The sequence below is a fragment of the Thalassophryne amazonica genome, chromosome 20 (genome assembly GCF_902500255.1).
Source record: "Thalassophryne amazonica chromosome 20, fThaAma1.1, whole genome shotgun sequence".
In the NCBI taxonomy this organism is placed as follows: Eukaryota; Metazoa; Chordata; class Actinopteri; order Batrachoidiformes; family Batrachoididae; genus Thalassophryne; species Thalassophryne amazonica.
In genome coordinates, this window is record NC_047122.1 from 28,929,420 (window position 1) to 29,001,508 (window position 72,089).

At 39.0% G+C, this 72,089-nt stretch overlaps 3 protein-coding genes across 6 annotated transcripts in view; all 3 read right to left on the reverse strand.

Moving 5' to 3' along the window:
• Positions 1 to 5,771, reverse strand: part of LOC117501485 (eyes absent homolog 3-like) — an 18,845-nt gene extending 13,074 nt beyond the window's left edge. Inside the window, 1 exon segment of the mRNA XM_034160381.1 lies at positions 5,756 to 5,771. Within this exon segment, the coding sequence (XP_034016272.1) occupies positions 5,756 to 5,771 (16 nt within the window).
• Positions 5,772 to 10,713: 4,942 nt separating this feature from the next.
• Positions 10,714 to 36,202, reverse strand: LOC117502075 (eyes absent homolog 3-like). 3 transcript variants are annotated; one of them, XM_034161085.1, is made up of 19 exons: positions 36,091 to 36,202; positions 30,651 to 30,746; positions 29,243 to 29,292; positions 27,821 to 27,912; positions 26,422 to 26,502; positions 26,250 to 26,319; positions 23,450 to 23,559; positions 23,084 to 23,221; positions 18,095 to 18,180; positions 17,524 to 17,701; positions 16,383 to 16,552; positions 14,310 to 14,393; positions 13,792 to 13,881; positions 13,572 to 13,630; positions 13,272 to 13,432; positions 13,024 to 13,138; positions 12,740 to 12,861; positions 12,471 to 12,571; positions 10,714 to 11,554 (listed from the first exon to the last, which is right to left on the reverse strand). In XM_034161085.1, exons 2-19 carry the CDS (start codon positions 30,696 to 30,698, stop codon positions 11,474 to 11,476), a joined length of 1,836 nt encoding a protein of 611 aa, XP_034016976.1. In that variant the 5' UTR covers positions 30,699 to 30,746; positions 36,091 to 36,202; the 3' UTR covers positions 10,714 to 11,473. The 3 variants fall into 3 exon arrangements, with proteins under 3 accessions (XP_034016976.1, XP_034016977.1, XP_034016978.1); XM_034161086.1 differs by lacking the exon at positions 29,243 to 29,292; XM_034161087.1 differs by lacking the exon at positions 23,084 to 23,221.
• A 4,986-nt stretch (positions 36,203 to 41,188) lies between these two features.
• si:ch211-195b13.1 (STKc_SGK domain-containing protein) lies at positions 41,189 to 68,126 on the reverse strand. 2 transcript variants are annotated; one of them, XM_034161089.1, is made up of 13 exons: positions 67,772 to 68,126; positions 48,370 to 48,445; positions 46,414 to 46,492; positions 46,279 to 46,319; positions 46,139 to 46,196; positions 45,976 to 46,059; positions 43,378 to 43,509; positions 43,172 to 43,284; positions 42,916 to 43,039; positions 42,713 to 42,808; positions 42,453 to 42,608; positions 42,255 to 42,344; positions 41,189 to 42,076 (listed from the first exon to the last, which is right to left on the reverse strand). In XM_034161089.1, exons 1-13 carry the CDS (start codon positions 67,797 to 67,799, stop codon positions 41,909 to 41,911), a joined length of 1,245 nt encoding a protein of 414 aa, XP_034016980.1. In that variant the 5' UTR covers positions 67,800 to 68,126; the 3' UTR covers positions 41,189 to 41,908. The 2 variants fall into 2 exon arrangements, with proteins under 2 accessions (XP_034016980.1, XP_034016979.1); XM_034161088.1 differs by lacking the exon at positions 67,772 to 68,126 and adding an exon at positions 48,843 to 49,017.
• Between the last annotated feature and the right edge of the window lie 3,963 nt (positions 68,127 to 72,089).

Genomic DNA, 72,089 nt, shown 5'->3' on the forward strand with positions numbered 1-72,089 from the left:
TCAAATGACCCGCAATTCATGCAGGAATTTGTACGCCTTTTTTGGTTTGGAGGTTGATTATTGTATAAAGAGCTTGTTGAGGGACAAGTTAAAGAAAAGTCACCGTTCCTGCTGCAAATTGCATAAAGACGCGATAGAAACCTTAAAAGATTCACATGCACGTCAACATCATTGCATGGCCACGGAGTGGGAGAAGAATAAATCAGGCATTAGGATTGTAAGGTACCACTCCGCAGCAGACTTAGAACAGGGAATGACTCGCCCAAATGTAATCTTTTTAATGCACGTAATGTTTGGCCCTTATTTAAGGCAGGTGTTAATTTTTTTTCAGATGAAGTTTTGGCCTAGTCATTAAATGAGGCAGGTCCTGATTCAGGATTCCCCGTAGACTGGCGCCTCCTGACTGTAACTAATCAGTTACATACATATAACAGATTTTGTCCGTTTTACACATAAAGGATTTCGATTATAATGGACAAAATTTGTTCCTCTACCTGAAACCATTATATGCAAGTTTTACTGTGTGGTGTGTATATATATATATATATATATATATATAAAATGGGCAAGGGTGGGTTTGAACCATTAATCTTCCTCACTGAAAACCACACTTAACCGCTTGGCCACCATCCCTTTTGATGAAAAGCTTTCAAGTCTTTTCTTTTTATACATTTCTATTACAATAATTTTTCTCCTACTGCAGATTAGACCATTAAAAAAATATATATTTTACTTTATTTCAAACTACTTCACAGACTAGTGATTTGAAGCATGGAAGATTTCTCTCGTCTGTGGGCCTTTTTTCATTGTTACACAGCAACATTCTGCTGTAACTCGTCAACAACACACACATCAGCAGAAATTCTGCCTCCAACTTGATTTCCATAACAAGCAAGACACCAAAGTGAAACTGGTACAAGTATAATCCTTACTGACTATCTACATCATATTTTCAACTACAATTTCAGGCATGCGCAGAATTGCCTACGACATAAAATATGCACACAGCAGTTGGTAAAAAACAAAAAATGGCAAGAACGTCTGACTTGACATGCAGGAAGGTGATGCTTATCTCCGCCAGACTGTCACTGGTGACGAGTCCTGGGCACATTACTATGTTCCAAAGAACAAGCAACAGCCTTTGAAGTACAGGCCAAGGACTGGGGTTGCCTGAAAAAAAATTCAGTCATCCCTTCACTATAAAAAGTCTCCTCCACTTTTTCATGGAGATGGCATAGTCCTCACAGAATTTTTTGGGAACACTGCAATACTGTCAACTCCAACAGATATGTGGACACTTTGCAAAAGCTGTGTTCACACTTGAAGTGGGTTCAAAGACTAAGATTTGAGGATTATGCAAAAACAAACAAACCCTAAAATCAAAGACACTCAATCAAAACAGGTCTTGTGTTTTTTCTTAAAAAAAAAAAAAGAATGTTTTTGCAGGATAATACAGAATGGACAATTTTCAAGATGCTCCGCCAGCTTGAAACCGCGAGACTTCCGGTTAGTGAGCGTCTCGCTCGCGTGTTTGGCGTCATTACAAACACCTGCTCAGCTGTCAGTTTTCCAGGGAGTGAAATGGCCAATGGAGGCAAATTCCACGCCGTATCGGTAAGTAATTTTGTTGTCGTTGTTGTTAACCCAGAAGGAATGAGGAGTGCTGCAGTGGTGTAAATATCGATGTAAAGCCCCCATCACACGGCACTAACGAAGGACACTGAAGCCAAAACAAAATAAGAAATCTGGACTTACGCTGACTTTCATTTAACCATAGACCAGCTTCGTTCCTGTACGAATCCCGACGACAACTTCAATTTGTCCGTATTCCATTTTGCTTTCTGTCTTGACTATTCCTCATCGTTTGCATAATTCCCGTACCGTCAGTGTTCCGTTTGACTGTCACCCAACTTCGTCCAAACTCCCAAGTCTGACGTCTTGCATGAACACTGCGCGCGCACGCACGCACGAACACACACACACGGCTGTGCACCACAGACGGATGTGTGCACATTCGCATGCCGTCTTTGGCTGGAGAGTCTGTGCGCACACACACAAAAGGCTGTGCGCCACAGTCTTGCAGTTTCAAGATGGAAGCGCATCTTGAAAATTGTTCATTTCACAACCAACATATGTTGTTGTCCCACTATATTAAGCTTGTTTTTAGACTGCAGGGCTCTACGCCAAGCCCGAGAGATCACTTTCCATGTTGGACAAGTTGGGGGGTCAGATTTACTTGCCACATGCAAAGTAAACCAATTTAACCAAATAATCCAAGTAGGGGAAGCTGGGGCACAGAGGATCAGAAATGTTTTGTGGCACCATAAACACATTATGCATAGGTTTAGGTCATTCTATTGTGGATTTAATACAGCAAGTTATTGTTTATAAGGCTGTATTTATGTCTTCCCAAGTAAATTACACTTAGGAAGACAAATCGATTTTAAATATTTGATTCACTATGCCCTGGACACTAATTCACGAGGCACAGTGAATCAGGGGCACAGTGAATCAACTTAGAATATAATGAAAAAACACATGATTATAAAGATTTCTTCAAAATTATTAAATATATGCTGATGTATATACAAACTATAATACAGCAAACCAGCTATGTAATGTGTCAGTGTCTTAAACAGTATAAGTCCATTAGAAACTATAATAAATGCAACTGTCATAATTCTGTTCAAATGTGAAAACAGTTGTTTATATACACAAATTATAGAAATAATTCATGGAAAAATAAATGTGTAATCTTCAACAAGTAATATTTGTCATCTACTTGATACTGGGGCTTAGTAAATCACTTTCTAGACTGATTCACTGTGCCCCGGGTGCACATGACACACAAGTCATGTTATCAAATAGCTGATAGTCTGGAGAAGACATAACACATGCTCATCAGTTGGATGGGGTAGTCTTCTAACTAATAATTTTTTGGGCCACCTTTCCTCTGTTGTGAGAAATAAATACAAAGACATCCACAAAATTTACTTTTGAAAGGAAAAAACTGACTTCACTTGCCACTTAGTTTTAGCCTTAATGTATCCAAAAACAAAACACTATTTTATAAGGGGGATGTCTTTATGCATAAAAATATGGCATAACTGCTGCAAATATATATGTAGTTTTGCAGATATAGCTACTGATTCACTGTGCCCCTTGATTCACCGTGCCCCAGTTTCCCCTATAGATGCATATTTAATGTGTATTTTAATATTTGTATTATTCTTATTGGTTTTTCCCCTTTAATTTCTAACCAAATTACAGTATATGTTTCTTTATGTCATCTTTATCTTTATTAAAAACTTATATCTGGTGACATTTTTTTTCCCCAGTCTGCATAGGTACTAAAAAATTCTTGTGTATAGGTTTAATCTTTGCCTCAGCAGGAGCACAATTAATGCATAAAGAGGTGGAGCATGAGTGGCTCTCTGTGTAACAAAAGAAGCCTTAACACGTCCCTCTCCGAGTCCAAGCCAGCTAAGCCAACTTGCTAACCTTGGTTCGGGTGTTTATTAAAATAACATTTTTGGTGACTGTGTAGTGGTTCACCTTACGATTTGCTTTGGGCGAACATTAAAAGTTATGAGCCGCTTATTTTCTCAGTAATCATGCATTAATAGGGCTTAATGGAACAGGCTACCAATAGCTGCTAAAAGAGCCAATACCATGAGCATGCAATATTAAATGAGTTTCATTCAGCGTGAATATTGCAGCAGAGACGTCTTAGAGAGCTGTGAGGATATTTCACCACAAAACAGGCCATATTATTCCAGGTGTTTGTCACAAAATACTCCAAAACGAAACAGACACAGCCTCCACAACAGCTAGCAACTACACTGAGCAGCTCTGAGATAAAGACGCTGCAAGAGCCAATAATTACCCTCTTTCAGGCAGGCTTCATTTAGGACAGGGGTGCCCAAGTTCGGTCCTCCAGATCTACCTTCCTGACATTCTTGGTTGTCTCCCTGTTCCAACATACCTGAATCTAATGAAAGACTCGTTAGCAGGCTTTTAATGAGCCTTTCATTGGATTCAGGTGTGTTGATGCAGGCAGACAACTAAGAGTGTCAGGAAGGTAGATCTCGAGGACCGAACTTGGGCACCCCTGGTTTAGGATATCGAAGTTCATGGTTTAGTTTGACCGGCGTTATAATCTCACTGCAATGGCAGACAAAATCAAAAATAAACAAGTGAATCTTGTAATTTTTTTTTTAATTTAAAGAAAGTTTTGTTCAACATTCACTAGTCCAATAGCAGTTATTAGCTTGCCACTGTCGAGAGCGTTGTGTGCAAGCCTTACTGTGGAGCCCTGTAGGGGGCTTAAAATTTAAAACAGACTAGCTTTTGTGTAATAAAACTTGTCAAAATATGTTTTGCTCAAATTAAGCAGAAAAGACGCAAACTGTCACATGTAAGATTTTTTTTTCTGAATGAATGATTATCAATATCAGTTACCAAACATTTCAGCAGCACTGTGAGCACAACTGTCCAAAATGTGAAAACTCTCAACTACCATCCATGAACCGAGTCAAAATGCCTTCACATGAAATACTAAACATAGAGAAAAACAAGTACTTATAATCAGGGTCATGTCATTCTTATTTACACCAAACCCAAGGGATAAACCTAAAACAGAAGCATTGTATTTAATACAATTTAAGTACATTGTCCTCATATGAAAGTCTCACACGCACTCATCTTCAACCGCTTACTCCAGTTAAGGCTCACAGGGGGCTGGAGCCTATCCCAGCAGTCATAGGGCGTCAGGCCAGTACACCCTGGACGGGGACACCAGTCTGTCGCAGGGACACATATAGACAAAAACACGTTCTCACACACACCTATGGAGAATTTAAAATTTCCAATCCACCTAACCTGCATGTTTCTGGATGTGGGAGGAAGCCGGAGCACCCGGAGGGAACCCACGCAAACATGGGGAGAACATGCAAACTCCACACAGAAAGGCCACAGGTGGGAATCGATCCCATGACCTTCTTGCTGTGACAGTGCTAACCACTAAGCCACCGTGCCACCCCATCTGAAAGTTTTCAGAGAAATCTTCTTGTGGGATTTCAAGGACACTTAGGAACCAACCAGGCTGAACTGATTTACAGACAGCCTTCCTTGCTTCTGCACAAACACTGCGCACATCTTTGCCAACACTGTAATGATGAGGGCAGGAAATTTTAAATGACCACCAGCTGGAGCCAAGTGGAACAACGGCAGAGTCCTCAGTGGAGTGAAACTCCAGACATGGCAGAAATGTTTTTATGCAACGGCCTGGTAAAATGACAGAATCACCACACGTAGATCTTCACACACAGCTGTATATGAAAACTAGAGAGCGCAGTCCCAATGCTACCTACTTCACGCGCATGTCCCTTCATGGAGAACGACATGACACTTTGTAACTGGGTAAAATATTGATGAAGTGCCCAGATATGGAATGTTTCATGTGCATTTTCAATGCAGATACGCGAGTGAACACACACGGGGAAAAAGCTTGCAAAATACGTATTAAAATACTGTCCTGACCTGGATATCGAGCCAGTAAAATTAATTTACATTAAATTATGTAAGGAAAGTTTTAAACCTGTGGTGTCCAAAGTATTCCAGAAAGGGCCAAGGGGGTGCAGGTTTTCTTGGCAGCCACTGACTCCAGCAGGTGATTTCACTGATGAACTCATCCATCTCCTCAAAGTGTGTATCCCTTTCTGGAATACTTTGGGCACCACTGTATTAAACTTACCCTGGAACCCACACATTATGAAATCTTAGAGTTGAAAGTTTACACGGCTCCGATCTGTTCCAGCTGCAATAAATCAGCAGCTGAGCCACAGAGCCTCTGTGAGCTGAGCGATGTTCAGCTGCTGCGTTCAGCGCGGCTCATCAATCCATTACAATATGTATATTATAAATAATTATCCTTGAAAGGATTCCAAATGCGTTCTCCACCGCACGATGCAGACAACCTGCAGCTGTACGAGTAATAATTTCTGAGTCTATGAGCAAATGGTTTCATCAGCCAAGTTCTGACAGCAATATACGTTATCAGCTACAAAATAATGATTTTATTTATTTTAGTGTTGAAAGTTTAAACAGATCCAATATGTTCCAGCTTCCAAATTCTGTAGACATGAAGTCATAATATCACACAATCCACTGGGCACACAGGCCGCATTAATTAAATGCATTTTATGTAGTCCTGAATAAATTAAGCTTTGAATAAAACTCCAGGTGGTTTCTAAATCCTCAGATTTGGTACACAGGTATGACGCTTTACACCAGTTTATTGCCCAAAAGTAACAAGAATAACCAAAACTGCTGAAATGTCTCCCTTCTTCCTCTGTTTGTGGCATTGGCAACATGCGCAGCATTCCAGCATTTTCCACCTGTTTCTTGACGAGATTCTTTGAGACTCTGTGCGTGCTGCCCTGTTCCAAAATATTGACCGCGCCTCCTTGCCGAGACACGGCTCAGTGCGACTGCGGACTCTAGCTCTCATATACGTATGGCTCTGTGATCTCTATCCAGTTTTTTGCATAGAAAATAAACAATCCCAGATGTGACATAGAAACATGTTTTGTTCGATAGCTGAACATTCTGGCTCTGTGAAATGTCTGTTAAACACATAATTAATGCCATATTTTTTTTCAGATGAAATAGAGAGGGAGAAAAAAAAAAAAAACCTGGCATCACTGTCATACATATTTCTACAAAGAATAAAAGCAACAATGTCAGAAGAGATCTGAGGGGTTGCTGCCAAATTGTTACAGAAAACGAACAATAATTCGAACATTGACATTTGAATCCTCCCTGGTTTGGGACAACTAATGAAAATCTTTAGATTTAGATTAAATATACAAGTGCCTTTAATATCATTCGAGCCCAATGAGGATTGGATTCTGTTGTCGAAATAAGTCACTTTTTGTCTCATCACATGAAGCTTCACCAGGTAAGCCTCAGTCATGGAATATTGTGTGCCATAAGTGGTTTAAAGTCTCCTGCAGAGCAGAGTCTTAACGCACTTCTACAGGACATCCTGTCAACTCTCTGACACGGCCAGCAGACAGTCCAGATCTGGAAAATAAGAAAAATGGTCACACAAAGCGTCCATCCTGCAAAATCAACTGCAATTCAAGAAAATTGGAACCATCATGAATGTTGAAGATTTGTTTTTCCATTAGGAATTCTTTAGCCCTTCATAAAAGTCAAAGGAGAAATGATCGTACTAATCTGACTTTTCACCATAATGTTCAGCTATTGAACAAAAGTTGTTTTGTGTCATACACAATTTGTTCACGACAGCTTCTACAACCCCTGGCAATAATTATGGAATCACCGGCCTCGGAGGATGTTCATTCAGTTGTTTAATTTTGTAGAAAAAAAGCAGATCACAGACATGACACAAAACTAAAGTCATTTCAAATGGCAACTTTCTGGCTTTAAGAAACACTATAAGAAATCAGGAAAAAAAAAATTGTGGCAATCAGTAACGGTTACTTTTTTAGACCAAGCAGAGGGAAAAAATATGGACTCACTCAATTCTGAGGAATAAATTATGGAATCACCCTGTAAATTTCATCCCCAAAACTAACACCTGCATCAAATCAGATCTGCTCATTAGACTGCATCTAAAAAGGAGTGATCACACCTTGGAGAGCTGTTTGCACCAAGTGGACTGACATGAATCATGGCTCCAACACGAGAGATGTCAACTGAAACAAAGGATGAGGATATTAAACTCTTAAAAGAGGGTAATCATCACGCAATGTTGCAAAAGATGTGGTTGTTCACAGTCAGATGTGTTTAAACTCTGGACCAAATACAAACAACATGGGAAGGTGTTAAAGGCAAACATACTGGTAGACCAAGGAAGACATCAAAGTGTCAAGACAGAAAACTTAAAGCAATATGTCTCAAAATCGAAAATGCACAACAAACAAAACTAGGACTGCAAGCAGTCATATACAGGCCCTCGTTCCGCGCAACCGCCTACACCAGGCCAGTGGGTTCCCTTGTGACCACATGTGGGCATGTGCATGCAGGGGCAACCACTCATCACACAGTTAAAATTTTAACAACATCACACAATGCATCAAGGAGTTATGACATGTTGATTGTTCATCCACTAGGGGGCGCTCATTGTACAAACAGAGGGGCTGAGTGTGTTCAGGGGCCAACCGTCATCATACATGTGAAGTTTCAAGTCAGTCAGGCAAAGCATGTAGGAGTTATCATGACTTGATGTTCCATGGCAAAGGGTCAAAATGGCGGCACCATAGCGGCCACACCCTTCAACATAGAGAAAAGGTTTCGATAACTTTTGGCCAATATCATCTTTGGATGTTGTCAAAGAAATTTGAAGTGCATTGGACAAAATCCCTAGGAGGAGTTCGTTCAAATACAACATGTGGAAATCACGCCAAAATGAGAAGAAAATTCAAAATGGCCGACTTCCTGTTTGGAGTAGACCCATGGTGCAAGAGACGTTTTTGTACATCTATGCAAGTCACACATGTGTACCAATTTTCATCTCCCTACTCCCAAAAAACCCCTATGTGGAGGGGTTTTTGAAAGTTTCAAGGGGGCGCTATTGAGGCATTTTGCCCCACCCATGGGCGAGGCCCCTATGAATTGTAAGAGGTTGTCATGCTCGACCTCTGTATCAATTTTCATGATGATGTGACAAAATTAAAGCCGTCAAAAGGAAGAACGTAATTTCATGGCAAATGGTCAATATTCGGCACTCCGCCACACGGACGCCGTTACTCGTAACTTCACGGTGTTCATCGCCTACGTTCAACTTGTTCTGCATGTTTTAGAAGTGGAATGAAGTTGATTGGGTTAAGTATGTGACATCAGGACCTCTTAAAGTAAAAATAGGACATTTCCCGCCACCACCGGGGGCCGCTATGGCGCAGGTGGGAACTTAAGATATGTAGACGTTCAGGGCAGAGCCCTCATCATGTCCAGCAAGCAGAAGCATGTGGTCGTGACAGCCGTTCGAAGTGAAATGGCGTGCTCCGAAAAGCTCGCCCAAGTTTGACGACCCCTAGCAGCCACGCCTTTGACTTAATTAGAATGTTTTGATAACTTTTGATCACCATTGTGTTTTGATGATTTTGACCAAATTTGAAGACGATCGGATGAAATCCCTAGGACAAGTTCGTTCAATGTAAGTAGTGGAAATGGAGAAAATGGCCAAAAATTTGCTCAAAATCAAAACTTAAAATCAAAATGGCCGACTTCCTGTCAATATTTCACCATGACAGTAAGAGACTTTTTCGTGCGTCCTGGCATGATAAATATGTGTACCGAATTCGTTGAGGCTACGACGAAAAAGCCCAATGTGGAGGGGTTTTTGAAACATTTCTAGGGGGCGCTATTTCGCGATTTTTCTTGCGACATGTGCGACGCCCCCAAAATATCGAATTTCGGATCCGGCGGAAGACTTGGAAAGTTTGGTGAGTTTTTGAGCATGGGAAGAGGCCGAAATTTCCGATTTCAAGATGTGAGAATAATAATAAATAATAATAATAATAAACCAGCGCAATTACAATAGGGTCCTCGTAGGACGTTGCCTACTCGGGCCCTAATGAGGAATGAATGGGAGGAAACTGGAGTTCAACGTCTGTGACCGAACTGTAAGAAACCGCCTAAAGGAAATGGGATTTACATACAGAAAAGCTAAACGAAAGCCATCATTAACAGTAAACAGAAAAAAACAAGGTTACAATGGGCTAAGGAAAGCAATCGTGGACTGTGGATGATTGGATGAAAGTCATAGTCAGTGATGAATCTCGAATCTGCATTGGGTAAGGTGATGATGCTGGAACTTTTGTTTGGTGCCGTTCCAATGAGATTTATAAAGACGACTGCCTGAAGAGAACATGTAAATTTCCACAGTCATTGATGATATGGGGCCTGCATGTCAGGTAAAGGCACTGGGGAGATGGCTGTCATTACAACATCAATAAATGCACAAGTTTACGTTGATATTTTGGACACTTCTTATCCCATCAATTGAAAGGATGTTTGGGGATGATGAAATCATTTTTCAAGATGATAATGCATCTTGCCATAGAGCAAAAACTGTGAAAACATTCCTTGCAAAGAGAGACACAGGGTCAATGTCATGGCCTGCAAATAGTCCGGATCTTAATCCAATTGAAAAGCTTTGGTGGAAGTTGAAGAAAATGGTCCATGACAAGGCTCCAACCTGCAAAGCTGATCTGGCGACAGCAATCAGAGAAAGTTGGAGCCAGATTGATGAAGAGTACTGTTTGTCACTCATTAAGTCCATGCCTCAGAGACTGCAAGCTGTATAAAAGCCAGAGGTGGTGCAACAAAATACTAGTGATGTGCTGGAGCGTTCTTTTGTTTTTCATGATTCCATAATTTTTTCCTCAGAATTGAGTGATTCCATATTTTTTCCCTCTGCTTGGTCTAAAAAAGTAACCGTTACTGACTGCCACAATTTTTTTCCTGATTTCTTATAGTGTTTCTTAAAGCCAGAAAGTTGCCATTTGAAATGACTTTAGTTTTGTGTCATGTCTGTGATCTGCTTTTTTTCTACAAAATTAAACAACTGAATGAACATCCTCCGAGGCCGGTGATTCCATAATTTTTGCCAGGGGTTGTACATGTGGTCATTCCATCAGTTTTTCCAGCTTTTGGTTCATTAGTGCACTGCACGCTGCTCTATCTTTTAAGCAAAAAGCCCAAATCAGATGTGTGTCTGACAGAAAACTGAGTCACTTATGCCCTGATCATAGATCAAACAGGATCACTAGACTGTTACTGGATCGAGATCAAGAACTTTAAGATAAACAGATCAGTGGCTACATAATTGGCAAAATGAATGTCATCATTTCATTTGTTAAGCACAGTCCCAATCTGACAGTTTCATGGTTTCTATGCGATGTATATAAACACTCTCAGGTTTTGAAAAGACTACAGAAAAAGGATTTCGTTAAACTACTATGACTGAATTTTTGAAATTATGCAGAATCTGAATGAAAGTGTGAAAATAGAGAAGTCCAATAATATGTTTGTGGAAAAACAATGGCCCTTTGCTCATTGTTATCCAGAAAGAAATTTAACAAAAACAAAAATAGAGGGACAGTGTTCACTGTAGGAGTCTTAAATCCAAAAATCAACGAGACGAAAAGCAGAGTGTCTCCCCACTGTGTACATATCAGTGCCAGTTTCAGCCTCGGAGAGGCTAGCTGCCGTAGAAGAGGAGTGCTGGGCATGAGGAACCGTAATTCTTCCAACTGCGTTTGTCACTTTGTGTTTCACAGTCAGCTCCAAACCCAAAGTACCCCCTCTGTACTTTACCGTCGCGAGTCAGAGCAGGCAGGTGTGTTTAATATGCAAGTGTGTATCATTACGGCTGCACAGTGTCACTCCACTAGCCACCAGGACGATGATTTGCACTTCATTCTACACCCATCTGTTGCTCTTACAAGAAGTCCAGTTCCAAGGCTTGGTGCAGAGACACAAGGTCGCCATGTGTGGAGATCCGCCAGAAAGGCATGTTGTGCTACACACACACACACACACACACACACACAAAAATCCACATTCTTCTATTAATCTTCACTGCAATTTATTTCGGCTGTATTCAGATATAGACTGTATGAGGCATTACTGCAAACGGGATGTTCCAGTGTTTTCGGAAGGAAATATGATGGAAAATTTCACTAATGCTGGCTGTCAATGGTTAAAAAAAGTGCAAACTTTTACAGTTTGCTGTAGCAACAAGGACAAACTGGACGCCAGTTTAGATTTAACAATGAGAAGAGATGGACAGTGAGAGTGAAGACGGACTATTTAAGTGCAGAGAGTCACCTGGTTTTTAAATCAGGCAAACGTGACTAATTTGTGATGGCGATCCCAAACAAACGGGAGCAGCCGAAAGGACAACAAACATGCATAGAAATTAAACTGTAGTATCACAAAAGTAAACTTACAGCAACCATTAGAACCAGAGGGTCTCATTTTAACAGAATGCTGTGCAAAATGTTGAAGCTCAGTTGCACCTTTCAATGAAGTAAACTTCAGTTAACACTGAAAAATTACTGGATCTTGCCTACGGTCTGCTGCTTCAGATGACAATGATTCTACAATAACGGCGGAACAGCTGAGTACATGTTTATATTTTCTTCACTTTAGAAACCCTCAAGTCATAAGAGTAAGTCTACATATAGTGTTTAGTATCATTAACACATTTTTTCCAATTAGCTATCACAGCACATTACAGTTGAATACAAACAATAAATGTGAGTGTGTAGCGTAGACTTAACATTGAAGGTAATTAAACAGAAACTGGAAAGAACACTGTGGTGGTTCAAGGTGCCTGTTGGGGCAATGACACACAAAGTCCACTGTGTTTTTCTTGTTAAATTTAGATTAACACTCAAGATAATGCCCTGCTTTTTGGAAACTGTAAAATGTACCTGTTTTGCTGCAAACTCCTCATCTCGACCGTCACCAATAACCACATAAGTTACTTTTTTGCCAAAGCGCGAGATGATCCTCTCAAAACAACTCTCTTTCCCTGCAACAAAGGAAACAGCAGGAAGAGGCAGAAAACAATAATAAATTGAACCATTTTACAACTTACACTTAAAATAAAATCAAGTTTCCTCCAAGCATAATTTTGTTTTATGTGACAACAAAGGAGGATTAACACACTGTATTCATAACTTGGTGGTATTCGGCATACCTATTTTTGTGGCACTATAGATGTTCTCGATGGGGAATACATGTCCCAGGCCATAAAGCAGGACCTTCGCCAGAGCTGGGACCAGCTGAGTAGTGGTGACCAAGACATTCATACACTTGCCTCTGTTAGTGGGACATTAAATATTTTACTGGAACATACAATCATTTTATATTTCCAGGTTCCACAAACTGACAATTAAAATGTGTTTGTATACTGGCTTCATACATGGCTAAAATCACAGACTTTTTAAAAATTGACTAATAATAAGAGTTTGTCGTTCAGACCTGGACTGGATGAGCAGCAAAGACTTGAGCGCCGTGTTGAGCCAGGCATCTGTAATGTTCTCAATCTCAGACTGAAGCCGTAAAAGCAGCTCTCTCCTCATTGGGCTCAACAGGCCTGAGGGAAAACATGCATTCATATATTTGAGAAGAAGTCAGTTTGTTACCAAACCTCCTGCCTCATTGAGATGCCCAAATGAAAGTCATGTTGCCAATTCTGCACACGACCAGCACCTTAAACATTCCCTCACCTCCAACATTCCCTTTGTAGCTGTTGTAGATTTCTTTTAACCGGCAGTAACGGAAGGATAGTTTACGCATCCATTCTACTCCTCCCTGGACGCCCGTGTTGGCCCCAGATGAAGCTCCACCACTGGGGCCATTAAAGCCGTCCGTCAAAAAGTTGTAGTTGCTAAATTAGAGAGAAACCATTTCAAGATCAGGATTAAACAGTGTGTGTGTGTGTGTGAGAAACTAGACATGATGCAGAAAGGAGCCAGCGTGTGATAAGGCAAAGTGATTTGTAATCGCACAGTGTGCAACATTCAAACCTCAGATCCTGTCCATTGTAATCAGAAGCCACATCCTCAACATGAACCTGATCACACTCCTGGAATAAAACACAAAAATACCAAACTAACCCTTAGCAGACACCTCACTTACATCAAGACCACAACACCATTAATAATAAAGCAGCGCAGGTCGGCTGTGTAAATAAAAAATAAATAAAAAAATAAATAAATAAAAGGAAGGAAATTTGACAATCTTTACTTCTAGGTCATTGAAGAAAAGATGGGTATCTGCAAGCTCAAAGATCAACTCCTCCATCTGTAAACCCAAATTCAGGACAGTCGCTGGGTCCTAAACAAATGGCATAAGAACAACACAATATAAAAACTCACTCATTTCGAACCGCTAACTCCAATTAAGGGTCACAGAGCGTGAGGCGGGGTACACCCTGGACAGAACGCCAGTCTGTCACAGGGCCACAAACACACACATTCACATGCACACCTACAGACAATTTAAAGTTTCTAATCAACCTAACCCGCATGTCTTTGGATGTGGGAGAAAGTCGGGGCACTCGGAGGAAACCCACGCAAACATGGGGAGAACATGCAAACTCCACACAGAAAGGACACAAGTGGGAATCGATCCCATGACCTTGTTACTATGAGGCAACATTACTAACCACTAAGCCATTGTGCTGTCCAATATGTTAAACAATCTGAATAATATTTTACTCTCAAATCTTGACAAAATCAGGTACATGTGAAGAAAAAACAAACCTTGCCAAACTTCTGTGCGTAGGAGCCAGTGAGCAGTGAGTGGAATATAATAATGGTCTCATCCAGATCCCACAGAAAAATGCGCTAAAAAATAAGAAATAATCATTTAACCCACTGCATTTAAAAATAGGTTTCTATGACATCATATTTTATTTTATATGTGAATATCACTGCATTATTTGACAAAAAAGCTTACAATTTAGTTTACAGCAATTACATTTACAGCAATTTAACATGCAGATGTGAGCAAGAACTGACAAAGTTTTGTTAATGAGCCTCAGCTGAGGAACAGGTCAGCCACATACATACAACCCCTGGCAAAAATTATGGAATCACCGGCCTCGGAAGATGTTCATTCAGTTGTTTAATTTTGTAGAAAAAAAGCAGATCACAGACATGACACAAAGCTAAAGTCATTTCAAATGGCAACTTTCTGGCTTTAAGAAACACTATAAGAAATCAAGAAAAAAAGCAGTGGCAGTCAGTAACGGTTACTTTTTTAGACCAAGCAGAGGAAAAAAATATGGAATCACTCAATTCTGAGGAAAAAATTATGGAATCACCCTGTAAATTTTCATCCCCAAAACTAACACCTGCATCATATCAGATCTGCTCGTTAGTCTGCATCTAAAAAGGAGTGAACACACCTTGGAGAGCTGTTGCACCAAGTGGACTGACATGAATCATGGCTCCAACACGAGAGATGTCAATTGAAACAAAGGAGAGGATTATCAAACTCTTAAAAGAGAGTAAATCATCACGCAATGTTGCAAAAGATGTTGGTTGTTCACAGTCAGCAGTGTCTAAACTCTGGACCAAATTCAAACAACATGGGAAGGTTGTTAAAGGCAAACATACTGGTAGACCAAGGAAGACATCAAAGCGTCAAGACAGAAAACTTAAAGCAATATGTCTCAAAAATCGAAAAATGTACAACAAAACAAATGAGGAGCGAATGGGAGGAAACTGGAGTCAACGTCTGTGACCGAACTGTAAGAAACCGCCTAAAGGAAATGGGATTTACATACAGAAAAGCTAAATGAAAGCCATCATTAACACCTAAACAGAAAAAAACAAGGTTACAATGGGCTAAGGAAAAGCAATTGTGGACTGTGGATGACTGGATGAAAGTCATATTCAGTGATGAATCTCAAATCTGCATTGGGCAAGGTGATGATGCTGGAACTTTTGTTTGGTGCCTTTCCAATGAGATTTATAAAGATGACTGCCTGAAGAGAACATGTAAATTTCCACAGTCATTGATGATATGGGGCTGCATGTCAGGTAAAGGCACTGGGGAGATGGCTGTCGTTACATCATCAATAAATGCACAAGTTATGTTGATATTTTGGACAATTGAAAGGATGTTTGGGGATGATGAAATCATTTTTCAAGATGATAATGCATCTTGCCATAGAGCAAAAACTGCAAAAACATTCCTTGCAAAAAGACACATAGGGTCAATGTCATGGCATAGGGTCAATGTCAATGAGCAGATCTGATTTGATGCAGGTGTTAATTTGGGGGATGAAAATTTACAGGGTGATTCCATAATTTTTTCCTCAGAATTGAGTGATTCCATATTTTTTTCCTCTGCTTGGTCTAAAAAAGTAACCGTTACTGACTGCCACAATCTTTTTTTCTTGATTTCTTATAGTGTTTCTTAAAGCCAGAAAGTTGCCATTTGAAATGACTTTAGTTTTGTGTCATGTCTGTGATCTGCTTTTTTTCTACAAAATTAAACAACTGAATGAACATCCTCTGAGGCCTTTGATTCCATAATTTTTGCAAGGGGTTGTATTACTGTGGTTACTTTAAAAAAAAAAATGTTTAAAATTCTGATATTAATAAATGATTTTCCACAATTTACATCTCATTGAACTTCAATCTTCTAAACACACTGTAAGTAACTGCTTTCCAGAGGTGTGAAGTAATTCCAGACAACGTGGCTTTAACCTTGTTCTGAACTGAAGCTGAGGTCATGACACAGTAACTAATGATACAGGAACCTCCCGTCAGTGTTTTGTCAACGTGAGAGATCACACACGCAAAACCAGCAGCTGACATGGTTACCTCCAGGTCACTGTCAGTTGCGGGGCTGCTGTCGGGCTTCTTGCCCTTCCCTTTGGCTTTTCCAACAAAGTTCCTGCATCCAACTTCATCCTGGTCCTTGGCTCCAGCAGAAGTAGCCACACTAGTAGGAAGGGCAGTTCCTGTCGGGAGGCTCTCTTGTGGTGATGCATCTAAATGCAAAATAAAAACCTATGAGGATACGTAGTTCGTGGCAGCAGTAAACACTCATTGGAAAACAGAAAACTTCAATAATTCTGATTTCTACCACATTTTTACACCACTTTTCTTCTTCTTTTTGGATGGGGCTGTGTGGCTATCAGGTGGACAAACATGGGAACACTCAGTTTTCAGTGGGAGTCCAGACTTTAACCATGGTTTGAAGCAAAAACGTAGGCCACTGCCCACAACATGGCTTGGAGTAATGAGACTTAATCCAGCTGCTTTACACCCAGCATGTGGTTTGTGCTGAGAGTTTGCACTTTGTAAACAACAATGTGTAAGGCAGTTGCACCCCAGGCAGACATACGCCATGTGCCATAGACTCCCAAGACAGGGCTCTGTATATTGGTGGAGCACATTCTCCAGAACAAACTACAGTAATCAAAAGTGCAGCTGATCACATGGTGTTCCTGAAACACCTACAACCCCAATTCCAATGAAGTTGGGACATTGTGTAGAATGTAAACAAAAACAGAAAACAATGATTTGCAAATCCTCTTCAACCTATATTCAATTCAATACACCACAAAGACAAGCTATTTAATGTTCAAACTGATAAACTTTATTGTATTTGTGCAAATATTTGCTCATTTTGAAATGAATGCCTGTAACACGTTTCAAAAAAAAAAAAAAACTAGGACAGTGGTATGTTTACCACTGTGTTGCAGGCATCCATTTCAAAATGAGCAAATATTTGCACAAAAACAATAAAGTTTATCAGTTTGAACGCTAAATGTCTCATCTTTGTGGTGTATTCAATTGAATACAGCTTGAAAAGGATTTACAAATCATTGTATTCCGTTTTATTTACATTTTACACAACGTCCCAACTTCATTGGAATCGGGGTTGTAGACATTATTCAAGGACAAAGGGTAGTAAATGCAATGCAAAGTAGATTTAAATATAAAACACAGCACTGACCGCTGTGAGGCAGTCCTTCTGCAGCAGCATCCTCTAACTTCACAACAGAATATCTGGCTACACCCGCACCTGCAGCATGGTCATCACTGCTGGGCAGCCCTGCCGGCACATAACTGGTGGGCAGAGTGTAGTACTGGGAAAACTGACCCTGTCCCAGCGAATTGTAGCTGTTAAATTCCTGATGGGAAGGGGAGAAGGAAAAAAACAAACAAAAAATAAATAAACCCAAACATTCTGATCAACAATGGTAGTGGAATGCAAGATCCCCAAGCTATCTGAAAAACATGCTCCATAACACAGGGTTACTTGTGTTATGGAGGGTCATTATCAAAGTTCAAACATCTGATGACATGTCACTTCACTTAATTAAGAAAAAAATGTCTTCAGCTGTGGTTACCAGCTTTTTAAAATTTAAACCATTAAATTAGGAAAGGATTCTAGATGTTGATCCAGAAATGCGGCATCAGAGTGCAGCTTGAGCATTCTTTTAAATCCCTTTGTAACTTAATCATCAAAAGGAGACAGGACAACTAACATATCCTTGAGGAAACATCCGTGTGTTTACAGTTACCTGGTGAGTTGCTGTGGTTGAGGCTGTGGTGACGGGCATAGCTGAAGGGATATTGGAGTACACGCTGGATGTTGTAAAACTCGAACCTGAGTGACAAGAATCCCATATTTAAAACAAAAGACTGCTAATGCAACACAGACGCTCTGTCCATTTATATTTTATCAAAATTATAGGCATTCCTTTCAATTTCAAGCACGTCAGAATATCTTCAGAAATAAATATAAATTAACAAAATTTTGTATAATCAGGACATATAATAAAAATACCAAAATTATCAATCAAAAACACAATTGCATAACAATGAAAAACAAACATAAAATGCATCCTGGACACATTTATTTTCCATTAACATTTGGTTGCAGATGTGTTGGCAACATTGACAGCCTCTAAATGCTTCTTGCACCCATCTAGAAGCTCCTGAACCCCTCTGCTGGTAGTTTCTGTCACTCTTCCATTGCTACATGCTCAAGCTCTTTTATGTTTGCAGGACTGGTTTTCTGCAGTGGCACATTTCAGCTCTCTCCAAATAGTGTGGTGCGATATGTCATAAAAAAGGCTCCTGTAGGATTTTTGTGCCAAAATTTATTTTTTTGTTGATTTGACTTGGGTAGGGGTCCAGTTAACTGAAAATAGCGGGGTACAATTTTCTGACCCCCATAACCCCCTTTTGGAGGGACTTGTTTGCCGAGGATGCAAAAACCCCTCTATATTACTATCTTCCCTTGTTCTTAGTCAATTCTGATAAACTTAGGAGTCTTTTTATGGGTTTTCAGTGCTGCTAATTTCAAATAAAACATTTTTATAAATTGCAGAATCAACACAGACTGATATTTAAGTCTTTATATTATTAACGGCATAAGGATTTGTTACAATTTACCTGTTTTATCAACTAAATATTACTCATAAGTATTTTCAGTGACTACAGTCGGTTCTGGACAGACAGGAATCTTTGGAGATGCTATGTTTTTGAGGGAATAATAATTTCAGTGTTAACATTTGGTTTCATGACCAGTTAAGCAATATTTATTTTTATATACTGTGACATAACACAAGTTATATAAATGAATAAGGAAAATGTTTTCTGATTAACAATTAGTTTCCACAAGATAATATAGAATAAGATAGAATAAGTTAGAGTAAGACAACACACATTATCAAAATAATATCTATAGGTAACTATATTAAAATATATTTATATTTGTGTGTGTTGTAGATTATGCATGATGGTGAAGTGAGTGCAAGCTGTAAAAAGTATCATCCTTGAAGCTGTGTCTACAAAATGAGTAGTTGTATCATCCAAAAGACTTGTTCGTAATCCACAGATGGTTGAAGAACTCCTGGACTGTTGTAAAGAAAGACTCAGCCTTGGGGATACCAGCATTCAAAACCTCACAGAGAGCTTATCATGTTTGGAGGAGTCAAAAAGAAAAGACTTGTTATATCACAGTGAATGCCATAAACCCCTTGTGAATAAATGTGTAACTAAAAGACTCAGGGAGGGTTTCTTACCTGCTCTAGGGCATCCCTCATGTTCAAATGCCCCAAACCATCCAAAAAGGTCAAAAAGTCCATCTAAAGCAGAGGTGTGTCTGTTCTCTTCATGTTCTTTCTGTGCATCTGATGCCAAAGAGCCTTTGCTTCAGGTTTTTACTGATAAAATGGGTGAAACATTGCTTCATATAAAGTTGAACACGTGATTATCATGTCCGAACTTGTGTTTCTGATCTGATTGATGCTGGTGATGCAGCTGCTCAAGAAAAGTTCTATCACAGAAACTGCTTATGGTCAGCACAGAGAATCTGTCTTTCTGAGGGCCACAGCAATGTGCCTCTGATCTGATTTCTGTGCGATGAAGAGTTACTCATGTTCATTCAAAATACACTTGTAGATGATTATGACACAATAAATATGGCTGAGGTGAATGAGGCCTACATCTCGCTCTTGAAGAGATATCAGATAGAGGTCAAGGGTGATGAAAACTACAGAAAACACCTGAAAAGGTTAATCACTGAGCGTCTGCCAAATTTCCAGTTTGTCAAATCACTGCGTAAGAATGAGCCTGACAAACTTGTTCCCCTGAAAGGTCTTAGCAAAGCTGTTGATGTCCACCTAGATTCACTTGACACAGTTGCAAAACAGAGTGACAGCTGATATCTTGCGAAAGGAGATAACTAACTTCAGCACTTGGTCCTTTGCTGGAAACTTTGAGGATTTTCAAAATCCACCAATGCTGCAGTTCTTTGTAACACATGTAATGTTATGTTTGTTATCTAGGGTGTATCATTATTATGTTGAGTACCCTCATAACCCCATAGGAGGCTCCTAAGATGATAAATGTTATTGAAACTTTGAGAAAGATAGGCCTCTAGATTAATTTTGGGGCCCTTAGTAGACCCAGCCTCCCCCAAAAAATACAGAAAAGCAACAAAGCTTGATTTATTGCATGCAGGGTGTATTACTTATGTATTTAGTACCCTTACAAATTAAAAAAAGGACTAAGATTGTGAAAATTGGTCTAGAATTGAGGAAGATATGCTTTATACTGTCTGAGGGCCCCCTGGACAGAATGACCCCCCTAGAGGTGGGTTACAGGGGTCAGAAAAATTGTACTGTTATTTTCAGTTAACTGGACCCCTAACAAAAAAAGGTTACAAAAAAATCAATTTTGGCACAAAAATCCTACGGAATTATATATCGCACCGCACTAAAAGGTTTTCAGTGGGACTTTGGTCAGGACTCATTGCAGACCCATATGAAACAGTCCATCCTTTCCAACTATCATTTTATAGTTTGTTTGTTTTTTTAACCATCATATTTATAACACACAATCATGACCATTTTGTGAGTAAAACGCATTCTTACAATTTTATCCAATCTTACCACAAAAAGACACACCCCCTTTCTTTCTGATTTCTTCCAGAAGTTGCACTCTGTAGTAGACATTGGCTGGCGATGACAACAGTGCTGCTGGACTTTAAAAGCAGTGTACGGTTTCCTGGGAGTACAATTCCAATTCCAGTAATGATTGGCCATTGGGTAGTTTAGCTTTGACTGTGTTGCTTAAGTGTTTGGTGCAGCATTCATCCCCTTTTCAAATGTGTGAAAATGAAATGCTGTTAGTTACACAAAGTTCACTGAATTGGACAAATATCAGCATACTCTGCAAAAAGAGCGCACGTGAACAACAACAATTATGCATGTGAATCTCAGCTGTTTTGTTGTTTTTCTGAAAAAAAAATCATTTAAATTAATCAAGGATGTGCCAATAATTAAATTCTATATTTGTAGATTGTTTTTATTTCACTATGTAATAACTTTGGCTGCTGAAGGAGTAGTGTTCAGAATAATAGTAGTGCTATGTGACTAAAAAGATTAATCCAGGTTTTGAGTATATTTCTTATTGTTACATGGAAACAAGGTACCAGTAGATTCTCACAAATCCAACAAGACCAAGCATTCTTGATATGCACACTCTTAAGGCTATGAAATTGGGCTATTAGTAAAAAAAAAAAGTAGAAAAGGGGGTGTTCACAATAATAGTAGTGTGGCATTCAGTCAGTGAGTTTGTCAATTTTGTGGAACAAACAGGTGTGAATCAGGTGTCCCCTATTTAAGGATGAAGCCAGCACCTGTTGAACATGCTTTTCTCTTTGAAAGCCTGAGGAAAATGGGACGTTCAACACATTGTTCAGAAGAACAGCATAGTTTGATTAAAAAGTTGATTGGAGAGGGGAAAACTCATCTCCAATGATCTCCAATGCTTTAAAATGGACAAAAAAAACAAAAAAAAAAACAAAAACAGAGACGTGTGGAAGAAAATGGAAAACAACCATCAAAATGGATAGAAGAATAACCAGAATGGCAAAGGCTCACCCACTGATCAGCTCCAGGATGATCAAAAACAGTCTGGAGTTACCTGTAAGTGCTGTGACAGAAGAGGCTGGTGTGAAGCTAATTTATTTGCAAGAATCCCCCGCAAAGTCCCTCTGTTAAATAAAAGACGTGCAGAAGAGGTTACAATTTGCCAAAGAACATATCAACTGGCCTAAAGAGAAATGGAGGAATATTTTGTGGACTGATGAGAGTAAAATTGTTCTTTTTGGGTCCAAGGGCCGCAGACAGTTTGTGAGACGACCCCCAAACTCTGAAATCAAACCACAGTTCACAGTGAAGACAGTGAAGCATGGTGGTGCAAGCATCATATGGGCATGTTAATCCTACTATGGTGTTGGGCCTATATATCACATACCAGGTATCATGGATCAGTTTGGATATGTCAAAATACTTGAAGAGGTCATGTTGCCTTATGCTGAAGAGGACATGCCCTTGAAATGGGTGTTTCAACAAGACAATGACCCCAAGCACACTAGTAAACGAGCAAAATCTTGGTTCCAAACCAACAAAATTAATGCCTCGCAGATGTGAAGAAATCATGAAAAACTGTGGTTATACAACTAAATACTTGTAAAATACATTGATGGATGATGTGGTTCATTTAAAAATCAAATGCCAAAATAGATGTAGAAATAAAATAATAATAGTGTGTATATGATAACAACCTAAACAATTTAGAAATAGATTAAGATAGTAAATTAACATTAAAAATTACATAATTAACAGGAAATAATGAGATTGAGTTCTTCTAGAAATGGTTGAGGTCGAAGATTGTAAAAGCATTCTGGACTCACACCACATTCCAACTCATTATACAAGCTTTGCTTAATTTACTGCCACCCTCACCACAAAAATGTCAGCTACTTATTTTATAAACACAACGTAATCTAGAGCCTGTGGATCCCCACAGGCAACACACTCGTTTGCTTTTATTTCTGAAGATATTCTGAATTATGGACTTGAAAATCAGGGGCACAGACACACACACGCCAGAGGACAACAACGCAAACCCACTCTTCATTGTTCATTTGCGTCCTACATTTGCAAAGAGCGTGACAGTGTTGTGATGTGAGGCAGGGTGAGGATGCAGCTTGCCTTGGCTGGGGTATGAGTAGTGCAACTGGCCTGGCTGAGTTGAGGTATATGTGGTGCTGAAGCTGAGAAACCCAGGCTGACCAGCAGAGTGCGCCTCAGGCAGCTCTGTCTCTGTTTTTATGCCTGGCCACATAGCACCTGAAGAGGAAAGTGGGCAGAGGAAGCAGAAAATGAAAGGTGGACAGAAGAGTGGAGCAAACAGGGAAATGAAAAGACACCATGTGCACGGGTGAGCCTCGTGTGTGAGCAGAGTTTAAATGAAAATTAATCTAAAAGTGCCAAAGCCAAAAAAGCAGTGTAACAAAGGTGCGATGCTGCAGATATAGCAAGCAGACAGCGTTATACACAATAAAAAGATGGACTAACCGAAGGGCGGGAGGCCGTAAGTCTGGCCTGTCTGAGGGAAGGCTGAATACACAGTAGACTGGGCCAGAGCAGGAAAGGCCACCTGGCTGGTGTATGATGTCACTGCTGGACTGAAGGGACAAAAACAAAAAGAAGAATATACAGACGCAGCACTTTTGAAAATAAATAAATAAATTAATAAATCATGGAAATCATGTACTATCATAGAAGCTATGATAGTGTATCTTGCAGTTACAGTTGTATGCAAAAGTTTGGTCACCCCTGATAATTTTCATGATTTTCCTTTATAAATCATTGGCTGTTTGGATCAGCAATTTCAGTTAAATATATTATATAGCAGACGAACACACTGATATTTGAGAAGTGAAATGAAGTTTATAGTATTTACATAAAGTGTGCAATAATTATTTAAACAAAATTGGGCATCCTTGTCATTTTATTGATTTGAAAACATGTATCACTAATTATTGGAACACAAAATTGGTTTGAAGCTCATTGACCCTTGACCTCCTTACACAGGTGAATCCAATCATGAGAAATGGTATTTAAGGTGGCCATTTGCAAATGTTTCTCCTCTTTGCATCTTTTCTAATGAGTGGCCACATGGGAGCCTCTGAACAACTCTCAAATGACCTGAAAACAAAGATTGTTCAACATCATGGTTTAGGGGAGGGATACAAAAAGCTATCTCTGAGATTTCAGCTGTCAGTTTCCACTGTGAAGAACATAGTGAGGAGAAAAATCTCAGATAAACTGAAGCGAAGGATGGTGAGAACAGTCATAGTCAACCCACAGACCTGCTCCAAAGACCTACAACATGATCTTGCTGCAGATAGTGTCTCTGTGCATCGTTCAACTATACAGCGCACTTCGCACAAGGAGATGCGGTAAAGCAGAGGAAGCCTTTTCTGTGTACACGCCACAAACAGAGTTGCTTGAGGTATGCTAAAGCACATTTGGACAAGCCAGCTTCATTTTAGAATAAGGTGCTGTGGACTGATGAAAATAAAATTGAGTTATTTGGACATAACAAGGGGTGGTATGCATGGCTGAAAAAGAACACAGCATTCCAAGAAAAATGCTACCTACAGTAAAATTTGGAGGTGGTTCCATCATGCTGTGTGGCCAGTGCAGGTACTGGGAATCTTGTTAAAGTTGAGGGTCACATGGATTCCAGTCAATATCAGCAGATTCTTGAGAACAATGTTCAAGAATCAGTGACAAAGTTGAAGTTGCGCCGGGGCTGGATCTTTCAACAAGACGACCCTAAACGCTGCTCAAAATGTACTAAGGCATTCATGCAGAGGAACAACGTTTTGGAATGGCCAGCTCAGTCCCCAGATCTGAATATTACTGAAAATCTGTGGTGTGATTTTAAGCGTGCTGTCCATGCTCGGAAACCAACAAACCTGAGATGTTTTGTCAAGAAGAATGGTCCAAAATACCTTCAACCAGAATCCAGACTCTCATTGGAAGCTATAAAAAGCATTTAGAGGCTGTTATTTTTGCAAAAGGAGGATCTACTAAATATTAAGGGTGTAACAATACATGTATTTATAGTGAACCATTTCGGTACGGGATGTTCGGTTTGGTACAGGGCTGTGCACGATTGAGTTTGCGTTGTGTCTGTTTACCGTAATTTCTGGACTATAGAGCATACCTGAATATTAGCTGCACCCACCAATTTGTACATAAATAAGCCGCAGGTCTCCGCATTGTAACCTGAGACATTTACACAGAAAGATGTTAGACAATTTTTTTTAAAAACCTTTAATTAAATACGTACAGTAAATGCTTTTTTTCCCCTGAAGTGTTACACGTACATATTGATGCACATTTCATCCAGCGCGCGCACACGGTGTCCCTGCTCTACATGGAGAACTGAGTAATTTTCTAACTTTTTCTTGAGATTTCACCGTATGTAGATCCAGGATCGCATGGTGTGGTAAATGAAATGTTATTGAGGCGCTGTGACTTTTTCGACTTGTTGCGCCAAGACAGAGAACCAGTGTGGAAGGAGGGGGGAGAAGGCTCCACTCCACTAACTGACCCGATGGCGCAAAGTGCAGCAGAGTGACTTTTCTTTGCTAAAATGCACAGGTCAGACCTTATATTTACACTGTGTGTGTGAGAATTTACAGCTTTCAGGAAATCAATTGACAGCATCATTTGGCATGCTGATGTTTATTTGAGAACATTTTATTTAACTTATTACTAGGCAGCACTTTGCAATTATTTTCCTGTTTGTATAATGTTACAATAAATTGTTGGTTTAAACAACAAGCAAATTTAGGTTTTGCATTTTGTTCACATACAGTACCGAAAATGAACCGGACCGTGACCTCAAAACCGAGGTACGTATCGGACCGTGATTTTTGTGTATCGTTACACCCCTACTAAATATTGATGTATTTTTTTCTGTTGGGGTACCCAAATTTATGCACCTGCCTAGTTTTGTTTAAAGAATTATTGCACACTTTCTGTAAATCCTATAAACCTCATTTCACTTCTCAAATATCACTGTGTTTGTCTGCTATATATATATTTAACTGAAATTGCTGATCCAAACAGCCAATGATTAATAAAGGAAAATCACGGAAATCATCAGGGGTGCCAAAACCTTTACATACAACTGTAACTGCAAGATACACTATCATAGCTTCTAAATGTTCCTCCCAAATACAATGCAACAAAGGACTAAAGGGAATGTCATCAAATCATAATTAATTTTATCAAGTAGCAATGGAATTTAACACATACCCAATTACATATTCCTAATTGATACAGGCAGTGTACTCACGTGCTTCCTTGGTAAACCTGTTGAGTATATTCAGTTGTGGCTACTGTATCTGGTTCTTTGCAGGCCATAACTACACCACAAGAACAATAAAACGTCAGTCTGACATTTAAGATCATGTTTGTTCTTTTCAAGCCCGCAGACTCCCAAAATGAGAAAAAGCTTTGATTCATACCAGAATGTGCATATGAGCTCATGACGTCTCCACATGGTTGAGGAGCTGCTCCTGTGTCTGAGTCAGACTGCTCCTGATTGCCTGCAATCACAAACTGTCAACATTCTGCACCAGTGTTTCTGGGTGCAGTGGTATGAGTGGCCCTTAAAAATGACTTTTTTTCATGATGTTGGGGCTGCTGCAGTTAGTGGGGGTCTGGGAGACCTCCCCAGAAAACTTTGAAATACTACATGTAATTTGGTTAAATCAATAAGCTAAATGAGAGCTATTTCTCAGTCCCATTTTCTTGCTTATTTTTGTCATAAAAAGCATATTTTCCCCATATTGGCAAGATGACAGAACTATAAACCAGTCTGTCACATGGATTAGAATACAGTGTTATTGCTATTCCATAAAAACACATATTTGCGACTGAATTGTTACTGTTCTGTCTCTACATTTATCTTTAGCAATTTATGCATTATCACAACTGACTGTGTCTTAGCATGAACAAAAATAAAATTTGATACCAGTAAAGTTGCACCTACTGTTCATTAAATCATCAATATCATATTTAGATTGCAGAAACACTGATGGTTTAAATTTGATTCGTATTCAAATCTATGAATGGAAAACACAGTAACACAGATTTTTCCGTCCAGTGATGACATCAGCATTTCTGGGATACTGACAATTTGTGTTGTGAAAAACAACGTACAAATGTTTTTCACGTCAATATTTGACTTTTAGAGCATGTTAAAAGTTTATCATATTTTCCTCCACATGAATATTTCACATCCATGTAACAGAAGAACCATAAAATGCAGATTTAGCACGCTAGAGTTTCCATAGACAATTTGAAGTAAATTCTACCCAATGACAGATTTTGAAGCATGATATAATAAGATTAAAGATTTACCGAGAGTGTTAGCTTTTCTGTATAAACGATGATTAAAAAAAGTGGGGTCGCCATTCTGGTCCTTTTGCTCGAACCAGCCCCATGTGAATTTATTACTGATTAACTATTTTAAATTGTCTCTCTGCAGCAAAATGTTTCATCTATTTGTTTTGTAGTTTCAGCACAACGCGCAATTCATGGTAAAATTTGTAATGGCATCTCTCATTGGCTGCTGTGTGGACGTGGGGCGGCACGCTACATTTATCCTTCAGTCTGAGATCATGATGTGAAAACGTGAGACTTAATATCCACTGTGGCATCTCATCAGAGACGTTTCAAAATTATTTTACAAACACAAACATCATGACATCAGCCCACAGACTAAATCAGACATGGGCCAGGAAAACAAAAACAACCTGGAAACATTTGCCACAGAAGTAAACACCCGGATTTCTGGGAATTCCAGGAAAACCACCATCACTGTGGGTGTTTCGGCATTTCCCCCCCTTTTCCTCCACTTACCTGGATCAAGCGGGGCACTGGAGAGAGTGGAGTAAGAGCTGTCCTGCTCAGTGGAAGCCAACACAGCAGCTGGGCTCCCATCACCACCCAAACTAATGGAACAGCACAAAAAAATCCATTAGAATTATTCACTTTGTGCCACCACTTTACAGTCATCTAGAAAATAACAATACAAAAACACTTCTGTTTGTTGTTTGTTAGGACTTCTGTGCTAGTCATGGAGTGTCCATAATGAACAGCATGTTCGAACATAAGGATGCTCATAAGTGTACATGGTACCAGAGCAGCCTAGGCTGAAGATCGATGATTGATTTTGTGATCGTATCATCTGATCTGAGGCCACATGTTCTGGATACTCGGGTGAAGAGAGCGGCAGAGCTGTCAACTGACCACCATCTGATGGTGAGTTGGATCAGAGGGTGGGGAAGGACTTTGGACACACCTGGTAAGCCCAAACGGATAGTGCGAGTGAACTGACCGACAGATCTTCAACTCACACCTCTGACAGAGCTTTTCTGGCATCCCTGTGGAGGTTGGGGGCAATTAACCAGAATGGGCAATGTTCAAAGCTTCCAACTTGAAGCTGCAGCAGGGAGCTGTGGTCTGAAGGTCTTAGGTGCCTCAAGGTATGGCAACCCTCAAACACCGTGGTGGTGGTCAAGGGAAGCCATCCGAATGCAGAAGGAATCATTCCGGGATATGTTATCTCAGAGGACTCCGGAGGCAGTTGCAAGGTACCAACAGGCAGCCTCTACTGCGAGGGAGGCAAAGCAGCGGGTCTGGGAGGAGCTTGAAGTAACCATGGAGAAGCAGTTGAGGTGGTGAGTTTTTGACCTACTCTTACGTAGGGTCACAAAACGCTCACATGCAAATTCTTCCAAGATTTTGGTCCGGAGAGCATGTGTATCAGATACAGAAGCAATGCCTGGAAATGGTGAGTTATCACAGTGACAAGGTTGACCGTGACATACTTTTAGCTAGGTCTTAAGAATCACAGAGTGCTCACTTGTACAAGATTTGGTCAAGAGAGGATGTGTATCAGATATGAAAGTGATACCTGAAAGAACTGATGGGAATGGCAAAAGGATTTTGAGGTGACCTACTTTTAATTAAGTCACAGCAGTCACAGAGTGCTCAGGTGCAAACATGTCTAAGATTTTGGTTCAGAGTGCATGTACATCTGATATGAAAGAGACACCTGCAAGTGCTGATGAATTATCACAGCAGCAAGCAGTGTGACAGATGGATGCATGGAAATAATATATTTGAATTCCTCTCTTCCAGAGGAGAAGGCAGGGGACAAAAAGATTAGTTACTAAAAAAAAAAAAAGCTTATTAACTTGTCAAAACTCAAGCATTACTGTTAAGCTTTTCCATCAGACTGGAAAACCTGCAACAGAACCAAAACATTTAAAGACCAACCGTGGCTCTTGTTCCAGACCGCTGTCTAATTCAAGCTTAGCCTTCTTGGCCTGCAAACACAAAAACATTTTAGAAAGCCACATCTATCATATCATATGGGCTAAAATTCAATTCCAGGACTGGTGCAAAATCATTATTTACAGTTGTGAAATGAGTTAAAACAAATTCATGAGGTGTGACAATCTGTTGCATGACCGGGAAAACTTTAGTGTTTGTCTAAAGGTATAGTCCATATAGATTTGTACAATTTATGTCATAAAAAGGATTTAACTTATCAGTGCTAAAACTTTATTTCTTCTGTATTCAAATAAAAGATTCACCATCTTAGATCCCCAGCCATTTTTTTAGGTTGTAAAATGTGAAACAGGCTCTGTCAAATTACAAAGACCAAACTCAATGTGTCAAGAATCCTTTTTTGGCTTATTGTGATAATCAATCAATGATTTCTACAATTAATTCATTTTCTTTCTCACTTGGTCATTCAGAACTATCCTATTGGCCCTATGTAAATAACATTGGGAAATGCATTGAGACGGTCTGATAACGGTGCAATTTAACCGCTGCACATGGACAACAGCATTAACCTCGCAAGGTAAAACTCTTTGTATATTGTGCCTAAAACTCTCGTGAATATGTTATCTGGGTTTTTAGATGTCGTCATTGTGTTTGTTTTATGTAAATATGCGAGAAACTCAGGTTGCTTCTCCGTTATTTACTATGGGAATTGTTTGAGCCGCAATCATTTCCTGTTCATGTTATTGTGGTGGAAAGTGAAGTTTGCTCTTTAACGCGCTGCTTCTTGTCCTATTTAACACTGTTTGTCCTGTTTGCTCCAGAGTAATGTAATGTAATATATATATATATATATATATATATATATATATATATATATATATATAAAATGTCTGAAATTCAGTTTGCGTTTATGAAGTTCCATGCAGGTTAAACGTAGCAGACATGGAATATTTGTTTTAGCAAGTTTTCAGGGTCTCATGCATGCAGTCTCTTATAAATGTTATGAAAGCCAAAAAAAAAAAGTTTTAGTAGTATAATGTTCATTTGCAATTGTTGTCATGTGGTTTCTCTATGTTGTTTAGACTGCAGAAACTCTGGTGCGCAAGGGATTATGGGATATCTCAAAAGGGCGAATACAGACAAACCCACAGCATTTCCATACAGGTCTGTTTTGTTAAAGAGAAAATTGTACAATTTAAATGGTAAATCTTATTCAAAAGTGCAGTGACAAGACCTGGGCAGCATAAGATTTGTAAATTCAATTTTTTTTTTACTTTAAAGTGATCTCACCCCCCCTCCCGGGAAAACACTTACAAATAGAAACCCCCTTTAAAAGAAACCAGTGTTTATGCTTAAATTGCTAATGTTCTGTGTTTAGTCTGTGTAATCTCACCGGCAGCTCAGACGGGTCATCCATCTCTGTGGCAGAGCAGCCTGACATGTCTGTGCGCTCAGCCTACTCTCTGTGCCTGGAAAGCCGGTATGGACCCTACGACACACAGCCACAGACCATGACACACAGTCACATAATAAACAGCCGCTGCTAACACCTTATATAGCTATCAAAAGTATGACAACCTCCCATTGCCCCGCAAACTCTTATCAATCTTCTATCATAGGGGCTGATCAGCAATACCCTGTGTTGTGATGAAGGAAGCGGGGACAGTGGTCTAATCCTCTGCATAAGACCTGCACATGACCCAAAGTCTCCAGCACTCTTGTATTTAATGTGGGATTAAGGAACTGTGCCACTTTATATGTGACCTAAATTCAAAGAAAGCATTCCCCAGAAGCATGGAGTACAAGATGCCTTTTCAATAGATGTTCCAGGGGGATAAGATCTAACCTCATTTTGTCAAACTGGCCTTTCCTCATGGATGGGAACATTTATCCAACTGAGTGCTTACAGAAAGAAAGAAAAAAAAAATGTAGGTCAGCAGCAAATTCAAACCCACCCTAAGCTGTCGGCCAGCAGTTAATGGCTCAAACTTGAAAAAATGCGACAAATGAATCGGTAAGGCCAAATCAACACTAACTGTGTGGCAGCATGTGCAAGATCTACACACATGAAGTATTATATTTAGATCAAAATAAGGTCACTAGATGCTTTACACCAGTGGTGTCCAAAATATTCCAGAAAGGGCCAAGAGGATGCAGGTTTTCGTTGCAGCCACCGACTCCAGCAGGTGATTTCCCTTTCTGGAATACTTTGGACGCCACTGCTTTACGCACATTCAGCAGATTAGCATATGAGAGTAGCTGGAGCCTATCCCAAAAGTCACCGGGCGAGAGCCGGGGTACACCTGGCCAGAACAAGCTGCCAGTCTATCACAGGACAAACACATATTGACACACAAACTCATTTACACCGTCACTCACTTATACAGTCAATTTAGAGTCACCAATTCACCTAATCTGCATGTCTTTGGAAGTGGGAGGAAGCCGGTGTCGCCAACCAAATGGTCCCCTCTAAAAATTGGTCAGCCCTGCCTTCAGCGCGTCAGACTCAGAGGTGTTGCTGTGGTGCTCTGATCAGTCCCCCATTTTTTATTATGAAATAATGTTGAATTTATGTGGAGATGATTGTTGTACAAAAGCTTCAGATATCTGTCGCTGAGATAGATGATGACTGGAGTGCAGTTTTAAGCAGAAACGAGGTGATAATCGGTGAATCGCTGCTGACGCTCCAAAATGACACATGCACAGTGAGGGCAGGGCGGACTGATTTTTAGGGGGGTACGGTTCGGTTGGCGACACCGGATCATCAAGCAGAAACTTATGGAAAGCCGGGGAGAACACCAGGTCAGAAGTGAAGCTGGGATTGTTCTTGCTGTAAGGCAGCAGCGCACTAAGCCAGTGTGCTGTCTCTTTACAAATTGAAAAAACAAATTATGGACTCTCCTTGTAATTTGTATTTGTGCAACAAACACTGGCACACATCCAAATCATGCTTTTTATTTATTTAGCAGATAAAGGAGAATGATTCAAGATCTTAAGCTTCTGGACTTGACAAACTGAAAGAAAACTTGGTCCTATCAAGACAGCTGTCAAGTGAAATAAGAGAAAGGATAACAAGCAGTGTTCTAGCTAGCGCAAACTTACGTTACGGCCCATTACGCTATAATTTTGGACCATTACGCTTATTTTCAATACAGCGTAAGGGCTCTGTAATAAACCGTTTCTGCAGCGCGACTCCAGTTTGAAGCATGAATTAATGAAGCAATGCTTCGATTCAATGGGTCATGGCTCTTTGAGTCGCTGCTCTTCAGAAGCGGTAAGTCCCCTTTTTAAGCCCTCTCAGAGCCATTAAAATACACACAAAAGTCACTTTGTGTGTATTTTAATGGCTTAAATTTGTTTCAGTCGTTGCCCCAAAACTGTGGAATGATCTTCCTTTGCACATTAGGCAGGCTGATTCTCTCTCTGCTTTTAAATCTTCTCTTAAAACACATTTCTTCTCTTTGGCTTTTAATGCAGTTTGACATGTGTTTTTTTTTTTTTTTTAGTGTTTCTGCTTTTAACTGTGGTTTATTTATTTATTTATTTTAACTTGCCTGTTCTTGTTGTGTACAGCGCTTTGGTTGTTGGTATGCATTTTAAAGTGCTTTATAAATAAATTGAGATTGAGATTGAATTGAGATTGCATTAAAGTCACTAACTGGGACTCTTGTCTTGTTGCAGTCAAGAAACGAGAATCATCCTCTGTTCCATTGGCACAGCTCCAAATGCTGTGCGGCTCTCTGCTACGACAGAGTCCAGTCGGAATTAGTAACTTTAAAACTAATTGCCGCTTTAAATATAATGACACATCTTTACAAACGTTGCAATACAGACAAACTACAATCAACTAAAACGTTTTTTCCTCCCAAAATGATAAGTCCTGCATTCTTCATGAACCTGACGTGGGTTAGGGTTTCCATACCTATGAGCCTCAGCTCATAGGTATGGAAAGACATTCATGCCAATAATAATGTCTGAAAGTAAATGCTTTTGACAAAAACTAACAGATTTTATTTCTGTTTATGTCCAGAAATCAAGGATCCACCATGTAAAGTTTATTATGTCCAGAGTTTAAGGATCCAGTGACCAATTTCATATTTATTTACTAAAATGTTGTTCAATTTCAATGTAATCAGCTTATAAAGTGCCAAATTACAACAAAGGCCGTCTCAAGGTGCCTCACACAGAACAGTTCAACATAAAAAAAAAAAAAAAATTCAAATACCTAATTAAAAACAGAAGTAAAAGAATAAAACAAAACAAAATAAAAACTACTCATAAGAAAGAGAATAAAAATAGGTTTTAAGTCTTGACTTAAAAATGTCCATGGACTCCGACTGCCTCACTGAGGGCCATGTACTGGCTAACCCACAATGAGATTGCCCACTCAACAAACTTCCCCAGCCTTTTGGACATGATGAAGGGACTTGGGCTGGCATACCTGGCTTTTCCCCTTTGGGTACCCCTAGAATGGCCAATTTTTAGTTTAAATTTTCAAAAACTCCCCCGCTTCCGCACCCCCCCTCGGTCGCTTTGCTCCCTCGACATTACCATTACGCTAAAATTTTATCCTAGCTAGAACCCTGACAAGTATGGTGTGTGAGAATACAAAATGCACAACAAAACAAATGGGTGTATCCAGAAATCAATGTCTGTAGAATAGAGTAGAGCCTTTATTGTCATTGTACAATCCAACCACTAGGAGCAGTGGACAGCCACAGTCAAGCACCCAGGGATCAACTCCAGATGTAAAGACGCTGCCTTGGTCAGGGACAGAGAAAGGAGCAGACCCTAAATAAGCATGTTTTAGATTGTGGGAGGAAACCGGAGTACTCGGATGAAACCCATGCAGACACGTGGAGAACATGCAAGCGTCACACAGAAAGGGCGGGAAGTGACCGTGACCTTCTTGCTGTGAGGCACCAGTGCTAACCACTAAGCCACCGTGCCGTCCATTGCATGAAACTGGTATTCTGTGATGAATCATGAAACTACACTGGTCGTGGAGAAGATGTTGGAATTTTTGCCTTATGCTGGTCTAACAAAGCACATAAAAAAAACGATGGCCTGATATAAACAATGAAATTCCCTAATCATTTACAATACAGGTTTGCACATCAAGTTAAGAACCAGGAATGTGGCAGTTACATATTACCTCAACAGTCATTGCGCAGGTGTAGCGAGACACTGACAGCAGTTTTTGGACAACTTTTACATTTATCAATGAAAACTGGCTTGAAGATGATGAAAGTAACTGTGAGGCTCACAATGCATCTTCCCACATGGCAAAGGCTGTTAAAAGCTTTTAACACATCAACTCAAACTGACTGAAATATGAAAACTGGATGAAGTCTGTACAACTAAAAATTCAGGCCATTATTAAAGCCCAAAGAGGAGCAACTGTATTTTTTCCCTTGATTAATATTATTATTTTTATTTAACATTAACAAGTGCTTCTATCAATTTGACTTTATTTGTAACAAAACACTAATAATTAAACTAATTAAATTCAATTGGTTTGAGGTATGTTTCACAAAGCCAGAATATTAAACTCAACTTCATCTTCAACTGCTTTCTCCAATTAAGGGTCACGGGGGTGCTGGACTGGATCCTATCCCAGCAGTCATAGGGCGTGAGGCTGGGTACACCCTGGACAAGACACCAGTCTGCCACAGGCCTACACATATACAAACAAATGCACACATGCTTACGGACAATAAAGTTCCAATCCAATGTCTGATGTGAGGGGAAGCCGGACCACTCGGAGAGAACCCACGTAAACACAGAGAACATGCAAACTCCACTCAGAAAAGTCAGGCAGGAATTGATACTATGACCTTCTTCCTGTGAGGCAACAGTGCTAACCACTAAGCCACCATGCTGCCCAGATTGTTAAACTATTGAACAAAAAGAGGAGTTGGGAAGAAAGTTGAGCTGAAGAAAAGTGGTTGAATATCCTCCACATGTCAGATCAGGTCTGGTGCCATGATTGCCTTCATCAATCAAACTATGGAAAAGCCTTGGGTTCTGGATGGCAACCATCCAGTCAGGCAACTGCCTTATGAAAGTCATCATTTATCTGTGGCAGCCATGTGAAACATTATTTCTGCACTACACATTGACTATTTACTATTGTTACATTATAAACATATCACAGGTGGGACGAAGTCACTGTCAAGTCATTCATCTACAAGTCCCAAGTCAGCTTCCAAACGACTTGAGACTTGACTTGGGACTCGCTAATTCATGACTTGAGAGTGACTTGATGGTGACTTCGTCCCACCTCTGATACCTCTTTAATTTTTTTGGTGTATTTATGCGTTGCTTGCTTTCATTAAGACGACCACATTAAAAATAAATGCGTTTCATACTTTATGCGTTACCCTCTGTGATTATATATTTATTTTCCATGTATATTTTCCGCCCAAATAAAGCCATAAACCACACCAACACGTCACTTCACTACATGACAACAACCGCTTGCAGGGTATATCGTTCCAGGAAATACACGCCACCCGCTCAAGATCAGCAACACTACCCTAATATCACCAACACACTAACATAACTATATTAAATGCCCCCGAAACTAATTCCTACAAAGTGACTGCACAATATAAAATGCAATGAGAGTTATAAATGACTAAATAACCAACTTCATCTTGTTTGGTCAGGGCATTAAAGTTTTCAGATCCAGGGAATAGTCGGGGTCAGCCATAGGGAAAGGCAATCAAATGGCAGCGTGTGAAAGCGTGTCACTCCCGGTGTAACCGGCCACAAAACTCACGGAATAATAAACACTAGAGAACCAGAAAAATGATCAGCGTCTATCTTACCATTGAAAGAGCACACAGGCTGCGCTTTGAATGAAGCGTCTTCAGCTGATGCCACAAGCTTTGTCTGTTGTTAGGGAACACTATTTTGCAGGAAGTAGGTCCACAGCGCACGCGCAGTGCGTCATCTGACTGGAACCGGCGCGAGACGACAGGTGAGAAAAACAAAAATAAATTTAACGAGCGTGTTGCCCGTGGGGATCCACGGGCTCTACATTTGGCAGTGTGGTAATAAATTAAACAAAGCTTGTGTAATGAGTTGGAATGGCGTGAGTCCAAAATGTTTTTAGAACCAAATAGACCTCAACAATTTTTAGAAGAGGAACTCAGCCCTTTTATTTCCTGCTAATTATATAATTTTTTAAATGTTAATTTCCTATCTTAGTGTATTTATAAATTGTTTAGGCTCTTGTTATCATATACACACTATTATTAGATTAAATTCAATTTATTTCATTTATATAGCACCAAATCACAACAAAGTTGCCTCAATGCGCTTCACACAACTAAGCTCTAACCTTAGTAACCCCTAGAGCAAGCACACAGGCAACAGTGGTAAGGAAAATCTCCCTCTGATGATATGAGGAAGAAACCTCAAGCAGACCAGACTCAAAGGGGTGACCCTCTGCTTGGGCCACGCTACAGACACAGTTTACAAAACAATTTACAAAAACGAATATACAGGAAATTTTGCGGGTGCACAGGACAGGAGGGTTGCAAAAACAGATGCCACGCCCATCTCTGGATGGAGCTGCACCTCAAACAGAGAGGAAAAAAACTGAATCAGGCATCGGAAAGACAACAAATACAGTATAATTAGTCAGCATTAACCAATAAGAAAAACAAAAGAAATACTAAGGTGATATTATTATTATTATTACTTCTGTTTTGTCATTTGATTTTTAAATGGACCACAATGGAAATAAGTGTTTTCACTTTCTTGTGTCATCCGCGTATTTTTTACCGTATTTACAATTATATCAAGCACTTACATTGAAGTTAGTAAATAAAACCACGCAACTATATGCACGCACGCTTTTAATATAAAGATGATTTACTGCCCCCTGCTGGAATGGCATGTGACTTCACAATGTAGTTAGCAACGTCATTTGTTCATTGTTTTTAGCAAATATCCGTAGCTTCTAAAATTTTAGTCCTATCAATGTTACGTTTTAGTGGCGTTCATCCTTGACCCAAAATACATAAGCATACCAAAGGTCAAATGTCAGCTCTGTGATACATGTTACATACACACACACACGCATGCACGGAGTGCTTTTTGTTGTTTCTGCATTCTGCCAGAAGCATGTGCATCTATTTTTAGACATGCAGAAACAGAGATGGTGGTGGAAGACATCAAATGCAATACACTTCTCACTCATGGTAATGGTAACATGACACTTAACTAAACTGACTAAATCAATTACAAACTACAAAACACAATAAATCAATAGCACTAACAACAAAACTATTGTGAACCACAATAACAATATTGTAAACCCCAAAACCCCGACCTGCCATGGTGTATTGCAGCACAACGTCCATTGTTTACTGGTTAGCTAAAATGGCTTATTTCTCCCAAAATATTTGTCCTATCAACTTTCTGTTTTTGCAGCTTTCATCCTTGATCCAAAATACAGAAGCATACCAAACAGAAAATGTCAGCTCTCCCCAGTTTCTGCGTGGTTGAAGCCACACACACACACACACACACACACACACACACACACACACACACACACACACACACACACACACACACACACACACACACACACACACACACACACACACACACACACACACACACACAGAGAGGTTACTTGACTATTCTAATATAGGTAATAATTGTATAAAAATAAACACTCTGCAATGTTGTTTGATAATTAGCAGGAAACAGTTGTTTTTAATTTAGAGGTGAATTTATTGGTGGGTTGAATAAAAAACAAAGAAGCAATATGAGAAATATTTTGATAACATTTAAAATATGGCTAAATAATGAATTTTCCTTTCTATTACTGTTACTTTCTATAACTGTTTTACATAAAAAATATGGTATGCTTTAAACAGCTTCAAACATTTTTAAATGGATAAGTTTTAAATGACAGACTGATTTAAAACACTTTAATCTACTTTAAATCGGTTTTAGTCTGGATATTATCTGAATTGATGCATTCCTAAAACAATGAAAACTGTGTAAGTTTAATCAGCACTATTTGAAATTAACTGGTTTCCTAAACAATTTGTTTCATTTTATCTCATTTATATTGCACCAAATCACCACATACCAACTGAAAACCCAGTTGAATATCTGTTGGCTTGTGAGAAATTGTCATGTGCATTTTTACTCTTTACTGACTTTTGTAAATGAAAGAGTTTATTTATTGTTTTAAAATTTTTATTTATTTAATGAATAGTTTTTCAGCTCTATTTCAAGGTAACTATGGCGCTTGGACATATTGAATGTAATGTAATGTACATTTTATTTATATGACTGATATTAATGTTTTATAATGTGATACGTATAATAGAAAAAGGAGCAAATCCTTACAACTGGGAAGATAACAAGCCTGTTGTGTTTCCGTACATTTCCTTATATAATTAATTAATTTTCAAAATACTGCCTGCGATTATTACTATTCTTCTTCTTCTGCTTGTTCTTCTTCTTCTTATTATTATTATTAGTAGTAGTAGTATGTTCTTGTCTAATCATTAATTCATATGTTCTATTTCACAATTTCGTTTAAATTATATTTTAATCCATTTCAGTCATTTATATTAAATTACACATTTTATTAAATCAGATTATTTGGAGATTAATTTACTAGTAATTGAATAATGGTTTCAGCTTTAGTGATGAGCAATTAAAAAATAATAAAACATGCAAAAATATGACATTTGCTTCTCAGGTTAAAGATTTTATTTGACATTTCTGAAACAGATTACATTTCATATTTCATCAGATCATGGACATTACCATATGATAGCAGTTGTATGTAAATAAATACACATAAATATAAAATTGAAGAATATTGCTTCCAAATGTGGAAGAAAATAATTTTGAACTTTTTTGTTGCTTTTACCTTAATTGCTATTTTCAGCAAGCTTGAAAATGCACTTCCAGTATACATCAACAAAGAAAGGTGGAGACTCCACAGGGGCACAAGCAAAAAAAAAAAAAAACCCTAATATTTTACAGAATTATTCTCAGTAATTTAATGAAGATGAGCTCATAAATTTCACCTCCTCCAAAGAGTGACTTTTTTCCCAATCCAACATGATTTTATAGCACGTTTCTTGAGCATATATAGCAGAACTGCGCCATCTGGTGGTTCTGTCATGTTCATGAAGTTCTTTAACAGATCTGGCCCAAGAAATTTATAGAAATGTCATATAAACATTCATTATTGGTGGATCGGATGTTTTTGGACAGGCACAAGACATTCACAGTTCTTCTACATGATGCATAAACACAGAACGTGGGTCATGGGTTCAAGCAGCGTGGAGCCTTGGCAATGAAACAGCATTCACTTGTAAAGTAACAAGACTGATACACAGTATATGCATTATTAACGCAGGCTTGTTATTGCTGATTGAATTATGTATCGCATTCTTTTGCTTGCAAACAGCAGATATAAGTTTACACAGTCACTAGTTGCAAATAGTGGTGCAGCTTAGCTAAAATTTCCATAAAAACGTCATTTTGTGATAAAAGCATGGCATTTGGCACACATATTCTAAAATAACTAACGTTTATTGTCAGATATGGAGCCATCTTGGAGCTGACCTGGAGCTACAGGGGTCAACATTTAAAAAAATGCTCCAATCATGTTGAAAACTATACCACATTATTTGTCTGATCATAAACGATTCCAAAAAGGTATAGTTTGGATTATGTATGACTGATTGTTCTGGAGTTATGGGGTAAAAATGGCAAAAATGGTGACAACGATCAGTTTCAGTTTGTACAGGGGTCAAAATTAAAGTTGTTCCAATTTTGGTATAAAGTGATGCAAATTATTGGTTGAAATAAAAGGATTAATAAGTGGAATAGTTTTGATTGTGTTGAATGTTTGGTCTCCAAAGTAAAGGTCAAACAAGATCAACATCCATTGGATTCTATGACATGTGACATATGTTACCCTGTAACATGATAAGTAAGCATGACAGATGGTGCAAACTATTCCTTTGTAAAATGGTTTTAACTCAACCAATAATTTGCACAATATTTACCAAAACTGGAGCAACTTTAACTTTTGACCCCTGTACAAACTGAAAATGACCTTTGCCACCATTTTGCTATTTTTACGCTATAACTCCATGGAATTCAGTCATAGATAGTCCAAACTATACCTTTTTGGAATCATTATGATCAGACTATTTGTCTGATTATAACAATGTGGTATAGTTTTCAACATGATTGGAGCATTTTAATAGTTTCACCCCTGTATAATTCTTACTGACCCTGTAGCTCATTAGAGATCAGCTCAGGGACGGCTCCATATCTGAAAATAAACATTAGTTAATTCAGAATATGTGTGCTAAATTCCATGCTTTTATCACAAAATGAACAATTGTTTTGCTATGCCGCCCCACTAAAATGAAAAGTAGAAAAAAATAAAATATTACCGCCAAGGATATATATATACATATATATATGTATATATATATATATATATATATACATATATGTGTATATGTATATATATATACATATATACATATATATATATATATATGTATATATATATATGTATATATATACATACACACACACGAGGGTAGGCTGAAAAGTTCTATGGCTCCCCATGAAGGAGTAATGCATTAACTGCATTACAGTGAGCCTTAGAACTTTTCAGCCTACCCTCGTGTGTGTGTGTGTACATATATATATATATATATATATATATATATATATATATATATATATATATATATATATATATATATATATATATATATATATATATATATATTTCCCATTTAGTCTATACACTTCTTAGAAAACATTTGGATAGTGATATAACTGTCTTTCAAGGTCAAAGTAAACAGTGAGTGTTTATTAAAACCACATTTGGTTTTGCAATAAAATATGTAGCGCTTTCTACACAGTACAGTAAAACCTTTGATCATCCGTTAGTGAGGACAAACTGGTCAGAAAGTACCACAGTTAGACTAACTATCACTACTTGATCTGATTATTGAGATGCTGTTGTCATTTAATTGCTCGGATTATGATTAAAGCGGTCTAATCCCAACGAGTCGCTGCTGAAGACAGCATTGTTTGACCTTTCTTGACCGCTCCTTTCCTCAAGTGCAATTCAGCATTTACATGGAAAAACATGCATTGTGAATTCCGACACAAATACAGATTTAACATATGCAGATAAGTAATGAAGGCGTCGTCCTTATCAGGCGGCACACAGCTCAAGACGCTCGTTAGAGATTAAGAGCTTCCAGTTGTGATAAGGACGTCTCACTGCTGTTGCGCCGAAATGTCCAAACTGCCGATTGAACCTCAGGCACTTCTCTTCATGTCTCTTCTTAGGGAGGGATGGTTAATGACCCCATGAGTTCAGAGTGCACCCTCATTATCATACTTGGCACACGTTTTGTCACAGTTGAGGCAGAAGAGGAAGGTTCACATTCTGTACAATATTCCCCCCCAAATCTGCCTCATCTGTAATTGTGTCCATTTTGTCAGGTAGACCCCCGGTGATGTCTGCCTATGCAGGCTGCTTCACTGTGGGTCCTCTGTCTCTCCATCCAGAGCTTTTGTCGCGCTTCCTGTGATTTGATGCAACAAAAACACAGATGTCAGTCACATGAAGGAGTATTCTGCTGGAGGCCCGTAGGAGAAGCCGGGAAAGGCTCCAGCTGCTTCCTTGATGCTGCTGGTCACAGTCAGGGTGTCGGTGTTGCACAGCGATGAGGACACGGGGAGGTGCGTGAACTCTGGATCAAAGTGTTGGAGGTCTGTGGGACCAGCCTGGAGGAGGGAAGGAGGGAATATCATAAAAGGGATTTCTTGGTAAAACACTCAAAAGTTAATTGAAAAATGCACAGGAACAAGGCGCCACGTCATGGCCACCCATCCACGTCCTTCATGACTACTGCGACTCCCTGAGATGTTTCTTTTTGGCAATGATACCAGTTTGTCAACATACCACTGAGGGAATGAAGGGCGGTGTGAGCTTCTTGGACATCAGGTCATCCCAGTTGATTGGAGAGAAGAAGGAATGATACTTGAGTTCAAGCTGCATGGGGGAGGAAAATGTAGATCAGAAGATCAATGGCAACTGACTTTCCCAGATTTAGTAGATTATTGTCACATTAACGTCACGGTCAGGTGTGCACACACTTACAAAATCGTCTTTCATTCCCAGTCTTTTGGTCCGATCTTTCTGCAGGAGCCCCTCCAGCAGTTCTCTCCCCGAGTTTGACACGTTGGGTCTGAGTGCTGGAGCCTTGTGGAGGATGTTGTTGTACATCTCCGCGGTGTTACGACTGTAGAATGGTGGCTATAATGAAAAAAATGACAACAAATTCAGTCTTTTTCTCAATTAACTGTACAAGGGAGTTGAATTAAATGTTTGAAATCACTACAGCCGCTGGTTTCACTTACAAGTCCATACAGCATCTCATAGAGCACAGATCCCAAACACCACCAGTCCACTGTTCGGTCGTACGCCTGTTTCTGGAGAACCTCTGGTGCCAAATACTGTGAAGAAAGCAAATAGATAAAGCCCACCAATTCGTAATGGTCCTCACTTGAGTATGTTTGAGCGATAACGACAGTATATGAAGATGTAGAAATTTGGCTTGTACCTCAGGTGTGCCGCAGAAGGTTGTAGTGGTGCAATTGGGCTCAAGACCTTCTTTGCAGAGGCCAAAATCTGTCAGAACAATGTGGCCCTGTGAATCTAGCAGGATGTTCTCTGGCTTCAAGTCCCTTTAAAATAGAAGAAGTGGCAGTTAGCACAAAGTATCAACTGCTACCTGCTGTTACTTCCACTTCCAGTTTCACATTAGTATAACACGTTTGCAGATGGCCACTAGGAGGTGTTGTAAGGTAGATAAATACCTGTATACAATATGCAGGGAGTGTAAGTACCCAAGTGCACTTGCAATTTCAGCAGCATAGAACCTGGCTCTGGGTTCCAGGAAGATCCTCTCCCTTTGAAGGTGGTAGAACAACTGCAGAAAATAGACAACATCAGTTTGACCAAAAAACAGATTTTTAAGATTGGACTTAGCTTTGATTTCTATCTTATGAGATTATGGACTTACCTCGCCCCCATTGACATAGTCGAGCACAAAGTACAATTTGTCTGTCGTCTGGAAGGAGTAGTGCAGCCCCACCAAGAAGGGATGCTTGAGGTTCTTCATCAGCACGCTGCGTTCAGCCATAATATGCTTTTGCTGGAAAATCCAGAGAGACGAGGAGTTAAAACTACCCAACATATGGACATTTGACACCAAACTAGACAAAAATATATAAATAAATAAATAATATAAAATAAAAAATAGACTGGTGTGTGGTGTTTCACTTAAGCTTCCAGGTTTCAGTTTTTGCTTTCAATGCCGTAAACCAATAAGTAGGGCTGGGCGATATGACCTAAAATTCATATCGCAGTATAAATTGAATCCCTTCAATGTAACGGTATATATCGCGATATAAACTTAAGTGTAAAAATTATAATGTAAGTGTTTCTGAATGGGTCACTTAGCAAAGCTAAATTGATAAAAATAAATAAAAAAATGACAACAGAAAAAAAACAGATATGATGTACGAGGTCTGTCCATAAAGTATCGTACCTTTTTATTTTTTTCAAAAACTATATGGATTTCATTCATATGTTTTTACGTCAGACATGCTTGAACCGTCGTGCGCATGCGCGAGTTTTTCCACGCCTGTCAGTGACGTCATTCACCTGTGAGCACGCCTTGTGGAAGGAGTGGTCCCGCCCCCTCGTCGGATTTTCATTGTCTGGAAATGGCGGAATGAAAAGGACTTTTTTTCCATCAGAATTTTTTCAGAAGCTGTTAGAGACTGGCACCTGGAAACCATTCGAAAAATTTATCTGGCTTTCAGTGAAAATTTTACGGGCTTCACAGAGAATAAGGACTTTAACTACAGGTTTAAGGACCCCTTTAAAGACGGTCGGTGCGCCGCGCTGCGAGCTGCGACGTCGCGGCACAAACCACTGGATCATTTCTAAGCTGATGGCTCTGTGGATACGAGACCGTCGTGTGCTCTTTCTCTGGTTATCACAAGACCTGGACATCAGCCATTTTCTGGCAGATTTCACTTTTAACAAGAGATTTTGTCATGGAAAGCCGCGCGGAGGTTTCGCGCGTCATGACCGATTCGCTGATGAAGCGAGACAACGGAACACCTCCGTTTCGGAGTGTTAGCTCTCCACAAGTTCTTTTATACTCACTCACTGGTAAGCACTGAAAGCTGAGATAGACATGTCCCAACTTGTCCTCTAACACTCCGAAACGGAGGTGTTCCGTTGTCTCGCTTCATCAGCGAATCGGTCATGACGCGCGAAGCCTCCGCGCGGCTTTCCATGACAAAATCTCTTGTTAAAAGTGAAATCTGCCAGAAAATGGCTGATGTCCAGGTCTTGTGATAACCAGAGAAAGAGCACACGACGGTCTCGTATCCACAGAGCCATCAGCTTAGAAATGATCCAGTGGTTTGTGCCGCGACGTCGCAGCTCGCAGCGCGGCGCACCGACCGTCTTTAAAGGGGTCCTTAAACCTGTAGTTAAAGTCCTTATTCTCTGTGAAGCCCGTAAAATTTTCACTGAAAGCCAGATAAATTTTTCGAATGGTTTCCAGGTGCCAGTCTCTAACAGCTTCTGAAAAAATTCTGATGGAAAAAAAGTCCTTTTCATTCCGCCATTTCCAGACAATGAAAATCCGACGAGGGGGCGGGACCACTCCTTCCACAAGGCGTGCTCACAGGCGAATGACGTCACTGACAGGCGTGGAAAAACTCGCGCATGCGCACGAGGGTTCAAGCATGTCTGACGTAAAAACATATGAATGAAATCCATATAGTTTTTGAAAAAAATAAAAAGGTACGATACTTTATGGACAGACCTTGTAATTTTGAGAACATTTATAAACTATAGCAACAATTTGCTCGAAGGTACATCTAAGATGCAAGCCTAGATGTGAAGTTTTAGCACATTTCTTTTTGGGTCAGTGGCTGACGTTTCATCTCTTGAACACTAGATGGCACACCTACTCTGAATACATGAAACATTTTCAGGACGCAGGCATTTCCTCATTTCCAAAATGCAACCACCACCAAAAATAAATAAATAAATAATAAAAGTACTGAATTTTCTCATATTTGAAGTCAGTCTGGGTAAATCATCATTCCCTGGCTGATTTTGTCTTTCTGCTTCATTTAAAAAATCCTTGCGTTGTTTAATGTGCCGCTTTCTGAAATTGATTCAGTTCGCGACGGAGACAATGGCTTTGCCAACATTGTACATTGCTGTCTTGGGTTTGCGGTGTTCAGCTATAGAACTGCTCCCCTCTGCAGCAAAGGAGCAGTGGTTCACAGACGCTTCACAGAGGAGTTTTCCTGGATCGAAAAACTCCGTGGGGGTTACTGCGAATAGACAGTGGAGTCCAAATCTCTACCATAGACCAAATTTATACTGTGTACCCTTTAAACCAGATATACCGTGCAGCCCTACCAATAAGTATTGAGATTTGAACTCTAACTATTATGTTGCACATATAAAATATTGTTTTAACATATGTGATTTGACTCAGGATCAGATGTGCAATACTAAAGGACTAAACCTACGGCAGGTTTAGTTTTGTTCAAGCTGCTGTAAGTAGTGTGACAGGGGTGTTTACCTCTTTCTTTTTCAGGATGATTTTCTTCTGTAGCACCTTGACGGCGTAGTATTTAGTGGACTCCTTGTGTCGAGCCAGCAGAACCTGCAAACAGACACATCATCAGTGACGGTGCACTCAGAGATATCATCCGAAATGTGACTTTACAGTGAGGACCACTCACCTTTCCAAAGCTGCCTTTGCCGATGATTTTGAGGTAGTCAAAATCACAAGGTTTGATCCTAAGCAGGAGGAAGAAGTAGCAGGCAATTAGGTAATTATCAAACAAAGATGTAGCTGTGCAGATGTTGAATTAAGACTTACTGAGTCTCCTCTGCTAATGAGCTTCGTGAATGTAGGTACGTCTGAAAGATATGAAAAAAAATAATCTATGAATACAATGTTCAAAAAACTCATCTGAGGAAGTGCACTTAGCTGTAAGGACTATTTTTCTCTCACCTGGCTTTCAGGAAGTTCATCATTTTCATCATGCTCCTTTTCATTCTCATTAATCTTCAGAAAATTGTTGACTTCAACACTGGAGAAAAATAGGAAAAGTTGGCAAAAATTAAATTTTTACAATAAACTTTTTAAATTTTTTTACAATAAACTTTACTCTTATGATTTGATTACTGGCAGAATTTGACTGTACAGTGATGTTACAAGATGAATTTGTACATGACTAAAAGGCTTGAAGTTCTTCACTGGACATGAATGACCGTCTGATACGTCCAGAGCCAGACAGGTCAAGTTTAAGACTCAGCGGCATGAAGCTGCGTAACCCGTCTGATAGACCGATTAAACTGCTGACCCACGACTAGACGATTCAGGAGGCTCAACAAGGGTCTAGGTGACTTTTGTTTTTTTCACAGTAACAGGAGTCCCGCAGACTGATCCCTATCATCTAATACACTGTAAATCCAAATAAAATGTCAAAACTCAATATACAAAATACAAGTTATTTGAACTTAAATAACTGAAGTTGGTGTTACATATATCTTCAGATTGCAGCTAAATTAAAAATACTTATTAAATTTACTCATATACAGTTGTTTCAACTTACAGTGAATTTTAAGTAGAAAAAAAATCAACAAAATTAAAATAATACTGAAGGCAGAATTGTAGATTGAACACAGAGTACGCTGTTCCTTAAATACATTGCAGAAAATATGCTGTCCATCTGCATCATTGTCCCAAAGCAGCATATATTCTTCCAATAAATATAAAAATTAAGTGTTGTATTTACTTAATTTAGCTATGTCATCTGGTCCTGGATGTTTAAATGGGAAATTATAATATGAAGTTAACTGTAACAGTTTTCTTTCCCGTTTAAACAACCTAGTTTTGTGTAACCGGTTGACGAAACCAGATTAAGTAAATATATAATTTAAATTTTTTTTTTTATTGTTTGATTCTAGCATATACGCTGAGTCTGCCTTAGTCAACCAGAAATGAAAGAAACATCTATACACTCAAAAAACTGACTCATTGGATTGGATTTCCATCTAGTAAATATATGTAGTACAAACTAAATTCAATTAACTTATCTTGCATGGGTGTGCTTTATTTGAGTTGGGGCTACATATATTTATTAGATGGAAATCCTGCTCATTATTGAATTGAATTCATCCAACAAGTCATTTTTTTGTGTGTATTGAACTCTTAGATTAACAGAACATTTAGACTTTAAGGGGAAAACAACATCAGAGCAGTATAGTGCCTGTGGCTCAATTTGCAGAACAGGTTGTTCACAAACCACATTGCCATCAGCTCAATACCCAACTTCTTGCTTGTGGCAACATGCAGAATGTTTTACATTACATAATCATGATCATTTAAGTCCACTGAACTCATGTCAACATAGTACATTTTACTTAAAATAAGTTTTGAAGTTCTAATAATTTGTTTTGAGTAAATAACCTTTGTATTTTGTGAACTTATTCAGGTTTACAGTGAATAAGTTTATTCAGTTTATCCTTGTCTAGAGAACAGAGAGGATTTGCTGGCAAAGTGGGATTAGGCGCTGGAGCTGGATTGTTACAGCTTGTCATCAAAGACCTATTCTTACTCTGGATTCTTGGTTCTGGATTATGCTTTTAACAGAAGGTCCTGCAGGTGGCTGATTGGATTGGTGGCGGCACAAGGACTATGAGCTGGAGATTTAAAAATAAATTCTGGAACTCAGTATGACAGGAAGTGTTCCACTTTAAGAGGAATTTGAATTTATTTTCCCCAAAAGAAACTTCCAAATATTCAGTTTTTAAAATGCAAGGAGCAGTCTAAAAGACAGTTATATCAGATTTACTGTAATTTTTAAAAATTATTTATTTATGTTTAGGTAGAACCGGTCAAAATGAGATTTTCAGACAAATGATGAATAATTTTTGTTAATCAATATCAGTTCCATATACTCACTGTTGGCAGATATGTGGTGTAGACACCAGTCTCTGTATGAAATCATTCAGACCCATTTTTCTTTCCTTGATGAAAGCTGAGAGAGAGAGAGAGAAAGAAAGAGAGAAAGAGAGAGAGAATCGCTAACGTCAGTGAAAATGAGGCCAAACTCATCCCATACAGACAATCAATAATCAATTTGAATCTTCTATTCCAGCAGACAATCTATAATCCATTGTGCGCAGTTGTCGGATTAACAAGATGCGGTTTTATAGATTATGTAACCACATGGGAACACTTCGCCTCAGAGACATCATCAACAACCACGTTTTTCCACCCATGTAAATTAAAAATCAAAGGGTTTTTATTATTGTTATTTTTAAATGCAAATTGGGCGATTTAGAGTTTCTTTCACCAAATTATTAAAACAAGTAATGGAGAATTTTAATTAATCTCAAATGATAACGTTTTCCATTTTGTTCAAATTGGCTCACCGGCAAGAACAGCTACAATCCCTCTCATCTTGCAATAGGTCAGATCGCATCCCGCTTCAGTCATAGCCATGCTAAGAGTAAAACAGGCAACCAGTAACGGAATCAACCCGGTTCCGAGCTCCGGCGGGCGGTGCAGAGCTGTCCGACTCGATGCGCTCCGCGACTGCCGCTCCGCACCGCGCGGGCAAGCGCTTTTATACGGAGCACGTGGTACAACCCCCGCGGCACCACCCATTTACGTCACCACGCGTAGCCCTGGCAACATCCCGCGGGTGTGACGTCACGGGATCCCGCTGCAGCTGTATTCTGCCTAGCACGAGGTCGGTCATTTGGTTATGAGGAGACGAGGAGAGCTCACTGCAGAGGAGGAAGTGAAGGTGTGGGAGCATGTCGCCTCCTCCTCCACCTCCTCGTTTTCTCTCAGTGGAAACAGCCAGCTGACTGCAGTCGCCTGCATGAAATGGAATTGAAGTTCTTTGTTATGCTGAGGAGAACACACTGCAGACATTTATCATCTGACGTCACGACTACAACCCCTGGCAAAATTTATGGAATCACCGGCCTCGGAAGATGTTCATTCAGTTGTTTAATTTTGTAGAAAAAAAGCAGATCACAGACATGACACAAAACTAAAGTCATTTCAAATGGCAACTTTCTGGCTTTAAGAAACACTATAAGAAATCAAGAAAAAAATTGTGACAGTCAGTAACGGTTACTTTTTTAGACCAAGCAGAGGGAAAAAAAATATGGACTCACTCAATTCTGAGGAATAAATTATGGAATCACCCTGTAAATTTTCATCCCCAAAACTAACACCTGCATCAAATCAGATCTGCTCATTAGTCTGCATCTAAAAAGGAGTGATCACACCTTGGAGAGCTGTTGCACCAAGTGGACTGACATGAATCATGGCTCCAACACGAGAGATGTCAATTGAAACAAAGAAGAGGATTATCAAACTCTTAAAAGAGGGTAAATCATCACGCAATGTTGCAAAAGATGTTGGTTGTTCACAGTCAGCTGTGTCTAAACTCTGGACTAAATACAAACAACATGGGAAGGTTGTTAAAGGCAAACATACTGGTAGACCAAGGAAGACATCAAAGCATCAAGACAGAAAACTTAAAGCAATATGTCTCAAAAATCGAAAATGCACAACAAAACAAATGAGGAACGAATGGGAGGAAACTGGAGTCAACGTCTGTGACCGAACTGTAAGAAACCGCCTAAAGGAAATGGGATTTACATACAGAAAAGCTAAATGAAAGCCATCATTAACACCTAAACAGAAAAAACAAGGTTACAATGGGCTAAGGAAAAGCAATCGTGGACTGTGGATGACTGGATGAAAGTCAAATTCAGTGATGAATCTCAAATTTGCATTGGGCAAGGTGATGATGCTGGAACTTTTGTTTGGTGCCTTTCCAATGAGATTTATAAAGATGACTGCCTGAAGAGAACATGTACATTTCCACAGTCATTGATGATATGGGGCTGCATGTCAGGTAAAGGCACTGGGGAGATGGCTGTCATTACATCATCAATAAATGCACAAGTTTACGTTGATATTTTGGACACTTTTCTTATCCCATCAATTGAAAGGATGTTTGGGGATGATGAAATCATTTTTCAATGATTCAATGTGGCAAGATGCATTTTTCATGCATCTTGCCACAGAGCAAAAACTGTGAAAACATTCCTTGCAAAAAGACACATAGGGTCAATGTCATGGCCTGCAAATAGTCCGGATCTTAATCCAATTGAAAATCTTTTGGTGGAAGTTGCAGAAAATGGTCCATGACAAGGCTCCAACCTGCAAAGCTGATCTGGCAATAGCAATCAGAGAAAGTTGGAGCCAGATTGATGAAGAGTACTGTTTGTCACTCATTAAGTCCATGCCTCAGAGACTGCAAGCTGTTATAAAAGCCAGAGGTGGTGCAACAAAATACTAGTGATGTGTTGGAGTGTTCTTTTGTTTTCATGATTCCATCATTTTTTCCTCAGAATTGAGTGATTCCATATTTTTTCCCTCTGCTTGGTCTAAAAAAGTAACCGTTACTGACTGCCACAATTTTTTTTCTTGATTTCTTATAGTGTTTCTTAAAGCCAGAAAGTTGCCATTTGAAATGACTTTAGTTTTGTGTCATGTCTGTGATCTGCTTTTTTTCTACAAAATTAAACAACTGAATGAACATCCTCCGAGGCCGGTGATTCCATAATTTTTGCCAGGGGTTGTATACGCATACATCTAGAAATGTGCCGGACTGTCTTAATTAATTAAGGTTTTACGGTGACAGCATGAGGGAAAATATGCAAGTCAGAATTTCAGTTTCTGCTTCAGTGGGTGTACACAGAATTGCTCTTCAAAAAGAACAGCCCACGCATACAACCTGCAAAATGAAGGGAGCAAATAGAGACACGCATGCAAATAAGTGGTGCTCATGATGTTCGCGTGTGCGAAACATACATGATTTGCAGCGGAAGCATTTCTCAGGAGGAAAGCAACCACAAGAGAATACAGGAAACACCTGAATATCGATAAATAAAGAAGTCCAGCCTCTCTAAATTGTTCACACCATAACTCAAACATAAATACTGCCATCTTTTCCATCTGGATGGTGGGTTGAAATACAAATAATGAATGTTTATGAGTTCAGTGGTACAAATATTTCATGAGGTGAAAGCTGGAACATACCATTCAACTAGGCAAAGCTTTCAATGAATTAAATATTTGTTCCATTGAAAGAATGTAAAAACATTCATTATTCAGCCCAGTCTCACTTGTTTTTTTCGTGCTCCCATCACGAAATGAGTCAAATTTCCGTGACAGGTTTTTTTTTAACTCACTATTACTAACCCTACTCCTACCCCCAACCCTAACCATAACCACCCCGGCTCCCCGCTTCACTTTTAATTTTGTGCAGCTATCACAGAATGTATTAGAATGAATTTGTGCTGCCGTGATGAAAATGAGGCGCTTTTCGTGACAATATCGCAAACCAATAGATTAATGTATTTTGTGCTCCTGAATCACGACATGCCGTGAGACTGGGTTGCATTATTTTTTATATAACAACTAAAATGGAACCTTGTCATTTGATATTTTATTCATTTCTAAACAACAGAAAAGGGACTTACATTTTTTTTGTGTTCCACTGCTGCTAAAGTCCAAAAAAAAAAAAAACTTTGTGTAGTTCCTCTCAGTCCAGCCAAAGGTCACATCAGCTTTTCAGCTTTTCACCTGAACAGCTCTTCATGCATCCAGATGGCTTACAGCGGAGTGGATTTTGTGTGTGTGTGTGTGTGTGTGTGTGTTATGAGAATCAGCACCATCAATTAGCTCAATCAAATTGTCGTCCCGTTTATGTCATTGTCCCACGTGCACGCGCTCACAACCAGGACAGTGCTTGTGCACGCGTGTACTACCAAAAAAAAAAAAAAAAAGACTATGTACTTCCTCGGTGCAACGAAAAAAAAAATCATGTCAGAAATTAGTCCAGCTTTTCATTCTAACGTCCTGCTAACAGCCTCCAGATGGCTTACAGTGCAGTGGATTTGTTTTGTGTATGTGTGTGTGCGCGCGTGCTTTGTGTGTGCGCATGCGTGTGTGCGCGCATGTGTGTAGGTGTGTGTGTGTGTGTGTGTGTGTGGAGTGAAATAGTACCAAATGTATGGAGCCAAATTTGCACTCTAAATGTAACCAATTTGCACTCTAAATGGAACCAAATTGCTCTCTAAACGGAACCTCGGAGAGGTCGCTGCGCTGCGAGATCTCAGTAACATTGAGAACTGCATTGATACGCTCTGATCACGCTTCACTTTAACTGCTGCACACGGACAACACAATTAACATCGCAACGTAAAACTATTTTTATATTGTGCCTAAAACGCTTGTGAATATATTCTCTGGGTTTTTAGATGTTGTTATTGCGTTTATTTTATGTAAACATGTGAGAATCACAGGCTGTCTCTCCGTTATTTTCAATGGGAGCTGCTGTGAGCTACGCTCACTTCCTGTTCATGTCGTTCTGGGGGAAAGTGAAGTTTGCTCTTTAACGTTTTGATTATTGTTCTTTACAACACTGTTTGTCCTCTTTGTTCCAGACTAATATATATAATATGTCTGAAATTTGGTTTGCACTTATTAAATTCTACGCAGATTAAACATAGCAGACACGGATTATTTGTTTTCAGGGTATCATGCAGCAGTCTCTTACAAGTATTAACGTGATGAAAAGTATAAAAAATACATTTTTGTAGTATAATATTAATTTACAATTGTCATTGTGTGGATTCTCTATGTTGTTTTGACTGCAGCGACTCTCTGGCACGCAAGGGATTATGGGATACGTGAAAACCCTGAATGGAACCAAATTTGCATGCTAAATGTAACCAAATTGCACTCTAAATGTAACCAAATTTGCACAGTAAATGTAACCAAATTGCACTCTAAACGTAACCAAACTGCACTCTAAATGGAACCACATTTGCATTCTAAATGGCACCAAATTGCACTCTAAATGGAACCGAATTTGCACTCTAAATGGAACCAAATTTACACTCTAAATGGAACCAAATTTGCATTCTAAATGGAACCAAATGTGCACTCTAAATGGAACCAAATTTGCACAGTAAATGTAACCAAATTGCACTCTAAACATAACCAAACTGCACTCTAAACGGAACCAAATTTGCACTCTAAATGGAACCAAATTTGCACTCTAAATGGAACCAAATTTGCATTCTAAATGGCACCAAATTGCACTCTAAATGGAACCAAATTTGCACTCTAAATGGAACCAAATTGCACTCTAAACGGAACCAAATTTGCACTCTAAATGGAACCAAACTGCACTCTAAATGCCAAATTTGCACTCTAAATGGAACCAAATTTGCATTCTAAATGGAACCAAATTGCACTCTAAATGGAACCAAATTTGCACTCTAAATGGAACCAAATTTGCACAGTAAATGTAACCAAATTGCACTCTAAACATAACCAAACTGCACTCTAAACAGAACCAAATTTGCACTCTAAATGGAACCAAATTTGCACTCTAAATGGAACCAAATTTGCATTCTAAATGGCACCAAATTGCACTCCTAATGGAACCAAATTTGCACTCTAAATGGAACCAAATTGCACTCTAAACGGAACCAAATTTGCACTCTAAATGGAACCAAACTGCACTCTAAATGGAACCAAATTTGCACTCTAAATGGAACCAAATTTGCACTCTAAATGGAACCAAATTTGCATTCTAAATGGCACCAAATTGCACTCTAAATGGAACCAAATTTGCATTCTAAATGGCACCAAATTGCACTCTAAATGGAACCAAATTTGCACTCTAAATGGAACCAAATTGCACTCTAAACGGAAGCAAATTTGCACTCTAAATGGAACCAAACTGCACTCTAAATGCCAAATTGCACTCTAAATGGAACCAAATTGCACTCTATATGGAACCAAATTTGCACTCTAAATGGAACCAAATTTGCACTCTAAATGGAACCAAATTTGCACTCTAAATGGAACCAAATTTGCATTCTAAATGGCACCAAATTGCACTCTAAATGGAACCAAATTTGCACTCTAAATGGAACCAAATTTGCACAGTAAATGTAACCAAATTGCACTCTAAACATAACCAAACTGCACTCTAAACGGAACCAAATTTGCACTCTAAATGGAACCAAATTTGCATTCTAAATGGCACCAAATTGCACTCTAAATGGAACCAAATTTGCACTCTAAATGGAACCAAATTGCACTCTAAACGGAACCAAATTTGCACTCTAAATGGAACCAAACTGCACTCTAAATGCCAAATTGCACTCTAAATGGAACCAAATTGCACTCTATATGGAACCAAATTTGCACTTTAAATGGAACCAAATTGCACTTTAAATGGAACCAAATTGCACTTTAAATGGAACCAAATTTGCACTCTAAATGGAACCAAATTTGGACTCTAAATGGAACCAAATTGCACTCAATAGAAACAAATTGCACTCTAAACGGAACCAAATTGCACTCTAAACGGAACCAAATTTGCACTCTAAATGGAACCAAATTGCACTCTAAACGGAACCAAATTTGCACAGTAAATGTAACCAAATTGCACTCTAAACGTAACCAAACTGCACTCTAAATGTAACCAAACTGCACTCTAAATGTAACCAAATTTGCATGCTAAATGGCACCAAATTTGCACTCTAAATGTAACCAAATTTGCACTCTAAATGGAACCAAATTTACACTCTAAATGGAACCAAATTTGCACTCTAAATGGAACCAAATTGCACTCTAAATGGAACCAAATTTGCACTCTAAATGGAACCAAATTGCACTCTAAATGGAACCAAATTGCACTCTAAATGGAACCAAATTTGCACTTTAAATGGAACCAAATTGCACTTTAAATGGAACCAAATTGGCACTCTAAATGGAACCAAATTTGCACTCTAAATGGAACCAAATTGCAGTCAATAGAAACAAATTGCACTCTAAATGGAACCAAATTGCACTCTAAACGGAACCAAATTTGCACTCTAAATGGAACCAAATTGCACTCTAAATGGAACCAAATTGCACACTAAACAGAACCAAATTTGCACTCTAAATGGAACCAAATTGCACTCTAAATGGAACCAAATTTGCACTCTAAATGGAACCAAATTTGGACTCTAAATGGAACCAAATTGCACTCAATAGAAACAAATTGCACTCTAAATGGAACCAAATTGCACTCTAAATGCCAAATTGCACTCTAAATGGAACCAAATTGCACTCTAAATGGAACCAAATTTGCACTCTAAACGGAACCAAATTTCACTTTAAATGGAACCAAATTTGCACGCTAAATGGAACCAAATTTGGACTCTAAATGGAACCAAATTGCACTCAATAGAAACAAATTGCACTCTAAATGGAACCAAATTGCACTCTAAATGGAACCAAATTTGCACTCTAAATGGAACCAAATTGCACTCTAAATGGAACCAAATTGCACTCTAAATGGAACCAAATTGCACTCTAAATGGAACCAAATTTGCACGCTAAATGGAAACAAATTGCACTCTAAATGCCAAATTGCACTCTAAATGGAACCAAATTGCACTCTAAATGGAACCAAATTTGCACTCTAAACGGAACCAAATTTGGACTCTAAATGGAACCAAATTTGGACTCTAAATGGAACCAAATTTGCACTCTAAATGGAACCAAATTTGCACTCTAAATGGAACCAAATTGCACTCTAAATGGAACCAAATTTGCACTCTAAATGGAACCAAATTGCACTCTAAATGGAACCAAATTGCACTCTAAATGGAACCAAATTGCACTCTAAATGGAACCAAATTGCACTCTAAATGGAACCAAATTTGCACGCTAAATGGAACCAAATTGCACTCTAAATGGAACCAAATTTGGACTCTAAATGGAACCAAATTGCACTCAATAGAAACAAATTGCACTCTAAACGGAACCAAATTGCACTCAATAGAAACAAATTGCACTCTAAACGGAACCAAATTGCACTCTAAACGGAACCAAATTTGCACTCTAAATGGAACCAAATTTGCACTCTAAATGGAACCAAATTTGGACTCTAAATGGAACCAAATTGCACTCAATAGAAACAAATTGCACTCTAAATGGAACCAAATTGCACTCTAAACGGAACCGAATTTGCACTCTAAATGGGACCAAATTTGCACTCTAAATGGAACCAAATTTGCACTCTAAATGGAATCAAATTTGCATTCTAAATGACACCAAATTGCACTCTAAATGGAACCAAATTTGCACTCTAAATGGAACCAAATTTGCACAGTAAATGTAACCAAATTGCACTCTAAACGTAACCAAACTGCACTCTAAATGGAACCAAATTTACATTCTAAAAGGCACCAATTTGCACTCTAAATGGAACCAAATTTACACTCTAAATGGAACCAAATTGCACTCTAAACGGAACCAAACTGCACTCTAAATGGAACCAAACTGCACTCTAAATGCCAAATTGCACTCTAAATGGAACCACATTGCACTCTATATGGAATCAAATTTGCACTTTAAATGGAACCAAATTGCACTTTAAATGGAACCAAATTTGCACTCTAAATGGAACCAAATTTGGACTCTAAATGGAACCAAATTGCACTCAATAGAAACAAATTGCACTCTAAATGGAACCAAATTGCACTCTAAACGGAACCAAATTTGCACTCTAAATGGAACCAAATTGCACTCTAAACGGAACCAAATTGCACTCTAAACAGAACCAAATTTGCACTCTAAATGGAACCAAATTGCACTTTAAATGGAACCAAATTTGCACTCTAAATGGAACCAAATTTGGACTCTAAATGGAACCAAATTGCACTCAATAGAAACAAATTGCACTCTAAACGGAACCAAATTGCACTCTAAACGGAACCAAATTTGCACTCTAAATGGAACCAAATTTGCATTCTAAATGGCACCAAATTGCACTCTAAATGGAACCAAATTTGCACTCTAAATGGAACCAAATTGCACTCTAAACAGAACCAAATTTGCACTCTAAATGGAACCAAACTGCACTCTAAATGCCAAATTGCACTCTAAATGGAACCAAATTGCACTCTATATGGAACCAAATTTGCACTTTAAATGGAACCAAATTGCACTTTAAATGGAACCAAATTTGCACTCTAAATGGAACCAAATTTGGACTCTAAATGGAACCAAATTGCACTCAATAGAAACAAATTGCACTCTAAATGGAACCAAATTGCACTCTAAACGGAACCAAATTTGCACTCTAAATGGAACCAAATTGCACTTTAAATGGAACCAAATTTGCACTCTAAATGGAACCAAATTTAGACTCTAAATGGAACCAAATTGCACTCAATAGAAACAAATTGCACTCTAAACGGAACCAAATTGCACTCTAAACGGAACCAAATTTGCACTCTAAATGGAACCAAATTGCACTCTAAATGGAACCAAATTGCACTCTAAACAGAACCAAATTTGCACTCTAAATGGAACCAAATTGCACTCTAAACTGAACCAAATTTGCACGCTAAATGGAACCAAATTGCACTCTAAATGCCAAATTGCACTCTAAATGGAACCAAATTGCACTCTAAATGGAACCAAATTTGCACTCTAAACGGAACCAAATTTCACTTTAAATGGAACCAAATTTGCACGCTAAATGGAACCAAATTTGGACTCTAAATGGAACCAAATTGCACTCAATAGAAACAAATTGCACTCTAAATGGAACCAAATTGCACACTAAACGGAACCAAATTTGCACTCTAAATGGAACCAAATTGCACTCTAAACGGAACCAAATTTGCATGCTAAATGTAACCAAATGGCACTCTAAATGTAACCAAATTGCACTCTAAACGTAACCAAACTGCACTCTAAATGGAACCAAATTTGCATTCTAAATGGCACCAAATTTGCACTCTAAATGGCACCAAATTTGCACTCTAAATGGAACCAAATTTGCACTCTAAATAGAACCAAATTGCACTCTAAATGGAACCAAATTTGCACTCTAAATGGAACCAAATTGCACTCAATGGAAACAAATTGCACTCTAAACGGAACCAAATTGCACTCTAAACGAAACCAAATTTGCACTCTAAACGAAACCAAATTGCACTCTAAATGGAACCAAATTGCACTCTAAACGGAACCAAATTTGCACTCTAAATGGAACCAAATTGCACTCTAAATGGAACCAAATTTGCACGCTAAATGGAACCAAATTGCACGCTAAATGGAACCAAATTGCACTCTAAATGGAACCAAATTGCACTCTAAATGGAACCAAATTTGCACTCTAAATGAAACCAAATTGCACTTTAAATGGAACCAAATTTGCACTCTAAATGGAACCAAGTTTGGACTCTAAATGGAACCAAATTGCACTCAATAGAAACAAATTGCACTCTAAACGGAACCAAATTTGCACTCTAAATGGAACCAAATTGGACTCTAAACAGAACCAAATTTGCATGCTAAATGGAACCAAATTGCACTCTAAATGTAACCAAACTGCACTCTAAATGTAACCAAATTTGCACAGTAAATGTAACTAAATTGCACTCTAAACGTAACCAAACTGCACTCTAAATGGAACCAAATTTGCATTCTAAAAGGCACCAAATTTGCACTCTAAATGAAACCAAATTTACACTCTAAATGGAACCAAATTTGCACTCTAAATGGAACCAAATTGCACTCTAAATGGAACCAAATTTGCACTCTAAATGGAACCAAATTGCACTCTAAATGCCAAATTTCACTCTAAATGGAACCAAATTGCACTCTAAATGGAACCAAGTTGCACTCTAAATGGAAGCAAATTTGCACTTTAAATGGAACCAAATTTGCACTCTAAATGGAACCAAATTGCAGTCAATAGAAACAAATTGCACTCTAAATGGAACCAAATTGCAGTCAATAGAAACAAATTGCACTCTAAATGGAACCAAATTATATATATATATATATATAAAAGTGTGTGTTTTCCTATATATATCGTATATAAACTTTTCATGTTTTTTTAAAATAAGCTGGGGAAAGTATCATTGTTTTAAGTACTTTTTCGCAGACATGCCTCAAAACTAATGGATTGTATTCCTAGTTAAAATATAACGCAGTACTAAAATGCCCTTGACTGTATGAGCATTGTGTTCTTTATAATTTGTAGTTGTTTAATTAATTATTAAGATCCTATTGTCTTACGTACAATTTGTACCTGTAAAGCCCCTCTATCAATCAGCCGATCAAAAACAATATTTATGTTTTAAGAGCAGATGTTGTGCAAATCAAGGAATATTTGTAGATCACCCTCTGTGCATTTGCAGTCATTAATAAAACAAATTTAACTCCACAGGAAGATACAAGGGCTGTCAATAAAGTATAGGTCCTTTTTATTTTTTTCAAAAACTATATGGATTTCATTCATATGTTTTTACGTCAGACATGCTTGAACCCTCGTGCGCATGCGTGAGTTTTTCCACGCCTGTCGGTGACGTCATTCGCCTGTGAGCACTCCTTGTGGGAGGAGTCGTCCAGCCCCTCGTCGGAATTCCTTTGTCTGAAAAGTTGCTGAGAGACTGGCGCGTTGTTTGATCAAAATTTTTTCTAAACCTGTGAGACACATCGAAGTGGACACGGTTCGAAAAATTAAGCTGGTTTTCAGTGAAACTTTTAACGGCTGATGAGAGATTTTGAGGTGATACTGTCGCTTTAAGGACTTCCCACGGTGCGAGACGTCGCGCAGCGCTCCCAGGTGCCATCGTCAGCCTGTTTCAAGCTGAAAACCTCCACATTTCAGGCTCTATTGATCCAGGACGTCGTGAGAGAACAGAGAAGTTTCAGAAGAAGTCGGTTTCAGCATTTTATCCGGATATTCCACTGTTAAAGGAGATTTTTTTAATGAAAGACATGCGGACGGGTCCACGCGTCGGGATGCAGCCGACGCGGTGCGGCGGCACAGGAAAAACACCTCCGTGTTGATAACCATTTGTAAAATCCAGGCGGCTTTTGATGGCTTTCAGTGGAGTGAGTATATGAGAAATTGTTTAACAGCTGGACATGTTCCAACTTGTCCTTAAGGCTTCCAACAGAGGTGTTTTTCCTGTGGCGGAGCGTCGCGGCGGCTGTGAGCCGACGCTGCAATCCATCCGCATGTCTTTCATTAAAAAAATCTCCTTTAACAGTGGAATATCTGGATAAAATGCTGAAACCGACTTCTTCTGAAACTTCTCTGTTCTCTCACGACGTCCTGGATCAATAGAGCCTGAAATGTGGAGGTTTTCAGCTTGAAACAGGCTGACGACGGCGCCTGAGAGCGCTGCACGACGTCTCGCACTGTGGGAAGTCCTTAAAGCGACAGTATCACCTCAAAATCTCTCATCAGCCGTTAAAATTTTCACTGAAAACCATCTTAATTTTTCGAACCGTGTCCACTTCGATGTGTCTCACAGGTTTAGAAAAAATTTTGATCAAACAAAGCGTCAGTCTCTCAGCAACTTCTCAGACAAAGGAATTCCGACGAGAGGCTGGGCGACTCCTCCCACAAGGAGTGCTCACAGGCGAATGACATCACCGACAGGTGTGGAAAAACTCACGCATGCGCACGAGGGTTGAAGCATGTCTGACGTAAAGACATATGAATGAAATCCATATAGTTTTTGAAAAAATAAAAAGGACCTATACTTTATTGACAGACCTCGTAGTTTTGAGTTAGTGGAAGTTAGCATGTACACTAATGTCTGCAAAATGTCTTATAAATCACTCCAGAAGTGTTATCAGGCAAAAAAACAAACAAACAAAAAAAGAGCATTTTCAGTTTTAGAAGTGTTTATTTCTTGCTTACTTTTACATAATACAGTACTATATGGCAAAGAGGATATATTTACACACAAACAAAACAGAGTTTTGCAGCTAGCTACCAGCCTGTGATGTCAGCATGCTAACGTCCACAAGATGTCTTGCAAATAAGTTCAGAGGTGAAAACAGTGTTTTCAGTTTTATTACATAATATATGAGAAACGTGTATATAAACACGCAAAACGTAGTGATTTTGGACAACAGCCACTGATGGCATGGTGGAGCTCTACTCTGATTGGCTGTTACGCCTGCCACTCAAAAACAAAACTGAACAGATTAAAGAGAATGTGACTTTTTAACTTCTTAAAATACCTTTAAAATAGGTCAAGGTTAGCCATCTTTTATCTTGTTCAAGGTCTGAGTCTCAAGAATGGTCCCTGTCAATTTGAAGACTCTGGTCATAATAGGACTAAAGTTATGCTGAGCAAAAGACAGACGGACGGGGGAACAGGCGGACGGGTGGACGAAAAGCCTTCACAATATCCAATGGCCATATTTGATGGCCATCGGGTAAAAAAAAAAAAAAAAAATCAGTTATAGCTATGCCCTCTAACATTTTTGTTTAACATTTTTATTTATTTTATTTTACATTTCTTTGCTGCTTTTATTTTTGTAGATTTAATGGTTTGTTTTGTACCCAATGTTAGACCCAGCGTTCCAAGTTTCATGAAAATAGGTTCATTTGTTTCTGAGTGAACGTGTGACTAAACAGATGGCAGTGAAGACATTACCTGCAGCTTGATGATTTTGATAACTGTCAGTTTGATCCCGTAGGCTGAGTGACTGTAGTAAACACCTGCTTTGGTCTTTGGAGACACATTTACAGTCTCTGCTGAAAAAAAAAACCCTTATTGGTTGACATGTGACAGTCAAGACTAGTTTGAAGGAAGTGAAACTGTACAGGGCTGTGAGTTTTTGGACTGAGAAAGGAAGTTAAGGGTTCCATATGTGGCACCGGACAAACCAGGCATTTGCTAGTCAATAACAAGTAGTGTACATTTTGGAATGTGAAGTTCTACCAAGGTAACTGGTCCTGTTTCAGCTCAGTATACGTGCACGCAAGCACACCTAAGATCCAGTTACATGATACTGACACCTGGTTCTGTGTGAGGTGTTTCCCTGACCTCAGGTGGTTTCTGTATTATTGAAGTGAATCGTGTGATCCTCTGTGGAAACAAACAGACAAAACAGACTGAAAAATATGCCTGGTTCCTGTCAGTCTGATTTACATCGTTTGTTTCTGTTGGGACGGAACAGAAAGTCATGTGCTCGGAAAAAAACAAATCAGCTGCACTTGTCAGAAGTGACATTTCCACTTCTGAAAAGGGGAAGTTTTTCTGACAAATAAAACTGATTCTCTCATTCACTGTAGTAATAGAATGAAACAATGGATTATTTCCAATATTAAGATGAGTATTGTTTTTTGTGTGTGTGTGCTAATCTATAAAATCTCCATGGCTGTTTTGTTTAGCCTTTCATATTTCATATTTTATCTTATATTTTATCTTATTTTAGCACATATTTTATCTTAGCATTTTATATTGCTCTCTGTTTAATGTTGCACCATTATACCAAAGCAAATTCCTAGTCTGTGAATCTGTTCATTGGCAATGGCAATAAACTTCTGAGTCTTCTGAGTTGTAGAATCCAAGGTGAAATCTTTAAATTGCTTATTTATCTATATATTATATTTTATCTATCTATATATATATATATATATATATATATATATATATATATATATATATATATATATATATATATATATATATATATTTTAAAAACATGACATCTGGTTCAAGATTGAACATCAAAAATGGTGTAAATAAGGTATCACCACATGTGTAGAACTCAAGAAGAATGATAGGTTGAGTTTTCATTAAAAAAACAACTGCAATGTGGTAAAATGTATTCATAAATATGAAAGAACAGGCTCTTAATAATTATTAATTATCGCATACTGTATTTTTTTTCTCAAGATTTGTTTTTGCATAAGTTTGAAAAAACAACAGATCATAAGTTTAGGATAAATTACTTATCATGAATTTAATTTTCGAAGTGGCACTAATGACAACACTCATACTGAACATAATTTCACTTGCATAGACTGATTTTGGAGATCAAGCAATAATTGCAGATGGACTTTGTGAGGTCCCAGATAGCTTTTCTTATTTCCTTTTCTAACTTTCAGAATTTAGTAAATTAGCATATGGTCCATTGATACTTATGTGTAGACACTAGTCCCTAGAGGCAACTATTTTTGGTTTCAAATCTGGGCAAATGCAGTCCCAGAAAATTCTGAATGTGACAAACAAGAAACAGGTGTTGTAAACAAGTCAATGCTGCTAAAAATACAAACTTGCAGAAACAAAGATACTATTCTGACATGGTTTGCACATAAGACTGGTATAGCATGTTTCAAGTACACACATATATGTCAGAAGGTGGGGGGAGATACCATATTCTGATCCCCTGGTTGAAAAGGTGAGGGGGACATGTCCTCCCATCTCCCACCAAATTGCGCCCATGGTTAAAATGTATCCTTGATTGCAAAATCAGTGTAGAATGCTTGACATTTTATTTCTCATTAACATTTAGAAAACTGTCCCTCATTGTGTTATTAAAAGAATTAATTGCTGTAACACTAATATATCATCTGCAAACAGAAAGATGCTCAAGTAGTTTTACTACTTTTTTCTTATTATTTTCATGAATATGCATCCTGGAAGGTCATGATTTGGAACTTTGTCCATAGATTGGAAAAATGTCACAGGTCTAGGCAGGTGTCCGCGGTGAACCCGAATGTTCCATCATTGTACTGTGGTCTTGTTGTTGTTGGCCTTGTTTTAACTGTGCGTGAATTTTCAAACTGCTTGAAAGTTTCTCTTTTTCTATTGCAACACTTCACATACTTTGCTAATAAGTTAACCTCTTAACCTTGTTGTAAGTGCCGTAACTGCATCAAATAACCAATATGTTGTCCGTTGCACATTTATTTGTCCACCTTACTTATTTTTGTAATTTAACAGTCCTTATAGTACACACCACAAGCTGAAGGTTACGTGCATAAATCCACTTCTTCATGTTGCTGTGCATGATTTCTTTAAACCAAACTATATTAAATAACATCCAATATGTTGTCTGTTGCACATTTGTGTGTCATGACACATGTTAAGTAACGTGACAGACTGTGGTGTGCACATGTGCCACACTGAGTTCCTGTCTGTTGTAAACCTGCCCCCGGGGAAAAAGTGAGGTCCACATCCAGAAAAAAAGTGTGACTGATATTGCGGTGCAACTTATACACTGGAAAATATGAGATGTTAGAATGGGGCTTCATGCCGTGCTTGTTTTTGTTTGAAACCATGCACTAGATCACATTTGTGAGCAACCATGATCGTCACATACCGGTTTGTCACTGTTGTAGACTCTGCCCTTTCAGGATGCAAATCCATGAAAATAAGAACAGGGCTTTAGTGTTGAAGTGGCCCCTTAGGCTTTGCTCATAAAGCTCAGTTTGAGACGGCTGCACTGAGGCAGTATTTTAAAAGATCTCTGTGTTTCTGATCGCTTGTTGCCAACATGCATTAGAGATGCTATCTGTCTCTCCTTGTAAACTACACGGCAGTGCTCACACATGACTGATTAATCAGGTTTTATTTAACAGCTTCACAAAAGCTCGCCTCGCTTTCAGTCAGTCCGTCCAGTCGTGTGATTGATGCAACACTTCCCTGAGTGACGGCCACTCGTGAGTCACCTGATTGCATATTCAGTAAAAGCCTTTTCTAATTCTCACATGGATGCATTGAATCATTTGTCGTTTACCTCAGGACTACCGGTTACCTTGCTGCTTGCTTCGCGTGCAGCGGGTAGGAGGTAGCCATGTGATGTGAGTGAGTCATACAAGCAAATAGATTCTTATTGGCTAAATGTAGAGCTGCCAGGATGCCTTTTAACTAATGAGGTGGAGTTTTTTTTTTAATATTAAAGGGATCTTGGAGCGATGGTGACCTTGGTTTTTTAGCCTTCCGCAAACCTGCTGGGATTGAGTCCGTGTCGTCCTTTCACGTGTTCTTGGCACCAGCCAACAGAACCACGATGACAGACTGGCGCTCGCTCTCATGCGACGTTGCAGTGCAGCTGAAAGGCAGTAGGCAGGAGTAGATTTGACTCATGAAAAAAGTTACTTTTTCTAGTTTCCCCCTTAATTCCAACGCTGGAGATGACTTAAATTAATTAATTTATTTCCCCTTCTTCATGGGAATTCGATCCATCTGCTTTATGAGAAATGAAGATGAGGAAAAAACTATTTGCTTTCTTGTGTGATGACTCACACACACTAGTGCTTAGAGTTAAAATTAATTACTTTAATTTTCTGCCAAGCAACTGCAATAATCCCACCTGTTCAGTACTGCAAGCCTCTGTTTATTGGATCGATAATGGTGCTATTACTCCTTTAATTACTATCTGGATGGTAAGATGAGCTTTTTCTCATCAAGTTTAGAACTATCATCACATGCAATGGAGACTATGCAACATCTTTCATGATTGATGACCCCCCCCTCCCCCTCCCGACCCGTTGACCAAAGGGGTCATAAAATATACTGCTGCTTGCAGAATTAAAAGACTTCCTCTGTTTAAAATAAAAATTAGCTTCCCAGATTGCCTTAAAATGCAGGAAAATTGTTTTAAAAACAGGAAACCGGAACAGCTCCTTCCCATGTACAAGACCAACACACCGGAAAACTCCTTTGTCTCTCAGGCCATCAGACTGTACAACTCCTTACTCAGTGGGAGGAGGAGTAACAGGAAGACAGAGGATGGGAAGGAGAGGAGCAGTAGTAGCCAGTAAACCAGTATTGATCAGTATGTCTGGTATTTATATTTGTGTATTTTTATTATATTTGCAAACTGTTTTCTTTTTTGCATTCACTTTTTATATTCTGTGTGCTTCTTACCCTGTGTGCTGCTATACAATGCTGCTGGAACCTCAATTTCAATGAGAGAGTATTCCCAAGGGCTAAATAAAGTTCTATCTAATCTAATCTAATCTTTAAATTTTCTGTGAGGGCATGCCCCTGGACCCCTCTAGTAGTGGTTGTGCCTTTGGTACCTCCACCCCTCAAACCAGGATCTGCAATGGAACGAGTGCTAATTTTTGAAGTACCAGAGACTTTTACAGACTGTGCCTCATATTTAGTACTGCTTGGTAATCCAAGGGCTGCTAGCGGCGAGTCTGCGGGGCTAACAGCAGTGTTTGGTTATGTGCTAGTATGTCAGAAGTTAGTGATTCTCTCATTCTTGCCTCCAGAAGCTTATGCAATGTGAAAATGGCGATTTTTGTGTGTCATGTCGGGTCTTGGAGAATGTGCCAGTGCCACATGCTGCAGCATCCACCACATTATCTAACGGTCTTGGGTTCCGGATGGTAAACACCACAGCAGGCATGCACAGATAAATGCACCACATAGCCAAAATGTTGTAAATGATGTTCTTCCACATCTAAGTCTACATAAGTCACCGTTCATTTGATGCAAAGTAATTTCAGTGGTACCCAAGGATCCTCCAGAGAGACCGAGCATGAAAGACATGCAGTCATTGCCTTAGGTGATGGGCTCGTATCCAAGTCTAATAACCATACAGTAAGACAGGAAGCACAAAGCCCTAAGGAGGACCTTGACCTTCAGTCTTCTGCTCAGGTATTGGCATTGCCAAACACCTCTGTCCACCAATCGTATGATCCCATGAGCTCTTCACAGACATCTCTCTGAACACAGTTATTGAACATAAAGTGCCGTGTTCATCCAAAAAAAATGAAACTGGCTTCCAGTAACTGGAAGGGGCTCATATCAATGATTTGACTTGGTACTCATTATCTAGTCCTAGCTGTCAAAAGGTCCACACACACACACACTAGTCCTACACTGGTTAAATGATGATGGAGAACGGAGGCTTAAAGTGCACATTTGACTGTCTGATACAAAGCAGAGGTCCGGCTTTGACGCCAGTTCTAAGCTTTTTGATCAGTCGACAAAACACAGCCATTCCCTGACAGGAATAGAAGTTGTTTTTCATTGTAAAATTCCAGAAGCATCTCATCATTTTGGTCTGGGCTCAATGTCAAGATCCAGCAGTAGCTTTTATTCTCGGAGATATGGAGCAGGGGAGCTGTAGATAGGAGGCTGGATGTTTCTGAATTAAATAGACAGAAGACACAGACAGAAGAGTGCGTTTGAATCCTGTTGTCTGACTGCTTGTATAACCAAAACCCTTAGTGGGCGCAATGACATCATGGTATAATAAGAAGAAAGGATGAAGAATGAAAAACAGGAGGGGAAGGAAAAGCTAATGCATATACATCAGGTCTGCAGCAGTGACTAGTCTATGTACTCGAGAGAATATTTAACCCTGATAAAGAAAAGTTGCACGTCTGCCTTGTCATCCCCTGTGCTGTTGGGAGGCGACACGTCATTTTGCAGACATTCAGTGAACACAGACATCGAGCTCCTACCTATGAAGGATTTCTTCCCGGTCTTCATGTCGTCTTGCACTTAAATGTTTGACTCTTCTGTGTCGGGATGAATGGATGTCTGACTGTGCAGCATCCAGAGCCTCCAGGTGCCTGATCTGTATCAGAAAGATGTCCCCGGCTACAGTCCTGCCGTTATACGTCTGCCTGTTTTTCTCCCCTTTTTCTTCCTCTCTCACTGCAGCACTGGCCGGAAAATACACAAATAACTTTCCTCAATGCACTTCCCCTTCATTCCCTTTCCCTTTCTGACTGTCTCTTCTACTCATTTCCCCTCCCTGAGCTGAAATGTCAGGACCAAAGAGCTGAAATAAAAGATCTGTGACGCACCTGCCTCTTGTGCCCCCTCCTCCCTCTTTTGTTTTTTTTTTTATAATGTACCTGGTGAGGCTCAAACAAACAAAAAGCAGGTGTCTGGTTGGCGCTCCCAGCAGTGTGAGAGCCCTGCCGGAGGGAAATCAGTCTCCATGACACGGGAACCACCTGAGGAATACAGAGAATATCAGATGTGATTTTAATTGCCCAGCGATGTCCTCGCCACTCATCACTGTCCTGTAGTGATGTCACGTTTACGTCTCCGAGGAGTTGTAAGGCAGAAGATCTGCTTAGTCACACTAGAGCTGACTGCGCATGGCGTTAGTCATTTCCTCAGGCAGAAGGTCATCACATACACTATTTACTGTGTGATGGAGAGCAAAGATGTGTGTGTGTGTGTGTGTGTTGGCGGGGGGGGGGATTGGAAACTGCATCACATTAATATTATGCCTGCACAGGATTAATGGAGTGGGAAAGTGTGAATGACCAGATCTGCATACTTTCCATCAGTACTTGTGGAAAAATGACTGCATGTTTTGTTCTGAAATTTTGGGTTCTGAAAGATGCTAATGAGGATCAGTGAACCTTGGATTTTGAGCCACGTCGGCATCTTTTAACGTGCACAATGACCGTAACATAAAATGCAGACAGACAAGTTGCTGAACAAGCCTTATTGCTGGGCTCCGGCTACAGCTAAAGCCACTGTTGCTTGTAAGAAGGTGCCTTGTTAAATTATGTTTTGACCATAATTAGTGTTGACACGGCTATTTAATATAAAGAGCGCACACCAGATTTGCATTGATGGCTGGGTGACAAAAACTTTTTTATGTACATACTTTAAACAATCTAATAGATTTGCATACCCTGCGATAGACTGGAGTCCTGTCCAGAGTGTATCCCACTTCTCACCCAATGACTGCTGGGATAGGCTTCAGCCAACCCCCCCCCCCCCCCCCCCCCCCCACACACACACACACACCTCCCATCATTCTTAATTGGAATAATCAGGTTCAAAATCTGAATGAATAAAATGAATGTGACTGAACACAGGATGTGATTTTATGCAAGATAAATACAGCAAAAACAAACAAACAAAGAAAAACTTTAATTTTTGAAAATATAAGGAATTCTATTACCCCCCAAAGGAGTGCACTGCTCTGTATTCTCTCTGACTACTTGTCTGGTTTGGGTATGATTTTGAGATCATTATGATAGTTTGGTGTCAAATTATTTGGAAGATATAAGTTTCCATAGTAGGGCAGCCCAATTTCACCCTCAGTGCCATTGTTTTGGACTGCAGTATCAGTACCTTTTTATTATTTTGAAAATTTATTGGAGATTTAGAATTTTCATTTTCTATCAAATATAATAAATGTAATTGTAATGTCAGTATACAGTAAGGTTCAGAATAATAGTAGTGCTATCTGACTAAAAAGATTAATCCAGATTTTGAGTATATTTCTTATTGTTACATGGGAAACAAGGTACCAGTAGATTCAGTAGATTCTCACAAATCCAATGAGACCAAGCATTCATGATATGCACACTCTTAAGGCTATGAAATTGGGCTATTAGTAAAAAAAAAGTAGAAAAGGGGGTGTTCACAATAATAGTAGCATCTGCTGTTGACGCTACAAACTCAAAACTATTACGTTCAAACTGCTTTTTTTTAGCAATCCTGTGAATCACTAAACTAGTATTTAGTTGTATAACAGTTTTTCATGATTTCTTCACATCTGCGAAACATTAATTTTGTTGGTTTGGAACCAAGATTTTGCTCGTTTACTAGTGTAATTGGGGTCATTGTCTTGTTGAAACACCCATTTCAAGGGCATGTCCTCTTCAGCATAAGGCAACATGACCTCTTCAAGTATTTTGACATATCCAAACTGATCCATGATACCTGGTGTGCGATATATAGGCCCAACACCATAGTAGGAGAAACATGCCCATATCATGATGCTTGCTTAATAGTTTTGAGTTTGTAGTGTCAACAACAGATGCTACTATTATTGTGAACACCCCCTTTTCTACTTTTTTTCACTAATAGCCCAATTTCATAGCTTTAAGAGTGTGCATATCATGAATGCTTGTTCTTGTTGGATTTGTGAGAATCTACTGAATCTACTGGTACCTTGTTTCCCATGTAACAATAAGAAATATACTCAAAACCTGGATTAATCTTTTTAGTCACATAGCACTACTATTATTCTGAATACTACTGTATGTATGCAATTCACACATCAACATTTCTTTTTGTCACATGACCCCCCATTCAGATTAATTTATGTTCTTTTAAAAAAAATGTTTTTTCTTAAAAAACAGAAAAGAATTTGAGACTGAAGCATTATCATGATAGCAGCCAAAAACAACAAATTTCTCCCACTGCTCGCATGATCATTTGGACCCCATGTTTGTATTTAGTGCAGTTAAATGTACTTTTTTTTTGTTATTTTTACATTGACAAATGACTGTCCTAAATTAAATCACTCTGTCGTATTTCATTAACCTCTGAAGATAGAGAGCAGACTTTGGGCCTAAATTATTCAGACCCCTCAAGTTTCTGGTAGATCCAATTAACACTCTTCCAAAAAACAGAGTTTTTTTTAAGATTTTACCCCAATGAAATGACCACGTCCTGTATTTCAGCGTCAACACCAGAAATTACTCCATTAACGAGATCAACTTACATGACACAACAAATTAAGTATAAATTTTAATTTGACACGAAATGTATCATCGTAGGAAATAGGAGATTCTTGAAGATGTGGGTTGCTATGGCGACAATGGCACGGGGCACTGAGAGTGGAAGCAGTGAGGTGACCTGTTGTCTGGTTTCTCTCAGTATTTAGTGTGAGTAAACAGCCATAAACACATAAAAACAGGCAAAAATGAAGGGAAAAAGTCAGAATTCCGACACGTCTTCTTTCAACAGGAGGAGATGATAATGCAAAGAAAGCTAACGGTCATTAGCGGATGCTTAAGCGTCATCTACTGAGCAAAACTTTGTTTCACTTTTACACGTTTATTATAGTTTAGAGCATCTAATTGCAAATGCAAATCTGATAAGAAATCTTATTGTTGCAAGTCAGTTTTGAATGGACAAACTTTACATGCACATTAAGTTGGTTTTGCAAAGCGTCTTCATACAGGCTAATATGCTGTGCTAATGTGCTACAATTGGTGCAGCAGCACATAGATGACGTCATGGCTGCTTGATGTGCATATTGTGATGCTGTAGCGGTGCAGTCATGCATATTCTTTGTCCACATGATCAGCTGTTTGTGTTGTTTGTATCATTGTATCGACTCCATAGCTTCAAAGCAGTTGACACGTTGTAGTTGTTGTGCAACCAACTAGCATGATGACTGGCTTCTCCCTATTTGAATGTAAAAGTAGGATGACCATATTTTGATTACCGAAAACCAGGACACTCAGCCTGGCAATGAGATACTCAAATGATACTCGGGTGGCAGCGGGTACTAATCGGCGGAAACAAAATGGTTACCAGAACCAGAAGGATACTACAATTGACAGAATGATTGACAGAACAGCACCTTACTATGCCCCCTACTCTCAAGATATTGATAACCAATCTCAACATAATGTCCCCACCGTGTCATGTTCAAAGCACAAACTTATCTCTTTTCAGTCCCAATAATCACCGGAATAGCAGATCGCCATATTGGGAAATTTATCCTCACTAACATTATGCACCACACAAGCTCCCGTTCTGCCATTCTACCGCTGTTCTGTCAAGAGTTTGTGGCTTCTAATGCCGATCTATAGCTTTATATAGTGGCTAAATGACATAATTATTTTAATGGTGAGACCTGATCATCTCATCAATACTTGTTTTTGTTGTAATTTGGTTGTAAGCAAAAACGACCCATTCCGCCGATTACCAGTTGTTCCGGTTCCATTCCACTTATAATTCCGGCGATTAGTAGCTCCCTGAATGCCAGTCAATTTAATGGCCCAATGA

What these genes read in the sequence shown, in the direction of transcription:
- si:ch211-195b13.1 (XM_034161088.1), bottom strand. Translation starts at nt 48,912, where the DNA reads ATGGCTATGACTGAAGCGGGATGCGATCTGACCTATTGCAAGATGAGA. An exon ending in ACACCACATATCTGCCAACA is followed by an intron (nt 46,493 to 48,369) that starts GTGAGTATATGG and finishes ATTTTTCTCCAG; the next exon opens with TGTTGAAGTCAACAATTTTC. An exon ending in CCTTCTGCGGCACACCTGAG is followed by an intron (nt 42,809 to 42,915) that starts GTACAAGCCAAA and finishes CTTTCTTCACAG; the next exon opens with TATTTGGCACCAGAGGTTCT.
- LOC117502075 (XM_034161085.1), bottom strand. Translation starts at nt 30,698, where the DNA reads ATGTCAGGCTGCTCTGCCACAGAGATGGATGACCCGTCTGAGCTGCCG. An exon ending in CAGGTTTACCAAGGAAGCAC is followed by an intron (nt 23,560 to 26,249) that starts GTGAGTACACTG and finishes TTGTCCCTTCAG; the next exon opens with TCCAGCAGTGACATCATACA. An exon ending in TTGCTGCTCATCCAGTCCAG is followed by an intron (nt 12,862 to 13,023) that starts GTCTGAACGACA and finishes TCCCACTAACAG; the next exon opens with AGGCAAGTGTATGAATGTCT.